At 45.7% G+C, this 68,954-nt stretch overlaps 8 protein-coding genes across 13 annotated transcripts in view; 1 reads left to right on the top strand and 7 right to left on the bottom strand.

Annotated features, from left to right (window-relative positions):
* zgc:158403 (tetratricopeptide repeat protein 39A) overlaps positions 1–6,130 on the bottom strand; it is a 15,994-nt gene extending 9,864 nt beyond the window's left edge. Inside the window, exons 1-4 of one of the 3 annotated variants that reach the window (XM_035398696.1) lie at positions 5,874–6,130; positions 5,529–5,654; positions 3,494–3,598; positions 1,999–2,130 (exon numbers count right to left, since the gene is read on the bottom strand). In XM_035398696.1, the coding sequence (XP_035254587.1) occupies positions 1,999–2,130; positions 3,494–3,598; positions 5,529–5,578 (287 nt within the window). In that variant the 5' untranslated portion in view covers positions 5,579–5,654; positions 5,874–6,130. Of the gene's footprint in view, positions 1–1,998; positions 2,131–3,493; positions 3,599–5,528 lie in introns of all 3 variants that reach the window. The other 2 variants (XM_035398697.1, XM_035398698.1) reach the window with 2 other exon arrangements.
* Positions 6,131–11,645: 5,515 nt separating this feature from the next.
* Positions 11,646–22,083, bottom strand: tspan35 (tetraspanin 35). The gene is made up of 8 exons (XM_035398701.1): positions 21,811–22,083; positions 18,163–18,239; positions 16,361–16,576; positions 15,862–15,936; positions 15,391–15,498; positions 13,592–13,717; positions 13,113–13,205; positions 11,646–12,608 (listed from the first exon to the last, which is right to left on the bottom strand). Exons 2-8 carry the CDS (start codon positions 18,217–18,219, stop codon positions 12,552–12,554), a joined length of 732 nt encoding a protein of 243 aa, XP_035254592.1. The 5' UTR covers positions 18,220–18,239; positions 21,811–22,083; the 3' UTR covers positions 11,646–12,551.
* A 3,192-nt stretch (positions 22,084–25,275) lies between these two features.
* On the bottom strand, positions 25,276–35,492 carry znf653 (zinc finger protein 653). 2 transcript variants are annotated; one of them, XM_035396889.1, is made up of 10 exons: positions 34,994–35,492; positions 34,518–34,558; positions 33,915–34,229; positions 32,953–33,512; positions 32,536–32,716; positions 30,244–30,334; positions 29,478–29,589; positions 27,112–27,226; positions 26,604–26,703; positions 25,276–25,469 (listed from the first exon to the last, which is right to left on the bottom strand). In XM_035396889.1, the coding sequence occupies exons 1-10, from the start codon at positions 35,470–35,472 to the stop codon at positions 25,292–25,294; spliced, it is 2,172 nt and encodes a 723-aa protein (XP_035252780.1). In that variant the 5' UTR covers positions 35,473–35,492; the 3' UTR covers positions 25,276–25,291. The 2 variants fall into 2 exon arrangements, with proteins under 2 accessions (XP_035252780.1, XP_035252779.1); XM_035396888.1 differs by having other exon boundaries at positions 32,536–32,719; positions 34,994–35,491.
* swsap1 (SWIM-type zinc finger 7 associated protein 1) lies at positions 35,478–37,393 on the top strand. The gene is made up of 2 exons (XM_035396892.1): positions 35,478–35,779; positions 36,463–37,393. The coding sequence occupies exons 1-2, from the start codon at positions 35,504–35,506 to the stop codon at positions 37,063–37,065; spliced, it is 879 nt and encodes a 292-aa protein (XP_035252783.1). The 5' UTR covers positions 35,478–35,503; the 3' UTR covers positions 37,066–37,393.
* A 464-nt stretch (positions 37,394–37,857) lies between these two features.
* Positions 37,858–43,582, bottom strand: LOC118215920 (erythropoietin receptor-like). 2 transcript variants are annotated; one of them, XM_035396890.1, is made up of 9 exons: positions 43,153–43,582; positions 42,586–42,715; positions 41,724–41,890; positions 40,972–41,179; positions 40,780–40,918; positions 40,237–40,393; positions 39,809–39,896; positions 39,171–39,255; positions 37,858–39,089 (listed from the first exon to the last, which is right to left on the bottom strand). In XM_035396890.1, the coding sequence occupies exons 1-9, from the start codon at positions 43,250–43,252 to the stop codon at positions 38,349–38,351; spliced, it is 1,815 nt and encodes a 604-aa protein (XP_035252781.1). In that variant the 5' UTR covers positions 43,253–43,582; the 3' UTR covers positions 37,858–38,348. The 2 variants fall into 2 exon arrangements, with proteins under 2 accessions (XP_035252781.1, XP_035252782.1); XM_035396891.1 differs by lacking the exon at positions 40,780–40,918 and having other exon boundaries at positions 41,028–41,179; positions 43,153–43,432.
* A 980-nt stretch (positions 43,583–44,562) lies between these two features.
* Positions 44,563–56,230, bottom strand: rab3db (RAB3D, member RAS oncogene family, b). 2 transcript variants are annotated; one of them, XM_035396894.1, is made up of 5 exons: positions 55,080–56,230; positions 51,336–51,572; positions 48,980–49,098; positions 48,138–48,262; positions 44,563–47,565 (listed from the first exon to the last, which is right to left on the bottom strand). In XM_035396894.1, the coding sequence occupies exons 2-5, from the start codon at positions 51,570–51,572 to the stop codon at positions 47,381–47,383; spliced, it is 666 nt and encodes a 221-aa protein (XP_035252785.1). In that variant the 5' UTR covers positions 55,080–56,230; the 3' UTR covers positions 44,563–47,380. The 2 variants fall into 2 exon arrangements, with proteins under 2 accessions (XP_035252785.1, XP_035252784.1); XM_035396893.1 differs by lacking the exon at positions 55,080–56,230 and adding an exon at positions 52,330–52,528.
* A 992-nt stretch (positions 56,231–57,222) lies between these two features.
* Positions 57,223–60,912, bottom strand: tmem205 (transmembrane protein 205). Its single transcript, XM_035396895.1, has 4 exons — positions 60,731–60,912; positions 59,801–59,906; positions 59,511–59,674; positions 57,223–58,663 (listed from the first exon to the last, which is right to left on the bottom strand). Exons 2-4 carry the CDS (start codon positions 59,898–59,900, stop codon positions 58,361–58,363), a joined length of 567 nt encoding a protein of 188 aa, XP_035252786.1. The 5' UTR covers positions 59,901–59,906; positions 60,731–60,912; the 3' UTR covers positions 57,223–58,360.
* Positions 60,913–64,097: 3,185 nt separating this feature from the next.
* LOC118216288 (calponin-1-like) overlaps positions 64,098–68,954 on the bottom strand; it is a 13,483-nt gene continuing 8,626 nt past the window's right edge. Inside the window, exons 5-8 of the mRNA XM_035397376.1 lie at positions 67,804–67,920; positions 67,236–67,382; positions 65,775–65,995; positions 64,098–64,951 (exon numbers count right to left, since the gene is read on the bottom strand). Coding sequence (XP_035253267.1) covers positions 64,906–64,951; positions 65,775–65,995; positions 67,236–67,382; positions 67,804–67,920 — 531 coding nt within the window. The 3' untranslated portion in view covers positions 64,098–64,905. The remainder of the gene's footprint in view (positions 64,952–65,774; positions 65,996–67,235; positions 67,383–67,803; positions 67,921–68,954) is intronic.

Below are 68,954 nucleotides of genomic sequence, written 5' to 3'. Positions count from 1 at the left end.
TCAACATCTTCAGTCTGACTGACACGCTGATGTGCTGATGAAGGAGGGAGAGGGGAGGTGTGTGGCCCACAGCTGGGTGGATGGCACACAGGCGGCAGTGAAGTACAACGGGTAAGGAACTTACGGAAGGCCATCTGAGCAAACAACGAGACGTTAATGTCGTGTTAACAGGACATTAGTTTAGTCGTGTTAACACGTTCTTTGCTCATATGGCCTTCCATAGGAACTGGTCTTGTAACCTTGGCTAATTTACGCTTCGGAGACAAAGTGTCGTGCGACCTGTCGCGGGACAAAAACGACGCAAATTCGACAGTTTTGACGTCAAGCCGACACTTTTAGAGGGTCGGCGACAGGGTGTCGCGTACCTGCTGATTTTTGTAAGGTTGCAGACGCCGTCATAAGTGTCGCTCGGCTGTGATTGGACGGCTGAAACGAAGGCAAAAAGGTTGCCATGGCGACGTCGCTAGTTTACTACGTACTTGTTTTTATGAATGAAGACGGTTTTGCACAGCTAGCTAGCCAGCAAAATGAACGAGTTTGAGGAGAAGCTGGCCGAAGAGGTGAGGAAATATACTACTAAATCTACAAGGGCCGACTACCGAGACCATGAAAAAACAAAGAAACGTCAGTGGCGCTGCCGTTTTTCGCGGAATGTAAACAAACCTCTGCTGGCCTTGGCATCTGGTTGCTATAGTAACAACGCGCACTGTCGCTGAACTATAAATGCGAAACGTCGTGCGACAAAGTTCTGTCGGCCGACACTCTGCCGTATGACACTTTGTCGCCGAAGCCTAAACATAAAACATAGGTCAAAGGTCACGGGTTCAATCCGCAGGTAGGACAAATGCCGTTGTACCCTTGAGCAAAAGGTACTTAACCTGCGCCGCTTCAGTATACATCCAGGTGTGTAAATGGATGCAATGTAAACGCTGTGTAAAACGCTGTGTAAGTCGCTCTGGATAAGTGGGCAGAGATGACACGGGCGCGGGGTACGAACCATTCTCCCAGCTCCAGCACCATGTGACTAACCATGTGACTAAGCACCATGTGACTAACGCTGACGGGCCTGCCGAAAGCAAACAGACACTCTAAAGTCAACATCGCCAAGCCCGAGGGGAGGGGCTCAGGGCTTTTTTTTTACACAGGCTCACACAGGGGGCGTCTACGCTGGCATGTACTGTGTGTCTACACCTGTGCACCTGCCCGGGGTGTGCTACCTGTGCAGGTAATAGACCTGGCGCTGGAGACCCACACACTGCCTGCAGGGTGTTCTTTTTTTTTTTTCTTATCCTGTCCTTAAAAATCAACCAAAGCATTTTTTTGGTAGAACATTCCGCAGTGTCCCGCGCGTTCTGTCTGCCCGACAGGAAGTGCGCTGAGCGGTTCTCAGTGTTCGCCCCGCCCGGGATGTGTGTAGCGGGCGTGTCACGGGGGCAGGAAGGTTCGGTGGCGCAGTAACGCTTCCAGGATCTAGCCCATGTGCACGGGCACACGGAAGCGAACGCGTGTCAACATGTGTGGCTGTGCGTGCTTGCGTGCGTGCGCTGGCATCTGAAGTGCATGTGCATGGGCGCACACACAAAGTGTAAATTCGGGTCAGCATATATAGGTGTGTGTGTGTGTGTGTGTGTGTGTGTGTGTGTGTGTGTGTTTGAGAAGCAGTCACCACCTATGGCAGACCTCCTGTGCGCTCGTGTGTGTTTGCATGCATGTGTGTGCGCGGGTGCATGTGTTTGTGTACGTGTGTGTGATGTGCGTGTGTGTGTGTGTGTGTGTGTGAGAGAAGCTGTCCCCACCTCTGGCAGACCTCCTGTGCACTCGTGTGTGTTTGCATGCATGTGTGTGCGCGGGTGCATGTGTTTGTGTACGTGTGTGTGTGTGTGTGTGTGTGTGTGTGTGTACGTGTGTGTGTGTGTGCATGTGTGTGTGTGTGCATGTGTGTGTGTGTGTGTGTGTGTGTGCATGTGTGTGTGTGTGTGTGAGAGAAGCAGTCCCCACCTCTGGCAGACCTCCTGTGCGCTCTTCATGGTGTTCCCAGCCTGGACGATGTCATCATGCTCGAAGGTCATCATGGCCTGCATCTCCAACACTGTGGCGTACATGAGCGCGTGGTACATGCTCTCTTTCACACTGAAACAATGCACACACACACACACGACGCACACGCACGCACACACGACACGCGCACACGCACACGCATGCACGCACACGCAAACACACGATAAGAGCTCATGATACATGCACTCATTTACCCTGAAACAATGCGCACACACAAACACGTATATCTCTGAACTTTTTACAGAAAGCAGATTTGTGCACAATGTAACTCTACTGCTATATTGGCATAAGAGTGAGTTGATCTGACTCTGAATAAATCCATGATGAAGTGATATCAGGGTTTGGGGCAGCACTCAATGGAAATAGTGACGGGGCCCTCCCTGTGTCCCTGTAGCTCAGGGTCAGGCTCAGAACGCTGCCTCATCAGGGGTCATGGCGAAGGAAAGACGATGTGTGTAAGCATCGAGAGGGAGGACACCCTTCCACTCGTCCCGTTTCATTTCTCCCCTTAAACCCACCCCCCCCCAAACCCCCCTCCCCACAGATGGCCTCAGCCATATCCCTCTGACTCAATCTCCCAGACCCACCCTAGTGTAAACTGGGCTGCTGGGCGTCAGCTTGGGCAAACAAGCCACATCCTGGATGACAGGAGGGAACAGGCAGCAGTCTCTCTCTCTCTCTCTCTCTCTCTCTCCGTCTTTCTATCTCCCTCCATCTCTCTCTCTCTCTCCCTTGTCTCTCTCTCTCTCTCTCTCTCTCTCTCTCTCCGTCTTTCTATCTCCCTCCATCTCTCTCTGTCTCTCCCTCCCTGTCTCTGTCTCTATCTCTCTCCCAGTCTCTACCTCTGTTTGTCTCCCTCTGCCTCCCTCTCTTTCTCTTTCTCTCTCTCTGTCTCCATCTCTTTCTCTGTCTCTCTCCCTCAGTCTCTCTGTGTCTCTCGTTCACTCTGTCTGTCTGTCTGTCTGTCTCTCTGTCTCTCTCTCTCTCTCTCCCCCACTCTCTCGGTCTCTATGTCTCTCTCCATGTCTCTCTCTCACTGCTAGCTCTCCTGGAATACACTGTAGTGCAAAAGTGTTCCTTGGCATCCCTGGTGAGTGGTGTGCAGGGGTGCATACACTTCAGCTTGAGTGATGTCCATACAAATGCTTCCTCTGTCAACCATTGTGAATAAAGTCATTGCACTGGACTACATTTCCCACGATCCCCCTCAAATTAACTTACCAGTCATGCTCACAAAAATTAGGGAGACATTAAGGAGATGAGATGAGAGGGATGTTGGGGATGGGGAGGGAAGTGGGAGAGGAGAGGGATGTTGGGGACGGGGAGGGAAGAGGAGAAGGAGGTGGATGTTGGGGACAGGGAGGGAAGAGGAGGAGGAGGAGATGGATATTAGGGAGGAAGAAGAATGAAGAGAGCAGAGGGGGGTTGCTCTCACCGCGGCCGTAGCTTTTCCAGACTCTCGGTGAAGTGATTGTTGAGGAAGAGATCCACTGCCTCTGAGCACTCCTCCAGACAGGCCTGCAGGGAAATGCGTGTAGAGCTGGAGACAGAGACGACCCCATGTCACTCTATGCCCCAAATACACACATATGAATGCAAACAGCTTTTCAACTACAATATTCTCAAGGCATGATGGGAAGTACAGCTTAACCAAACTATTACATTACACAAATTACACAAATGCATCATGGGATCTGTAGTCCACAAAACTTCCCAGGCATTATGAAAATGGTTAATAGAATAATATCAAAGGAAACGAACAAAGGAAATAGCTTGAAGTGATCACACATAGGCCTGAACACCTGCATATGTACATGCACACATTATCACTTCCTTACTGAAACCCACTCTGACACCAAACATGAACTGTAGGCACACCTGAGCACTGAAGGAACTGAGCACCTGGCGCAGGTGACATTTCACAGATGCTGAACCGCAATCTGATCAGAGGCTCGAACACTGAACACTTTGGGCCCTTGGGCAGGGGAAACTTAACCTGGACCGTGCCGGTCTGGCACGAAAACCCATGTAAGAGCAGCGTTCACACACACATGCAGCATTCACACACACACACACACACACACACGCATTAAAATGCACATGGAGCTTTCACTCACGCACATTAACGCACACATGCAGCATTCACACACAGACACATACACACGCACATGTAGCATTTACACACGCGCACACACACACACACACACACACACACATGCAGTATTCACACACACATTAACATGCACATGCAACATTCTCACACTCACTCACTCACACACACACACACACACACACCGTTTGGGTGCCTCACCCACAGTACCTCCAAGGGAATACAGAATTATACCCACAGCCATCAGGGATCTGCCAGATCAAAGTAAATCATTCACAGTCCCCACAGTAGTCACACACGCTGTCCATCACACCTGCGTCCAATAACTATTTCACAATACCTTAACTCCAGGTGCTGGTAAAGCGTCAAAAACACTCCACCAGATTCCTGACAATTTTCAGCAAAGGATGTCAGAAAAAAAGAAGAATTTTCGTACCTGAATTTTGGTGAAAAATAGGTCTTTTTTAAATGGTTAGCAATCTGCAGGAATGATTGTGGTAAGTATTTAAAATTGGTTTGCCCAGGCCTACTGTTCACAAGCCAGGTACAAATGGGTCATGTTATTTTAAGTTCCTCCTAGGCCTAAACCTCACAGTTACCTGCAACAGGTACTTTGCGTATCAAAGGTGTAACTTAAAAGACGGAAGTAAATATGTTTCATCCAATAAATTTTGTTCACTTGTGCATCTTGGATTCTTAATACATTCTGAAATTAATTTGAGTACTTATGTCCTTATGTTAAACAACCACTGTATATTTGCTTTGTTCCAATGTGACAAAAAAAGCAGGATTTACACGCCTCTGACAAAATACTTCTTTCATAGTAAATCTATGGCAGGCACGGACGTAAAGTGACGTTCAAATACAGATTAGAATTCAATGAAAAACGCTCAAACTTGTTGCATAGTTTAAATCCAAATCAGCAGGCACGGGGATCCAACAGGAACTCAAATGAGACGATGTGACAGACGTAAAGGCTCTCGATTCATTTAGTTCTTGAACGTTTCCAGTGACAGAAGATTTGATCAGGCTTTCCAGGTATCCAGAATTAAAGGGCATACATCATGCTACACCTAACACTAGAGCTCGTCAATTGCAAATGCAACGTGTGGTCAAATAAACTGCGCGGAATTCTGAGCCAAGATGGGCTTTTTTAGGGTCCACGTGCACTTGTGTACATAAAAATATAAATTATTTTTTGGCTAAATCTGCATCAAATTACACAAACTAGCCGCGTGGTTTAACACTTCCTTTCAACTATTTAACCAGCTACCAAGTCGTTTGTTTGTATTATCGATAAATGGTAACATGAGAAGGTTCTACTCAAAACAGTCCCATATGTTCGCCGCTCGCTACTTACGAATCGGGAGCAGGTGCATCGCCGTTACTGGACATTTCTTTCTTTTTCATGCGACTTCGTCCGAACACTTGTCAGAACGCTGCCGGGACAGCGGAGGCGAGAGGAGTAAAATAAATAAAACTGATCCTAAACCCAAGTAAACCAAAAATTTTAATTAGCATTAAGTATTTTTAAATCGGCCATAAGATATTCATTTCTAAAAAAAAAAAAAACTGGAATCCACCGCCCCTTTAAGATGAGAATTCTCGCTTTGTCATAGATGTGTGCATTCGTCTGTGAAATCTCATGAACTATGTCTTAATGTGCTGTTGTTGTATCCAAACTTGCATACAGAAACTACTCAACCAGATAGCTACTTCCTTAGGGGAGTGAGCCTTGGAAGTAAGCAGTTGACTCCTCCTCAGTAATCCACGCAGGACTACTGCCACGCAGACAACCAACAAACCACCAGTTTTATCTTATCTTTTTTCCGTTACAATACTTCGAATGATTATTTTTAGCAGCCAACTACCAACTCAAGTTCACTTGTTTAGTTTCTGTTCAAACCGGGTTAGTCTTTCGCCGACAGCGAAACAGACTACTGGGAAACAGACCACCCGTGCATGGAATAGTTCATTATTGGCCCAGAATTATCACATGGTGTATCACACCAACCTGTATAGTTTGCATACTCCGTCTGAAGAGAAACAAAAATCCGAGTTGCTCGACTTTCGTGGTCTATTACAGGATATGAATAAATAAAATTGATCTTTTTAGCTCAAGCTCACTTCACTGTACAATAAATAAATAAATAAATTAATCATCCCCATACATTTGCTTTATGCGTTTCTAATGAGAAGTGTACCCTACAGAATAAAACACAGCATACGTGCATAATTGCTATCAAATGCAATGATGCGATTCAAATTAATAATAATAATAATAATAATAATAATAATTGAAAGGAACAATAGACTATGCAGTCTACTATATGGTAGCACACAAGGAAAAGTGATATAAGAAACTAAGAAAAAACAGATAGACGTGATGCAGACTTATCCAATCTGATGAAGCATTTTGAAATGATTGTAAAATTAGGTTTTTTTTTTTAAGTGGGGAGGGAGTCCTAATTCCTAATCTGTGGGGGTAGGGTGTTAGACAAGTTAGGGTTTGCTGAGGAAAAGGCTCTGTCACCCACAGATTGCATTTTAGTAGTAGGCACAGCAGGCTTCCTGTGATGACAGGAACTTAAAGGCCAGACCAGGATATGGACACCTTGGAGCTGTCTAATGTTGTCTGACTAAGCCTAAGCATTATAGTGCAGTGTTTCTCAACCCTGGTCCTGGGGACCCACTGCCCTGCATGTTTTAGATGTCTCCCTGCTCCAACACACCTGATTCAAATGAATGGGTCGCTATCAGGCTTCTGCAGAGCTTGATGACGACCCATTCATTTGAATCAGGTGTGCTGGAGCAGGGAAACATCTAAAACACGCAGGGCAGTGGGTCCCCAGGACCAGGGTTGAGAGACACTGTTATAGTGCAACCCAGAAGTATGGTAACAGTAAGAGTGAAATATGCTTTTTTCCGACATAGTTAAGGCATTTGGATTTGCGATCAAAAAATGAATGTGTGACAAAAGTACAGACAATGTTTTGTTTTCACCATTTTACTGAAATGTTTGTTTTTGTGCTGAGTCCCATTGTCAGCTGTATGAAAGTTAATGCATGAATGGCAGGTGTTAACTGTTGCACAAATGTTTGCTTTTGCATGGATTGTGACTCATAAAAACCAAGACTACGCAGGGAACGCGCAGTCTTGGTTTTAGCCTTTGTTTTCATCTGTGGAGGTTGAATTTGAAGTCAGAGGGTATACGCCATCAGAAATGAAACGAAAGTGTGTCTCCATCTACTGGAGAATGCATGGTATGATAAGCATTTCGTTGCCTTGCTAATAATTAGTGTAAAATCATAACTGCTAGACAGGTTGGTGCTCTGATATTCACAAAAAGTAGGCAACATTTTCCTTATTTTTCTCATGAAAATTTCTATTTATATTTCTCTCAGTTAAGGTGGTACCTCCATTGCACCTATGAATAGACTGCAGTATTGCATACATTTGTTTACTGCACAACAATATTTAACCAATTAGGCTACTTTCTCCTTGTGACCCTTTTTATAGCACTAATAATTTTTCCAAAGATGTATAAACATCTGAAAGTCCAACAGTTTTTATTAAATTACTGCATAGAAAAACTATTTGTTATCTGTCAATTGTTTGTTCCGTACTTGATTAATAAAGTGGTAGAAAAAAAATGTGCAGCCAAGCGGAATATATTTCGTAGCAATAAAAAATTGTATTGTCATTACATTATGTCACACAAGACAAGTGGGAAATAGGGTGCAAGCAGTTAGCATGTAGCACGAATGTAGCCTGGAGCTTTGCATTGCCCATTTGCTTAGCAGATACTGGAGCGCACAGTTTACATATTCTACCGTTGGACGTTCTCTTCTCTAGTTCAGGTTAAACAGACTCAGCACTATGATCGGCGCTCGATGTCAGATTTTTGGTCACTCTTTGAAAGTTAAGGAAATAAAATAAGACACAGCCTTTAACAGAAGTTTTAAAAAGAGGGGCAGAGCCAAGAAGGGCAAGCACACGAAGTCCTGTGAGTATTGTGACTTTTTTGGGGACAGTTTCAGCTTCACAGTATCATGCACGTGTGTAGCAACTTACATGTTTTTACTCTTGTACTTATGGTAGTTATTTTGCCCAAGGTACAAAAAAAACTATCTACTTGAAGCAGAAAACCTCACTTCAAAATTAAGTTTCACCAATGGAATATATTTAATGAGAATATCAGTCCACAATTGTTTAAACCTTTGATTTTTATTCCTTACTTTCATTTTTTAAAAAAAGTTAATAAAGATGGTCAAGGGCAGGAATACAGGAAATGATGTCATGCACCAAATCTGCTGCATGTGGTAGAATTTACGGGTTGTGAGCCGACGCACCCCCACGGCAGTGGTAGAGCTCCAGCTCGATCTCCAAGCGTGGGATATGCAACACCAGGGGGCGCTGCAGGCCAGCCTGGCTGGCGGCTCAGACGCATTTGCCGGCCTGCCGTGGTGCATTGTGGGTGCGCAGGGAGAGCTCCGCCTCTCTCCGCTGCATCAGGGGCGGCGGGCCGCACAGCTCCCCCTGCTGGTCGCCGTTCTTCTCCGCCTCCTGGGGCTGACCTGGCTGCTCCCCTCCGGCCTTGCCCCCGCCCCCGCCTCCGCCCCTCCCCTCCGCGCGGCCCTCCGCTCGCTCCGCCCCCGGTCTTAGGCGCATGCTCTGCGCGCCGAGCGGCTGCTCCAGCCGCTCCCACAGGGCCTTCTGCAGCTGCTGGGCCCGCTCCCATTCCCGCCGGATCGCCACGCCCTTCTCCCGCTCCCTCTTCGCCAGCGCGGCGTTCTCTCGCTGCAGCGCCCGCACCGACTCCTCCAGTCGGCGGGCGGCCCCCTCCGCCGCGGCGGCCGACGACAGGGCGTCCATCAGCTTCTGGGCGGCGGCGTTGGCCTCGCGCTCCCTGGCGTCCAGCGAGCTCCTCAGGTTGCTCAGGCAACCGCAGGCGTGGACACGCCGGCCCTCGCTCTCCCGCAGCCTGGCGGTCAGCGACTCCGTCTCCTGCCGGGCGTCGGCCAGCTCTCGGCCCAGCTGGCGAAGGCGTTCCTCCCCTGCGCTCCTCTCCAGCGCGAGGAGCGCGAGGAGGTCTGTGTTTGCTGTGGCTGTGGCCTCCCCCCCGGCCCGCTCCTCCTTAGCCTGCTCCCCAGCGACCTGCTCCTTCTCGACCTGCTCCTCCTTGGCCCACTCCTCCTCGGCCATCGATCCTCTGGGGGATTCCTGCCTTACTGTCGCCCGCGCCTGCTCATTATCCTGAGGCTTGTTTCGCACATGCTCAGTGCTGCCCTGCCGGGCCTCCTCCTGCCGCTCCCCCGCCTCCCCGGCCGGCGGCAGCTCCGCTGGGCCGCTCGTCACCGCGCACGCCTCCTCGGCCGCCTCCCAGAGCGCGGCGACCATGCGGCTCAGGTCCTCCGCTCTGGCCCTCAGCCCGGCATTCTGGGACTTCAGCTCCCGCGCGGTCGCCTCCAGCCGCTCAGCCGCCCCCCCGCCGGCGGCCACGCCCGCACCGCCGTCCGCGTCCTCCGCAGGGAGCGCGGCGTCCTCGCCCAGCCGGGTCGGGCCGAGGCTCGGCGCGTCCCTCCGCACGCTCGGGCTCCCCTCTTGGACCTTGGCGCACCGGCGGACGCTGGCGTCCAGCAGGTCCTTGCTCTTGGACAGCTCCCAGCGCACGTCGCCCAGCTCCTGCAGCGCCCGCCACCGGTGGGCCTCCCTCTCACTCTTCTCCCACTCCAGCCGCTCCCAAAGCTCCCAGTTGGTGGCTACCAACTCGCGCACCTCCTTCTGCAGCGCTGGGACGGTGGGCTGCTGGACTAACTGGACTAACGCCCCACCCCACGCGATCTCCTCCCCGTGTCTGCCGGCCCTGGCCACGCCCACAGAGACCACATCGCACGCAGTAAACTGCACAGGTACACACTTCCTCAGATCCACTTCCCGTTTGGTTTCAGCTTTGGGTGAGGTCCCCTCGTGAGCCCCGCCTCCCTCCGAGATGTCTGTCTCTGACTCTTCAGCCTCAGAGCCACTGTCACTCAGTGTCTCTGCTGTGTCTGAATGTTGGTTCCAGTTTCTGTCACAGTTGAGGTCATCAGCATCACAGAAGTCTGGTTCCTCCATTACACGTCTCCCTTAGTCAGTGTCTCCTTAGTCAGGTACAATACTGGTTTTGATCACTGACAGAATTAAGAGCTTACAGCTACTCTTATACTATGCATTGATACTGGCATGTAACAGTACTACCAATGGCATCACAATAGAGCAGAACTGTGCTATAGCCAATATTCTGAGCACCAGAATTCCATACAGTGTTATAGAGCTTATTAAGGATATTTTACATCTACTCTTTGTTGGATTAATTAATGTGCAGTTAAGTTTTTTTTGTGAAAGCATGTGAGAAAGACTTTGAGGCCTTTGTATTTTAGGCAGTAAATCCATCAAAATACAAATATTACAGCATAGCTCCACAATTCAGTTCCAGCAAAATGCTGGATTTTTGCCAACAACGTACTGTAGCATTAATGTCATTTGCATATGTGGCAGTACGATTTCCCCATGTAAACAACATTTCATGGGTCATTTCACAATTTCACTAAGCTTCTGCAGGGTGTAGAGCAAACATCCATAAAGGTGGTAAAGGTGTGGCTTTTGGGGAAGTGGCAGAGAATACCTGGGGAAGTACCTGAGCATAGCTAGTACCTCTTATTTACCGGTTGTCAATAGCAGACCAATTAAATTAAATTAAGGTGCACTGATGCACTTCCACTGTGTGTACAGATAAGTATGTAGATTTATGACTGTAACATTTTTCCCCCTGTGTATCAATTGTAAGGAAAATAGCTGATTTCTCTGAACTTTAGGGACAGTGATGAATCATAATTACAGACCAGCTCCTCCTGAGATCTTTTCCCACTCATCTGTTTCTCTGTTTATCTTTCTACTAGCCAGTTTTCCTCCTCACTGCTGTTTTTTTTTTTTTTGTTCTGGCGCAATCTTTCCCACATTTATTATTTTACATGTTTTTTTCTATTTCCCTGTACAGTGTCTTTATGGGCAGTGCCTTTGTAAAGAACTCTTTACAACTAAATTGAATCGAATAAAATGTAGTCCTCATACCTGACACATAGCAGTCTGGAAAGAGCTCCAACATATCCCTGTCAGAGCGAAATCTACAGCTCAAACGGTTCGGATCCAATTAACTCCAACGATTGCTCTAAATTGCTCAGCTGTTCAAATCCCATACTATTCAACAATACCTGCAAACACTAAACATATAGAAATTAAGCCTGTATGACAAAGTGACATTCTTAAATAATAAATAATAATAATAATAAAAAAAACATTCAAATGGGAATATGTAAATACAATTTTTATTGTGACGAATATCATTTCTCATAAATTAAAAAAATTGTGAGCTACAGCAAAGAACCCTATTAAATTAATCTTCAGAAAATGTCACTGTAAAACATCACCTTGCTTGTCACATTTGAGCTTTTTTAATAAATACAATTCATTAAGTGTCAAAATAAGCAGTCACAAATCTGAATCAATGTTATAAAAACAGTACCTAGATATTTACTATAGCCTATGAATCAGTTTACCAGCGAGCAAGCTCTTGCATTTTAAATAAAGTGCATTTTATCTTCTATAGTAATTCAGCCACCACAAATATGAAAAAAAACAGACAAAAACATTAAACATTTTCTTCAAGTACAATGCTGTGCCAAATCAACTCTCACAAGAGGTCTCTGATAGAGCTGAATGAACACTGCACTTTTTACTGTGTACTCCAATTCCAGCTCCTGATTACGTTAAAAAAACACAGTACCTGACCATATAAAACTATCATATCTAATCATACCATATACTTGTATTGTAAAAGTAAAAAATGTGATTTGCACTTTTTCCAAGTTCAAATTTAAATGAATTACTTTGAAAACCATGGAAACAATGCGACAGAATGATATAAAATGTATAATTATAGACGTATAATATGCAATATAATATAATATATAATTTCGATTAGAAGGCCTGAGATAGAGAGACTTCCTCACTCTAGCACAATGTCAGGATTGTGGTGACTTGAAAGAAAGTGAATGGAGAAATGAAAGAGTGGGAACGAGGGAAGGGTGGAAGAGGGTGTTCTTTCTCACACAGCATCATCAGACCCCTGCGCTGGTCTTCAGCACGTGTAACATTAGGAAGGGACCAGGACTGGATTTCGAGTCGACTGGGGTGTGTCTACATGAGCATGCAGGAGGTAATCTCTATTTGGGAGGAGACAGGGTGCGTCTGGATTTGGGGACACAGAGGGCACGTGAACGTGGGGGTGTCTGGATTGGCGGGTGGCTGGGGTCCGTCCAGGTGCCACTCTGCCCCACCGTCCTCATCCTGATTTGCCGATTTTACAGTACAGGGTCATGGCTACGGCCATGGCAGCAACCTGAGGGGAGAGTGAGGTGCTCATGAGTGGGTGAACGTGTTTGAACACACAGACCATGTGAAATTTACGTTGAGTTTTATCCACTACAGGCAACAGCTGGGGTTACAACAGGAGGGTCAAGACCCAGTACAAATGAAAGACACAAATTACACACACAGACACGCACGAGCACACACACACACGCACGCACGCACACAAACATGCACGTATGTACATACACACACGCACGCACGCACGCACGCACACAAACATGCACGTACGTACATACACACACTCTCACACACAGACATGCACACAAACATGCACGTACGTACATACACACACTCTCACACACAGACATGCACATGCACACACACAATGACGGCAATACAAAGCAAATGCACAAAAACATAACACACAAACTAAGAGGAATGGCATCGGTTCAAAGGCAGGGAATCAGAAGTGCCGTGCTAAAAAAAATTCAAGCGCAAAGATTGGACACACAGAGGGAGCTTTGTTTCGTACCTCGAGAGCAGCGATCCCAAGTGCCACTGCTCCCAGGACAATGACATTATCCTCTATCAACCTCACCACCCTGTCGTAGCACCCGGTGACGTTCTGGGGGGGGGGGGGGGATGGCAAAGTTATCACAACATGTTTGTATACATATGGGACATGGACACAGACATAAATTGAGATGTCGTACAATAATATTGAGACAGAAGAGGTCTCAGAAGCAACATGATGGCAAGAAATTAATATAGTGTGCCTGAATTAATAGAGGGAGAAAATGTGAGTGAAAAAGAAATTTAAAAAAGGCATTATTAAAACTATTTTTTCTTTGAAGATTTAAAGAAAAAAAAAGACTGATGTTTTCCAGGGTTGGTGTGTATGATCAACAGTGCGAATCAACACAAGGGTGTCAAAGTGAAACACATTTTTAAATAAATGGGATACTTTGTGGCTGTTCTGATGAAAAGGGAGGGTGATAAGAGGCTTGTTACCGATTGATTTGCTCCTGTCTGGTTGCAAGGGGCAGAGCCGCAGCAGATTGCTGGGTACTGCTGGGTCGCATTGGTAAATGCAGAACCTGTGAAGTCATTGTAGCCATAGAACCCACAACACTTCAGCTGGGACAGGTACGAGGGAGGGAGGGAGGGAGGGAGCGAGGGAGAGAGAGAGAGAGAGAGAGAGAGAGAGAGAGAGAGAGTTGACCTTTATTGTACAATACACACTGCCATTCGGCGCAGCAAAATAAAGAAACCACCAAATCGAAAAGAACAACAAATACCAAGATACACACACACGAAAAACAAACAGGAAAGAAGACAATGGAAAGGAGAAAAAGTCTAACAAAGCAATAGAATGCAAATCTTTCAGAAAGAAACGTAAGCATTTGTATCACCCTCAGCTTAGTATGTTCATAAATATTAAACCTCCTCCCTCCAGTCTGCACACAGCCTCCCCATGACCCCACCTATCCGGAAAAACTCCTAGGTCCTGCTTCCTTCTGTAATACTCAAGGTCAGTGACCACTCTTGATTTGACAAGAGATTCATACACCCCAGTGATGCTAAACGTTACACCCGTTTCTATTCTTTTTCTTCCTGCTGAGAAAGAGAGAGAGAGAGAGAGAGAGAGAGATAGAGAACACAGTTGATGAGAACACACAGCTTCTCTAGAACATCTCAGCTCGACAGAGAGCCTAGTGAGAAAACAAAACTTCCCTGAAGTAGACCGCGACCACACTGGGTCGCCCCGTAAATTTAACTTTTTTTTTACGACAGCTTTTCTGAAGGCCAGTGTGGCAGGGCTCCTGCTCCTGAAGTCCTTGTTCAGCACACAACCATTACTACTCCTCCTCCAGCTGCTACTACTGTGAGGGCCACCACCAGTCACCATTGTGATGGTACCATAGGTATGCCATCCCGCCAAGTCACACCTTGGTGGGGCGGCATGCCCCATATCTATGCGGAACCAAAGGTTTGGCACTTTTCAGGGTTTCCTGCAGAAACAACCATAATGACCAAAGACTCTCAGCCCTTAAGGACAGCAAGTTCCGTACCTTCTGACCTCGTGTAAACAAACAAAATTCACAAACCAGCGTCACGCGTCCCAACAATAAAGCCACAAACTCCTCTTCATCTTTTCCTCTTCCTCCCCAAACTTTCGCATTTTTAACTTCTGCTTCTTCTTTTTCCCCACTGATTACACCATCACAAAATCTCCCACCATCACATTTAGCTACTGTACATCAGCCAATGACAAACATTCGCCAAATTAGCTAACAGACAAAATTAAAGCACGTCTTTTCTTTGCAAAGCAAGTCCCATTGTTTGAATCCTTTTGGGTAAAATAGAGCCCACTTAAGACAGTTTTGCTTTTGCCATTTTAACTTGCTAACGGCAGTTGCTGGTACCCTTCAGAACTGAAGTTCAAATAATCCACACGTGAATGCAGCTGATCCACAAATAAATGCAACTCATCCATTAATAAATGCAGCTGATACATAAATAAATGCAACAGATCCACAAATAAATGCGGCTGATCCACAAATAAGTGCAGCATTTGTGGATCGATTACATTTATTTGTGGATCAGTTGCATTTATTAATTTATTTGAGACAATAATACCCCCGTACATATCAAATATAAGAAAAAATCAAAAGCTAAAATACATTGGGGATTGACATTGCACTGTATAATATTTGCACAATGTAATACTCCACAGAATCAGTGTACTAAGTGTACTAAGCATTGTGTTCTCACTAAGCCAATACAGAAATTATGCACCAGACACATACCCCATCCATAGTGGTGTTCAGAATTCCAGTGAAATCTTGATTCTTTCCATAGGCTGAGTGGATGTTTTTAACGACCTCTCTGCCAACAGTGTGAACAAGGCTCGTCACCTGTAACACACAGGGCAGACTGCGGGTATAAAATCCCCAAAATCACCGTCCACCTACATGCAGACACGCATACGCATACGCACACACCTTCGGGCACACAAAGCACTAGGTACACTTTAGTCAGGAAAATGGTGAGCATTGTTGGCCAGAATGGCCTGTTCTCGTCATTATGTCATGTTATACATACCTACACACCTACACACACACCTACATTTGCGTGCGCACACACATACACACACACACACATATATACACCTACATGTGCACATGCATATACACTTACTCACACACAGACATACATACTGCGCACCCCCTCCCCCCATGATCAATGTCTTGTTATTTTTTCATCCTTTCATCTCTCACCAGAGATTTGAAGACCAGGACCACGATGGCCCCCGCCACTTCTGCGATGAAGATGATGAGCACAATGACGAAGAACTGTAGGGAGAAAGAGAGGGCAAATATGTTTATGACTGGCAATTATTTAGTTTTTTATTTTATAAAATTAGCCACATATTTGGACAAAGATTTACATTTGTATTTAGAATTTCATATACGCTGACATTTTATTGCTTTCCCATGATGTAGAACTGATAACATTTACTCATTTTCCTTTTCTCTGTGTATCTCTGCATGTGAATCAGGGGTCTACTCTCCCAGAGCCTGCAATGATTGACTGAATGTATGCCACTTATTGATGGCTGGTGCACCGTGGGACTGCCACCATAGCATTTTTACTTCCTGCTTGTTTTTGTAGTTCAGCTCCTTCGTAATGGCTCAGTGGTGCCCCGCCCCTTTCTGTGAAAGGGTGTTGGTGTGGGCGGGGCTCGGTGGTGCCCCGCCCATTTTCCCGTGACCTCACCAGCATCAGCATGCACTTGCTCTCCCGTGCGGCTCCGCAGCAGCCCAGGAAGCCGATGACGAGCAGCACGGCCCCCACGGCGATCAGCAGGTAGCCCACGTTGAGCACCTGGCTCAGCTCGGACGGCGCGTTGTTTATGCCGCTCAGGAAGTTCAGCAGGGAGCCGCTGTCCACCTTCACCCACACCCCCACCCCCAGGATCGCCCCGCCCGCCAGCTAACGAAGAGAGAGAGAGAGAGCGCCGCCAGTAAAGACTTCTGCCCACACCCCCACCCCCAGGATCGCCCCGCCCGCCAGCTAACGAAGAGAGAGAGAGAGAGAGAGAGAGAGAGAGAGCGCCGCCAGTAAAGACTTCTGCCCACACCCCCACCCCCAGGTGGGCGAGACACACTGACACTGGTAGTACCTGCAATGAGTTCCCCCACCATTCTAAAATTATTGCAGATAATGAGATGAAAGTTACTATAAAAACACAATCCATTATTTATAATTATAATTATAATTATTAATATTATTATTATTATTATTATTAGGGGCCTAGCACCATAGGTGTAGGCACATATTGTATTTGCTAGTTTTTTCTTTTTATTATTTTTGCACCATGGGAGTCATTAAAACCGCTTGGTGGATTTTTGTGAAATTTGGCACACTGATAGAGGACAGTACCAGGTATCAGCTCACCACATTTGGGGTCAGTGCATTAACTCCTCTAGCACCACTAACAGGTCATCCTTTGGCCTCGAGTTGTGATTCTTTTTTCTCTAGATTCCTGAGGTCCTGCTCAGCTCAACGCACCCACCCCTGTCACTTTCCACCATGTTGGATTTTCCAACTTTTACGAAATATGAAAAACACATTCTAAACATCTTCTCCTAGACTGGTCAATGTTCAAAAACGTATTTCACTAGGTCTAGGATCAGCATCTTTGTTAGATTTGATCGGCTGAATTCATGCTCGTTAGATTCGATCGGCTGAATTCATGCTCGTTAGATTCGATCGGCTGAATTCATGCTCGTTAGATTCGATCGGCTGAATTCATGCTCGTTAGATTCGATCGGCTGAATTCGTGCTTGTTAGATTTGATCGGCTGAATTCATGCTTGTTAGATTTGATCGGCTGAATTCATGCCGTCTTGAGTGGTTGTGCATTGCTCCTCTGCCCAGTGTAGAGGCAGTGCATGCGGAACTTCCTGTTACACATTAACATCTTTCAGCTCAACTGTGACACCGGGTAATAAGGAAAAGAGTTTTGTGGCATGTTTCAATATGCTATATAGCCCAGAACAGTGATCTATTAAAATAGACCTTTTTTTCCCCCATTAAAGCAGTCAAAAAGTCTGTGAGTTCATTTCTAAAGGCCAGTGTCGTCCCTTGTGAAAAAGGATTAACATGTTAAAACGTGAAAGCAACAAGACATAATATGGCCAACAGTGTGTCACCACACAAGACACATTTCATGTGGGCAGTGGAGGCCCTAGAATTTTGGTGGCCCTAAACAAGTCTGCGGAGCGGGGGGTGCTCTGATGGATTCTGTGGGGGGGGGGGGGGGGGGGGGGGGGGGGGGGGTTCGGTTATTAAAATCAACATTACATTACATTGTTATGAAATGTTCTGCTGCCATTCCATAAAAATTTATACCACTAGTTCCGTGACAGGGGATGAATAACGTAATTATGAATATAATGTTATTTACCTTAGATAAACATTGGACTGTGCCCCCCCCCCAGCATAGAGCGTTTATGCCACGGGCTGGCCGTGGAGGCCTGGGTCAGTAACATATGACAAAGAGGAGTTCCAACTTACAAAGATGATGCTGTTGAAAAAGAACATCATGATTTTGAGAAATTTGAAGCAGCTCATCTTTGTTTTTTCTTACGGACCTGAAAGGGAAATGGGAAATGGTGAGTATGAGGGTTCGCTCGCATGAGGGCTCACAAATCCTGAAACGCTATGTCTAGCTTACTGAGGACAGCACTTCATCAGTTGATGAAACTACAGCCAGGATTTAGTAAAACCACATGACCTTTAACCTTTGCCAAGAGATATTTTTATTCTGTAACTTGGTGCACTAAAGAAACCCACTTCATCTTGAAAACAAACACGCATCAAGACAGATTTTATGTTGTTGTTGGTAAAGTGGTATTATGTTTCTTTAAATGCAGCAAATTTGAAATTTATGCGCAGACTAGTTTCCATTATAAACGCCAACTTCACAAGAAATTGGGAATTCTAAACATTCTAAAACTGAAAATAAAAACCTCATTGCAAACATTGCAAGTATCTGTATATACTTATATCAATAAAACTATAACCATCTTATCTTCCATTTCCAATCACTTAAATTCACCATTCATACACAGATGAAAATATAAAAAGAAAAATTGCAAGTACCTCAAATAAGTACAGGCACCCAGTGAATACCAAACTAAACTATGAACTTACTTAGCTGACTGTTTTCTGTTAAAAAGCTCATGATTCTGTGTAAATATGGGGGGAAAAAGCATTTTTTAGGGTAAAAAAAGACATTACGTGCTGTGTGTATCATTTCCTTACATAAAACCTCTAACTGACCTTTTCAAAATGGCACACAACATTTGGTCAAATACAGATGTACTATATCTCCCATTAACCGGAACCACCATAGATATAGACACACTATAGTTGCCCATTAACCTGAACCACCATAGATATATGCACACTAGAGTTCTCCATTAACCCTGAACCACCACCTGCTTATTGCAGTATGACCTGTGTGCACTTCGTTGCATTGATGGCCGACACCCAGTCAATCCAGGAGCGAAAGGAATTAATCGCATCATTTTTGACAAATATATAACAACAAACACAAAATGATTCAGAACAGCACCTTAGGACACCCAGAGACCTAATAGCATTCCATGGATCACAAGGCTTAAACTCTGTACCTCATCATCCCCCCCCCCCCCTTGCCCCGGTCAAATAACATACTGTGTCTCTCTAAAGGCCAATGAATCATTTTCTTATTCAGGTAATTAGGTGACAGATTAACAAGGGGCCTGTGCCCTCGCTCTGGGCTGTTGCCTAGGTGACCAGCGTTATAACTGCTGTCCGGAGAAGAAGAGGTAGGTGGGGCTTGGGATTGGGTGGGGGGCCCTCGGGAAAACACCGTTATAATTCCGAGAAGCATCTCTTCTCCCTCTTCCTTGTTCCCTTTCTCCTCTTAACCCCGCCTTTCCCCCCCAAACGTCTCTCCATTGGAGTCCCTTCTGCAGTCACTTTTTCTCAGCGTGAGAAGTATCCCATTTTCGTTTAAGCAAATTCAGACACGCGGAAGTGACCACATTCAAATGGAGCCCGAGCCAGGGCAATCTGTTGCTATTCTAACTGGAATAAATCAAACACAAAAGCAAATTCATGACAAAAACAGGTCAGCTCCGCCTGCATGCTGCTGCCAGGTTTGAAATCAGAAACAGCTCAGTGCGGGCCACCCACCCCTCCCCCAAATCTCCAATTACATCCCATGCAAACATTTAAGAGTGTTCCAGTTTTTTAAATTCCCCCCAAATGATATTGATTCCCGTATTTGTTTTAATTAGGGATTTTTTTGAGGGGTTATTTATAAAAATAAAAATAAAAAAATGTAAAAAAAAAAAAATTTAAAAACAATGGGGAAAGATTCATAGTCTGGCAACCCTGGACTCAATAACAATCCACAACCTCAGGAGCCTCTAGCCAACTGGAAAGCATTTAAATATTGAAGCAAATAGTGGCCAGTGGCCCACGGCATCTATCACGCAATTATCTTAACTATAAATATATAATAAAGATAAGGGATATCACTGACAGCCAGGGGCACAGCTAGGAATTCTGGGCCTCCTGAAAAAATATTGCTCCGGGCTCACCCCCCCCCCCCACCCCCTTTTTTTTTTTTTAAATAAAACAATTTTTTATTTTTTTTAAGATGTGGGGGTCCCTGGAATTATCACCACCTTTCACCCCCGCTAGCGATGGCCCAGGTGACAGGTGACATCCTTCACACAAAAAGTTCTGCTTCTATATTGAAAATCCACTGGTAAATATATACAGCAAATGGGTGCTTTAAAAAAAATTAAATAAAAAATATTTTTAAAATTTTTTTTACAGGGATGTAGCCCAATGACGGAAGCTCGTGAGCGGGATGTCCCGCGGCAGCCGGGGCAAGCCGGCAGGACGATACACGCCCAAACAGCAGCGTGCTGGAGACGGCCGGCAGTGGGGCCTGAGATGACTGAGAGAGGCTGGCCCCGCGCTCCTCAGACTCTCCAGGGGCTGGCGGCCTCCAGCACGCGAAACACGGAGGACTCGGGTCACCGCTTCAGTGACGCCCCCGTGACACCTCGCAGGACCCACAGGAAAACCTTTTTAACAAACAAGGGCGCTTTCATGTCAACGTTTTAAATGTGGGCAGAAGCCCACTAATTGCACTGGGAATTCTGGGTTTAAAACGTCGTAGCAACTGACAGATGGACAGTGCTGTGGCTCCACTCCACAGGAACAACTCATTCTGAGGGCGGGGGGGGGGGGGGGGGGGGGGGGGGGGGGGGGGGCGGGGGTCATTATTACTCGAGCTAGAGACAATTAGCCGTAACTTCACAGGAACCCTGAAAACCGCTCTGAACGTGCGAGTAGCCTGACGCAGTTTGATAGCACAGACCCGCAGGTATGACACTCCCCGTACACAAGAACTATTTTTTTTTTTAAAACAGGATGTTTCAACGCTTAGTTCAAAACAAATCATTCGGAACTGCAAACCTCTCCTCTTTCAACAGGGGAGTGAGATTCAAAAGTGTGACGCCAAGAGGGAAAGCATAGATATAGAAAGCAAGATTCAGCGTACTGATGCGTCACAGTTATTTATACGATGGATAACAAGGCTCGCGAGGGAACTCACACACAGAGAGCACAGGAAGTGGTGAACTGTGATGTGGGTGAGCTCACTTGTGTCTCCTGGTAATGAATATAACAAACCCAGTCATGGCGTCCCACATCAATCTGAGCCTCAGTCCGACGGGTGGGTGAGAAACTCAACGCCGGAGACACCTTGAATACAGTTCTCTCACGACTACGAGTAAAACAATGCAGAAATGCATCCCATACCTACCCCAGGTGAAGCGAAGAACCCCCTTACCTTCCCCAGGTAAAGCAGAGAATCCCCGTACCTTCCCCAGGTGAAGTAGCGAGCCCCTCGTACCTTCCCCAGGTGAAGCAGATCACCCCTTACCTTCCCCAGGTGAAGCAGAGAACCCCTTACCTTCCCCAGGTGAAGTAGAGAGCCCCCCATACCTTCCCCAGGTGAAGCAGATCACCCCTTACCTTCCCCAGGTGAAGCAGAGAACCCCTTACCTTCCCCAGGTAAAGCAGAGAACCCCTTACCTTCCCCAGGTCAAGCAGATCACCCCTTACCTTCCCCAGGTGAAGCAGAGAAGCCCTTACCTTCCACAGGTGAAGCAGAGAACCCCAGTATCTTCTCCAGGTGACGCAGACAGGGCCGGTGAGAGAGAAGTAAGTGTGAGATTCAGGCAGTGTGAAGCACGCACTTGTTCCCTTGTTTCCTCTGGGTGTGACCAGCACAGCCTATGCTTCTCTCTTCCTGTGTGTTTCCTTGGTGTACCATGGTTTTATAATGAGAGAGAGAGCAAGCGAGAGAGAGAGAGAGAGAGAGAGAGAGAAACAGAGAGCGATCAAGTGAGAGAGAGAGAGCGAGAGAGAGCAAGCAAGCTAGAGAGAGAGAGAGAGAGAGAAAGAGGGAGAAGGAGAGCGAGAGAGGAAGGGAGGGGAAAGCTACAGAAATGAGGTGGAGTGTGCAGTTTCAAAGGCAGTGAGCTCTTCTCTGGGGAACGAGTCCCAGCTGAGGGAGAGCATTCGCTGTAACCACAGAAATTTTAAAAGGGCATACACACCAAGACAAGAGCACAATTGTGTTCTCTCTCTCTCTCTCTCTCTCTCTCTCTCTCTCTCTCTCTCTCTCTCTCTCTCCCTCCCTCCCTCACACATCCACAATGGCTTGTGTTGATGATACTGCAGATTAAATCATTCGAATGAAAATTCTACACTCAAAGATTCTTGTCAGGATGACAGGTTTTTTTTGCAAATTTTTATTGTTTAATTTTTATTTTGTGAATTTTGTGAGTTTCCAAATCAGGGCCGCTGAAGTATGGCTGGAATTGAGTTTGTGCAAACCAGCACCTGGAATTTTAAATTTATTAGATTATCATAGTTTATTTCATTGCCAACACGGTCAAAACTGAGGTTATCAAAAAGGAACGCCTAACAACTGATTCCACCCAGCTGCAGCAGTTTCTTTAGTATAATAAATACGCAATAGATTATTCACATATTCACAAAGTGAAATCAATAGATTCTGTAGGCTAGCTAGAGCCTCACACTTTGACAGTAAGGTGAGTGAAGATTAACGGTCGTATTTACCATAATGGACCCGCTTACCAGGGCAACAATGCAAAGTTAGGTTTAATAAGGTGAAACTTTATATTATAACTCAAAACGCCCCCTGCTGGCTAGTTGTGGGGGAAACAGCACAGAGGTTTATGGTAATAATTGGAAAGTCCCCGTTTAAACGGACATTCCAGTCATTCTGTGGCCGTTCTGGATTTCACACACAAACTTTTCAGCCGTCAGTAATCTGACCGTCCTTTAGTCTTTCTGGGGTTAGTGACAGCCTGAACAGGAGACATCCCATAATTTAGACCCCCCCTCCCCTCAGCATCCTAACCATCCTTTAGTCTTTCTACGGTTGCCGACAGCCTGAACAGGAGACATCCCATAACTTTAGCCCCCCCCCCATTACAAATCTTGTCCACCAGTGGACTTCATTTGACTGCAAGGAAGCAGCACTTTTAATTTTCTACTTCATGACAATGGTTCCCAGACAAAGGAGTCCCCAAAAAAACTGTATTTTTCCTTTGCCCAAATTAGACAATCTTGACTTTCAGATCAAATAAACTGCATCTGGTTTATTAGGCACCCTTTGTTAATATTGTCATTATTAAATATTTATAACGCACTCAGTGGCTACATATGTGGTCATATAGATCCTTAATATAATGGTTTGTGAAATAGCCACTGCGCTGTATCCTGTGAAATAGAAGGTTTGAGGTGGGGGGTCCCTAGCCACAGGAGGTCCATTTTAGGGGAGCAGCTGCTTTTACGTAATTCTGTGCCCAGTGGATTCACTGTACTTTCCGCGAAACGACTCATAGCAGCATTTAGAGAACGAGCATATCACATATTTACATTCTTTTTTATTGTACATGTATGTTTCACTTTTTTTAATATTGAGCATTATGTACAGAATCCATTTCATATTCACATATTTGTACATTTATAATTATCTATGGTACATGAAACAACGGAAATGACATTCCCATGACATTCCATTAGTGCTATTCCTACACAATTTTTTCCCCCAAAAAATGTATTCACAAATAGGTTGTATGAAACGTCACTGAATCGTTTACTGTGCTCAAACGCACAAAGGTCTACAATAAAAAACGTGTTTTTAATTGATTCGTGTTTCCTGAGATTAAAGTGTTCCTCTCCCGAAGACTTGGAGCACGTCCTTTGTCCAACAGCACACATTAGGGCAACGCGTGTGGAGTGATAGGACCGACTAGGCTACAATCTTGTTTCTGCAAGTGCGCCGTTTTAACCGCACGATTACGATAACTGCAGGGGTGATAATCTCAGATAAAATTAAAGAGTTCGTTGAAAACAAAGGTTCATGATTTTGCTCCAATAATGCACCTGCAGATGTCTCATCCCCCCGAACTCTGTAGCCTACACACAAATTTAGAAAACATATCGCTAGCCCCGCCTCCAGCCACGGCCACGGCACCAGCCGTACGTCTGTAGGCGCTCCGTTTCCCATTCGTGGTTTGTTTTTCTCTGACATGTGCAAATATGCGCTCATTTGCTAGTGAAATGTCACCAGCCGAATACGCTCGCTTGTGCGCTCGGACTATAAACAAGAACCAGAAAGGTTACGGGCCACAACAGTCGCTATGGCAACGAAACGGAAAACAAACAAAAAAAAAAACAAACAAAAAAAAATCAAGCGACCATTATTTGACATTTGACCCGAACCGTAAATATTTTGCTTTTTTAAATTTCATAAATAATCGCTCGCCCCGATCGTTTTTTTTCTTTTTTAACGCCCACTGTGCGCCAGTCAAATCACAGCAACATTCTCTCAATTCAGGGGGACCGCAGACTAGCCGCTTGACGTTTTCAAAACTGAGCAGCCGGCCATTTTCTTCCCCTTGCGAAGCGATACACGCACAGGTTCTGCCGCTGAAGCGACGGCGCTTTGAGGCTGCTCAGGAGCCGGGCCGATCGGCGCAGCAGCCGGCGGCAGCAGCAGCTGATGCGGTACTCATCCAGGCTACAAAAAAAAAAGCCTCCCATTCCCGGGCACGTTTCAGGTATTGCTCTTGAACTCGTCAGAAACGACGACTCATTTATATTTATCACCAAAACAACGACAAACTGAGAAGTGTACCCTTTCTTTCAAAAGGGCTGGGGGATTTTTTTTAGGAGAGGAACGGTACAGTGCAGTTCATGGAAAAATGGGCGCACACAAACGAGACCCTCTTTCGGGGCTGATGTTGGCAGTTCCCAGTTCAGTGTTCATCTTGGCTCGTCCTGGGACAGGGTTAGAAAGCAGAAAGGAGTCCACTTTCATTGGCTTTTCACCAGCGGCGTCGGGTTTAACACCGGTCTCTTCCGTGCACCACTGGCGATGAGTTCGGTCTTGATCCCATTTGATCCGTGTCATCCTCTCTTCTCCCTTTATTCCTTTGCTATTCCCTCGTTACCTCCGCCACTCCCTCCGGCACACAGTCCCCTTGGCTCCTGCCCCCTGCCCCCCGGCCCCACCCCCACCCGGCCTACCCACCCCTCAGGTGGCCTGCTTGTCCGGGTGGCTCTTGAGCTTGTGGAATTTGACGCTGTCGAGCTTCTCGAACCTCTTGCCGCAGTGCTCGCAGGTGAAGTTGTACTGGGCCTCCGTCGTGTGCTTCTTCATGTGCCAGTTGAGCGATGCCCTCTGGCGGCACTGGTACCCGCATATCTCACACCTGGCACAGAGGGGCGGGGCAAGCAGAGGGGCGGCAAGCGCCACGTGAATTCTTAACGAATCAGGAAGCACGAACATCTACACCAGTGGTCTCCAAACCCTGGCCCTGGAGAGCTACAGGGTCTGCTGGTTTTTTGTTTTCACCTTAAAAGCAGCGCCCAGCTGAGACCCAAGACACCAGGCGAGTTGAGTTATCTGTGTGATCAACTGCTCTAATTGATTCATGAAGGGCAGAGTCACTATGAAAACCAGCAGCAGACCCTGTAGCTCTCCAGGACCAGGGTTGGAGACCACTGATCTACACCATTGCTATGTAAAAAAAAAGTTGTGTAAGTCGCTCTGGATAAGAGCGTCGGCTAAATGCCTGTAATGTAATGCAATACACCAGGGCTGTCCAAACTTCTCCAAAAAGGGCAGATGATTGTGGGTGTAGGTTTTTGTTATAGTACCAGAGTTATGACACCTGCTTCAGGTAATTACATAACCACGATCTCCAATCAAGACCTCGATAGGGAGAATCAGGTGTTGTAGTCATAATAAATCAGCATCCACATTAGCCCTTTTCAAACAAGACTGGTCAGCCCTGATTTATATGAACTTATATAGCACATATTTAAGTCATAAAGTTTATTGTATTACTATAGTATTCTATAGTGTACGCACTGAGTTAAGTTATTGAGCTTTTCCCCAAGTTATTAAAGTATAACAAAGACAGAGGGAGTTTTTCTTGATGATCAATGTGAAATTCACTTCATAGTGTCCTAAGTTTTGTTTCCTGGTGTCAGCAATTGAACAGAAGCAAATTAACTTAAATGAATAAACTGAAACTGAATTCATATTGCTAGGAAGGGCCTTGTTTTAGAGTGACAGTCCCCACTAAATTGTCAGTGTTAGGTAGTATTCAGTCAACACTAACACCACCGTACAGTAACACTTTAGCTAAAAAGTGAATGAAATGAGGAATATGCACACATATTCAGAGCGATGCTTAGTGCTCATCCATATCGCAACACAACAGGAGAAACCCAGGGAAAGAGTTTAGCTGAACACAGAAAATAAATGAGCCCTTTTACTGCAGCTTAACGAAAGGCTGGAGATGTCCAACCAAGACGTTTCCCTGGGTTTGAGAGCTTACTGCAGGGGCGTCTCTCCCGTGTGCGTTCGCCGGTGAACCTCCAGGTGATTCTTCCGTTTGAACGACTTCCCGCACGTCTCACAGATAAAGTCCCGCACACCTGTAGACAGGTAGGAGAGGAATGAAGGGAGTGAAACGGAGGAAAAGAATGGAGTGAAACGGAAGAGAGGAACGAAGGGGGTGGAATGGAAGAGGGGAATGAAGAGAGTGCAACGGAGGAGAAGAACGGAGTGAAATGGAGAAGAGGAATGAAGAGAGTGAAAAGGAGGAGAGGAATGGAGGGAGTGAAATGGAGAATGCACAAATGAGCTCAGCTCCAGTATAAAATGTGCCCTATGGTGTTCTGGTGACCTGTCTAAGAAATCTAAGCACCCCTAGGAGTGCATATGCATAAAAGTGTGGATGTGTGTGTGTGTGTGTGTGTGTGTGTGTGTGAGCTAGTGTGAGAGTGCATGCATGGGTGTGCGTTTCTTCGTGCATGCGTGTGTGAGCATGTACGCGTGTGTACCTGAGTGGATGATCATGTGGCGATGCAGGTGGTTGGAGAGGTAGAACTTCTTTCCGCAGCCAGGATGAGGGCACACCTTAGTCCTGCCCTTCCTGTGGACCAGATTGACGTGATTCTGCAGAAACACACACACACCGGCACTCAGAAACCGCACAAAGTACTTCCTGTGCCCAGTCACATTATTCTCAGAGCCAATCAGAGAGACAGCCAGATATGAATCCCTTCAGCGAGCCAGTCATGTGACTCCACAGAACCAAACTGAAACAGACAACTGGGCAGATGTAACCAGGCAGGGCCCAGCATCTGCAAACCCAAAAATGGCAAATTAAAAATCCCATAATCTTTTAAGAACATAAAAGTACAAATGTGGAAGATGAGCAATGATAAGTCCACTGGGTATAATGGCAGCGTTCTCAAATGCTGAGGTGAGAGGAGAGGGGAGCAGATTTCACTCTAAATCCACACCCCCCCTCCCATGACACTCGTTACATGTTCCCCCATCCCAGCACTTTCTGGTACTTTGTATTTGTCCTAATACTGTAGCTTGTTCTTCTGCCTAGTTGGCTTTGCAGAGGTTAGGTCAGAATAGTGTTCACTGTGTGAACTAAACTGTGTTCTTGGCTAGAAGTAGCTGTACAAAATAAGTATTGCATCTTATTGAACCTGTGTTTTGTAGTTGTCCATGACCATGAAATGCACTTTTTTGTACGTCGCTTTGGATTAAAGCATCTGCCAAATAAATGTAATGTAACATTAAAGAGTAAATGTGAACAGAAGGCAGTAAGTATGCACACCCCAGAAAACTAGAATATACAAATACAGGAGTCAGGTTAAGACAAAGTAAACCACAAGGTGAACGGAGTACTCTGCACAACGAAAAGCCACGTATAGGAGCAACAGCACTACTGTAAATTGTGGATCACAATTTAATTTCAATTCAGTCAGTTTGAGAAATGAACGGAAACGCAAATCCATTAATATAAAAATCCCCACAGAACATCATGAGCATTTTTTCCAGTATGGTTCACGGCATGAATTTCAATTCATTTCCCGGACCGACCATTTTGAATCGAAACTGTCCCCACCCTGTGGCAGCACGATTTCTCCTTTAACACTAGAATGTGCATCAAAAGGCTGTGGCCAGTCTCTTTTGATGTTCAGGAGCATTACATCACACCTCATTTTATTTGGCAGACGCTTTTATCCAAAGTGAAGTACAATAACGGCCTACCAGAGGTCACTGAAGCAACCGCAGACCACCAGGTCAGGTGAGGTACGGTTCTCATAAAGTATCAAATATCAAAAAACTCTGTCATCGTTAAAATCGTGCATTTGGCAAAACAACTTGGGATTGGCACTCAATGGAAGATGTTCTATGGGAATTTTTAAAGTAACAAATGTAATTAATCCCACCAAATTATTTGAGACAGGCAACATCTGCTGGCACTTGAACATTCCGGCTTGTGTGAAGTCCGTCAAGACTACTACAACTAGAAGATGACTCTCATTAAAGGGCATACCTCCACCAACAAAGCATGCAAAGTCTGCTGATACGCACACAAAGTTTCATAGTGTTACGTGAAGCCATTCAGAAATTCTATGCCTTTTTCTGAGAAGCCACGCCCCTTCTGTCCTACTGATGTGAAAAGGTAGTCTGTCCTTCCTTGCCACATGACCAAGCTTTCCACAAAGTTTTGTGCAAATCCATTCATAATTTTCAGAGATATCCTGTTAGCATACAGACAGACAAACAAACTGGGGCAAAACATAACCCACTCAACACTGTTGGCTGAGCTAAAACTGTCTTTCTTGGAAGTTAAGCCATAATCAATAGCCTGCCAGTTACAGAGAATTATGAGATATACAATAAGATCGTTTACACTCATTTAACAAAAAGCCATTGTAGTGCAGGCAGGGTCAACTACATGAAGTTCTTCTTCTTGCACAGACCAACTACAACCTATACAAATTTAGCACAGTAAAACTAGACTGCACTGTACAGAGCTTTGCGAGAAAGTTTCCAATTTACCATGGCAAAAAATGTATGGATGCACAAGAAGCCTTTCTGACACTTCAACATTTGGATGAAATGGAGTCATACATACATCTACACTCATTTGTTTCTGTAAAACGTCACGGTTCTTATCATGCAACACTCTTTTATTACGCTGACCAGCACAAACACATCTTTTTCTGATTTGTTATAATTGAAAATGTTATATACATATGCATAACAGTGGAATAAAATTTTTTTTTTTTTTTTTTTTTTAAGTTTTTGTTATTTTAAAAACAGGTTTTGTCTTCCAATGTGTCCTGGAAGTTGTGTGAATGGTGAGCAGTGTACAGCAGGGGGCGCTGTAATTTACCTGAAAACTGCTGATGGCCACGTACACCTGGCTGCAGCCCTCGTACGGACAGTGGAACATCTTCAGCATCCCGTCGGCCTCGACGACGGGCCCTCTCCTGCTCCGCCTGGACCTAAAACAGCCCAGAGAACAGGGCCTTAACGACCAATCACCAATCACGCAGGGCCGTAACGGCCAATCACCAATCACGCAGGACCATAACGACCAATCACCAATCACGCAGGGCCGTAACAACCAATCACCAATCACGCAGGGCCGTAACAACCACTTGGTACCCCCCCCCCCCCCCCCCCCCCCCCCCCCCCCCCACTGTCCATGGCCTATATTTAAATTCATTCTTTAGTGAGAACATCAGTTGCAATTCATTTCAGGAGGGCAATGAATAGTCTTTCATATTTTCTCAAATCTAAGCCTAATATACAAGCACATGAGCAGCATGTACGCTCTAAAATGCATCCTCAATAAAAAGACTAAATTAAAGGGAAAAAAGAGCACACCCCGGCCTAAAGCCCTGCCCCCCCTCCCACCGTATCACTTGACCTCTGTTTTTTAGGTCCTGGCTACGCCCCTGCACTTATGTCCACAGTCGGCCCCAGAAACAGCGGGACCACAACAGCCTCTCTCTGAAATTTGGAATGCCCAGTCCTGTTAATGCAGCTCCCATTGGCTCAGCCGGCACCACCGATTTGGGAGGGCGCAGACGAGCACGTGCTCTCTCTCCCGAGGCACCCAGTGTGACTGAGCACGACCCGGGTCCCATACGCACCGGCCCAGGGCCCGCTGGCTCTCTCTCTCCGGGGGGGCCTCTGCTCGCAGGGGCCCCACGCTGGGCTGCAGCAGCTGCTTGTTACCCAGGTCTGTGGGGAAGAGACAGCACTCACACACTGTGGGTATAACCACTAACAGCACTCACACACTGTGGGTATAACCACTAACAGCACTCACACACTGTGGGTATAACCACTAACAGCACTCACACACTAACAGCACTCACACACTGTGGGTATAACCACTAACAGCACTCACACACTAACAGCACTCACACACTGCGGGTATAACCACTAACAGCACTCACACACTGCAGGTATAACCACTAACAGCACTCACACACTGCAGGTATAACCACTAACAGCACTCACACACTGCAGGTATAACCACTAACAGCACTCACACACTGCAGGTATAAGCACTAACAGCACTCACACACTGCAGGTATAACCACTAACAGCACTCACACACTGCAGGTATAAGCACTAACAGCACTCACACACCGCAGGTATAAGCACTAACAGCTCTCACACACTGCAGGTATAACCACTAACAGCACTCACACACAGCAGGTATAACCACTAACAACTCTCACACACTGCAGGTATAACCACTAACAGCACTCACACACCGCAGGTATAAGCACTAACAGCTCTCACACACTGCACGTATAAGCACTAACAGCTCTCACACACTGCAGGTATAACCACTAACAGCTCTCACACACTGCACGTATAACCACTAACAGCACTCACACACTGCGGGTATAACCACTAACAGCACTCACACACTGCACGTATAAGCACTAACAACCCTCACACACTGCAGGTATAACCACTAACAGCACTCACACACTGTGGGTATAAGCACTAACAGCACTCACACACTGTGGGTATAAGCACTAACAGCACTCACACACTGCAGGTATAACCACTAACAGCACTCACACACCGCAGGTATAAGCACTAACAGCTCTCACACACTGCACGTATAAGCACTAACAGCTCTCACACACTGCAGGTATAACCACTAACAGCTCTCACACACTGCACGTATAACCACTAACAGCACTCACACACTGCACGTATAAGCACTAACAACCCTCACACACTGCAGGTATAACCACTAACAGCACTCACACACTGTGGGTATAAGCACTAACAGCACTCACACACTGTGGGTATAAGCACTAACAGCACTCACACACTGCAGGTATAACCACTAACAGCACTCACACACCGCAGGTATAAGCACTAACAGCTCTCACACACTGCACGTATAAGCACTAACAGCTCTCACACACTGCAGGTATAACCACTAACAGCTCTCACACACTGCACGTATAACCACTAACAGCACTCACACACTGCGGGTATAACCACTAACAGCACTCACACACTGCACGTATAAGCACTAACAACCCTCACACACTGCAGGTATAACCACTAACAGCACTCACACACTGTGGGTATAAGCACTAACAGCACTCACACACTGCAGGTATAACCACTAACAACTCTCACACACTGCAGGTATAAGCACTAACAGCACTCACACACCGCAGGTATAAGCACTAACAACTCTCACACACTGCAGGTATAAGCACTAACAACTCTCACACACCGCAGGTATAAGCACTAACAGCACTCACACACTGCAGGTATAAGCATTAACAACTCTCACACACTGCAGGTATAAGCACTAACAACTCTCACACACTGCAGGTATAAGCACTAACAGCACTCACACACCGCAGGTATAAGCACTAACAACTCTCACACACTGCAGGTATAACCACTAACAACTCTCACACACTGCAGGTATAAGCACTAACAGCACTCACACACCGCAGGTATAAGCACTAACAACTCTCACACACTGCAGGTATAAGCACTAACAACTCTCACACACCGCAGGTATAAGCACTAACAGCACTCACACACTGCAGGTATAAGCATTAACAACCCTCACACACTGCAGGTATAACCACTAACAGCTCTCACAAACTGCAGGTATAAGCACTAACAACTCTCACACACTGCGGGTATAAGCACTAACAGCTCTCACACACTGCAGGTATAAGCACTAACAACTCTCACACACCGCAGGTATAACCACTACCAGCTCTCACACACCGCAGGTGTAAGTAATGTACCTTATTGAACCTGTGTTTTGTAGTTATTCCAATGACCTTTGATGTGCAATTTTGTACGTTGCTTTGGATAAGAGTGTCTGCTAAACACATGTGATGTGATGTAATGTAAGAGGTCCTCAGAGCGGTGATCCATACCCCGCATGGCGCCTGAGTCGGGCGCGGCTACTTTGAGGGCGGCCTCCGGCTGGCACACCTGATTGTAGGCCACGCCCTCAATAAAGGTGCAGGTGACTTCGTCCCCGCCCCCGCCCCCCATGTTCAGCTGGATGCCCTCCGATGCCAGGGCCTCGTACCCAGGGCCAGTGATGATGATGACCTGCTGTGAGGGGGGGAGGGGGGGAGGGGGGGGGGACAGAGAGCGAGAGAGAGTCAGAGAGAGAGGAAGAAAGAGACAGAGAGAGAGAGAGGGAGAGAGAGAGACTTTCAGAATATCCTCTGAAGAAGTATATTCAAGTATATTACAGGTGAGTTACTGAGCTTTGGGATGTAAACTATTAGCTATACTACAAAAGCACCTCAAATGTTTTTTATAATTTTTTTTTTTTTTTTTACCTGAGATCCCTCTAAAGCCCCCCTTCCATCTGGGATCTGGCAGCTGGCCACCACCGTCTGCAGGGTCTGGGGTTCGAACAGGTCCCCCTGGCCCGTCACCTGCACGGTGGGCGGGGCTTGGGGAGGGTGGGGCTGATGGTTGCCGTTGGCGACGTGGTTCCTCAGCACGCCCGCGTCCCCGTTCTCCAGCCGATCCGCCATGGCCGCCGTCACCACCACGCACTCGTACCCCTCCGGGCCCTCCGCCGCCCCCCCGCCCCGGACCCCACAGCCCCCCAGCGCGTCCCCGCCCCCCTTCTCGTCCTCCGTCATGTTGTCATTCTCCATGGCGACGCCTCGGCACGACCCCTCGTTTTCCGACTCCTGCTCCAAGCCCTTGTCCCCCTCCATCACCACCTCCATCTCCCAGATGGACGGCTCCCCCATGGAGAGCTCGGCGGACGGGGTGTCTGTCCGGGACACGGGGCCTGGGAGCTGCTTTGGGACGGTCGCCTGTCCCACGTGGTTCAGGGTTACCGCCACGTCCCGCAGGCCGGCCTCCTCCGACTCCTCCCCGGCGTCTGTCGGGACGGGAGCACAACGAAACGGAGTGCAAGATGACAGTTGGGCCAAGTGGTCCATTTCCACCAGGGCTGCCCAACCCTACCGTCCTGCAGGTTTTCACTCCAACCCTAACAAAGCACACCTAATTCAACAGATCTACCGCCCTGTAGGTTTTCACTCCACCGTTAACAAAACATGCCTCTCTCAACAGCTAGAGATCACATTTAGCTGCTAATCAGTAGAGTCAGTTGTGCCAAATTAGGGTTGAAATGAAAACCTACAGGACGGTAAATCTCCAGGAACAGGTCTGGGCAGCCCTGATTTAAACCTTCTGTTTTTTTGTTTTAAATCAAAGATAAATCAATTAAGAGGTTAAAACTTAACCATTGTAACTAATACAAGGACTGACAACTACAGACCTGTAAATTGACAGGAAGCAGCGGCTGCCGCCGCTCTCCTCTTCCTTCTTGCCCGAGTCCTGACGCCTCGCGTCTGCGCGGGCGTGCGGCCGCTTTCCTCGGCCTCCGCCTCGGACTCGGACTCGCTGGCGCCCGCTGCTGGTGAGCACAAGCGCTGCAGGAAGGAATGGCCCGCCGGACACCGCCAGACGGCAGAAGCGACAATGCCGAGCGGCGGCTCCAGAGCCCGCAGCTGCGGTTCGTGCGGACAGGAGCGGGCGTGCTCCTGGTACCACTGCACAAGGCCGCGGAGGCTGCACACCTCCTCAATCTTTTCTGGAGAGCAAGAGAGCTACGGTAAAGCTACCGGAAAGCAGCACGGCACAGGCACACACAGAGAGGGAGATTGTGCTTTATAAATTACGCAAAGCGAATTAACATGATTTTAACCTTTTTTTTTGCATAAATCTGAGCATTTCATAATTGTTAAATATGACAGGTGCGCACGTCGTTTGCTTGTCACATACGGGTAGACTGATAAATGACAGGATGTGCATTTTCTCGTTGCTTTGGAAGTAACCGCAGAGGCTTAAATAAACTACACGTCAAAAGCAGCCCACTCACCGTTTTTTTGTTTGATCGACAGTTCTGCTGTAGGTCTCTTCCTAAAATGCACGACAGAAATTTGAACGAATCACAGCAGGTCCTGTATCAAACTGTCCTTAGAAGCGAGCCTTGTGGAACTTAGCTGGCTGCCGTGAGTGCACACGGTTTATAACAAATGCATGTACTACAGCTACACACTCGTTAGCACACTGTTGGTCCACATTTGAAAAGTAAATTGTAACAAATACAAATAGTGGATGCTAGCTTCGTTACATTTGTGTGTGAGACATGTGGCTTGCTAAACACAAGCAGGACAGCTAGTCAACTATAATACGACGATCAAACCGAAACTAATAGCGTTGGCCAGCTAGCTTGATAGCAACTTATCGACCCTAGATAGTACGACATTCATGAAGCCACTTCTCAAGATTCCTTTGATCACACTCAGCTATTTTTTTTTTTCGTTTTAAAACATTTCAAAGGAAGGAACCTACCCACTGTATTTTTGTGGATACCTCTCCCCGTACGTTGAATGCAACAAGATTAAGTACTCAGCGAGTCCAGCGTCACTCAAGCTGGTCCGCCGCCTCAGTTCGCTCCAGACCTTGTGCGATTCTCCGAGGTACACGCGCCTAACATCATACTTTTTCCGCGACTCCAGTCGCCTCTTCGCCCGATCGGTATCGGTGAGCCGAGGTCGACCTCTGCATCGCCTCAATATTGCAGAGATCTGTTCTCCGGCTTCCCCACTGTCCAGGGTACTCGCCTCTTCGCCATAAGCGTCCGCCATCTTGACAACAGCTGTCTGTTGTTGTGGTAAGAGACTTGACCTTACCGGAAGTTGATAGTCGTACCTTCCAGGAAGTAGAGCATGGGTTCTACCATAGAATACCAAACTATAATTTCCTCGCGGGAAACTATCATTTCGGTTAGATGTGTTCACTGTCAGTGAAATGACGCGTATGAGAAACATGTGGACGACATTTTTGTTAAAATAGCACGATATGGCGGATATTTTAGCACTCGTTTTGAAGCATAATAGTGCACAAACTCAGGGTTTAAAGAACTTCAGTTTCACCTCTGGTACTGGCTGGAATACATCGCCGTGCATGATTGTTGGGGAGCGTTGTGGTATTAAAACGTCGCTTTTGTTTTTGGCCGCAGTTACAGCTGCATCGGAGTTAGGGGTGAAAGTGCTGTTTCTCACTCCGACTCCAATCCAGAAACTCCCCGCACCGCTTCAAGACTCCCTCGCTAACTTGAACCCCGATGGTCTGAAGGTAGTAACTGGGTCCCCTCCCAGCCTTTGTGTACATACCCTCTACTTTCCAAAAGGTGTCGCTGTCTTTTCATCTTTCCCGGAGACTAGGGCAAAATTATTTTTTAAATGGTGCATGTGGACCGAACGTTATCAAGTGCTACGTGTGTACATACCTTCTTAAAATATGTGCTTACTAAAAATATGCTGTATTACTATTGTCAGGAGCGGGAGTTGCTCTCTGCTGATGCAGACCGGACATAATCACATTTTTTTTTGTGAATCTGAAAATTATTGGAAAACGATTAAGTATATGAGTATTGATGTAGCATGTTTACATTAAAGGCATTTGGGGATTCTTATCCAGAGATTACTTTTTAAACACAACCCATTTGTACAGCTGGATATTTTACTTAAGCAATTCAGGCTTTGTAGCTACCTTGCACAAGTGTACAACAGCACCTGAGAATCAAACCTAAAAACACTGAAGTCTTAACTCCCCAACCGTTATGCTACACTGCCACCCTATATTAGGGCAGTAAAAAGCTGGATAAACTAAGAATATCAGTAAAAGCAGATGTTTTAAGTTGCCACTTATGAACAAAGCAAGTACACAACAAATTATAAAAAGTAGAGTTTTCAAATTGGATCATATGGGTCATAAACTGACATGCAGACATTTTTTTTTTTTTTTTCCTCCCACAGAAAATAAAGTTCATGTACCCCAGGTCTCAGGAGGAGCTGCTGCAGGACGTGGCCTCTTTGCACGAGAGTGCCTGTGGGTCGGCCGCACCCCCCTCCCTGCTCATCGTGGACGGGCTGGAGCGCTACCTGGGGGCGGGGCCGGGGGCGGGGACGGGGCCTGGCGGCAGCCCGCAGGGGGACGGCTGGCTGGCCGTCGCCCACATCTCGGCCCTGCTGGTCGACACGGCGGCCTTCCTCGGCAGGAAGCTGGAGGAGAGGGGCGGGGCCGGCGCCTCCTGCAGGGTCCTCGTCTCTTTCGACACCGAGAGGCAGGGGCACGCGCCCGGCGAGCTGCCGGCCCAGGACCCGGTCCTCTCTGTCCTCGACCGCTACTTCCCGGTGCGGGCCACGCTGGACCGGGACAGGAGTGCCGCCGCCCCCCCCCCCCGGCACCGCCGGCGAGCCGGGGGCCGTTTGGCAAGTTTACTTCTCCGGCGTCGGCGTCACTGCCGGCCACGCCCCTGGGAAGGGGGAAGGCCCCAATCCTGGGCTGCAGTGGCGCTTGGCAATCCGCCAAAATGGCGCCATGGAGTTCTCGTTGGTCAGCGGCGAAAACCAAGCTAAACAGTGAGCATCTCCCGTGTGTGCGCATTACCAACTGGCCCTGGAGGAGCTGGAGGGGGGCAGGAGGTGAACAAAGCCTCCATCACAACTGCATCGGTTTCAACATTTTGTATCTAGAACATTTGTGTGTATGTTCTGAAAAAAAAAAAAAAAACCCATGCAACACCATATTAAAAGTACTTTCAGTTGCTTTCAATAAACTGGGGAGAGTGTTCAGAATGTAGATGTCAAAACTTGTAATTTTCCATAACGTGGAATTAACGCAGAGGACTTGTATACATTCCCTTTATGAAAGAACTTTATGGCGATTAAAAATGGTAGCGACTGTCGTCAGGATTTTGATATTTTGAACTGGTTTTGACAGCAGAACACATGCATGGCAAGATCATTACAGAATAATTCTGAACATTACTTGGTCAGTAAACACACAATGTTCTGATAAAGGACTTCTACCAATAGTAGAGTGTGAGGAGCAGACATTTTTGTTGTCAATGTTGAGAGGCCCCAGTCTAGTTCAGTCTGATGGTGAGGAACACTCTGGTTAATTACATGGTTTTAGAGACCACCTGAAGCATGTTTTAATCCAGATTATCAGACACGATAGCTTTGACAGTGTTCTTACATACTTACCGAGATGCCGTTTGCAATAAGTTATGCTCAAAGCATCAGTTTTTTTTAGAAATAAACTTTGTTATTATATCATACTCAAAAACCACAGCGCAGTACTGTCGATCAGTTTTGGATTTAGTTACATTTCCTAGTAGCTTCCTGTTTTTTTTGTTTGTTTCATGAATGTAAAATGGTTGTTTAAATGGATGGCCTTTCCATCCGATTTTGTGTTCCGTCTACGTCTTGTGTTCAGAATTCAGTTCACCTCACATTAACAGAACCCGTTTCACAGCTGCTGACCTGTACAAAGGCCACCAGAATATCTGGTTTTCTGCTCCACTCAGTTGGACATACAGAGTTCTTGAGTTCTCAAATGTTCCACGGAATGTAGTTTTACCTACTAGATGCCTGACAACTTGTTAGTTTCCTGTCCACCACAAAGATTTCATAAAGTCCAGTTTTTTTGGCTGGTCTGCAACAGCGGGGCCAGCTCTACAAACGCGAATGTCTGTGACTGAGTGAGTGACTGAGTGATGAAGTTACACCATTGGTTGGCCGAGTTATGACGTCACGCCATTGGTCGGCCGGTCCCAGCCATATAATAGGTTTTAACCTGGTCTTGTTAAAGCCTTCCCTCGTTTGTGATCCCTCACGACAGTTTTGCAAATTAGCAGTCAACACCTAGAGGGTATGGGTTCTCCGTTGGAATGCTGCTTGTGTTGGGGAATGTTCTTGTACTCGTTGGCATAGAGGATTCCTGCCCCTCCCGATCCGGTCGCGCTGGAACTCACTGGGCTGTAGTCCATGGAGACGCCCGAATCGGCCACAGCCAGGTAGGGATACCCGGGGCCCTTGGGCAGCCAGGAGTTTTGGGGGTACTCCAGGCTGGACTGGGAGGACAGCCTGCCGGATCCCAAGCTCTGTCGAAGGGACCCAAGGTCTGAGCGGGACGTGGGGGTCCCAGGGGTCGTGGAGAGGGCGCACGACTCTTCGGGAACGTCGCCTGGCATCACTGGCATGGGAGGAACGTCGTCTCTGCCAGCCGGCTGGGAGGTCTGGTTCAGAGACACGTAGGCATCCTTGGACTCCAGGAGGGAGGGCCAGGGGCTGGGGACGGGCTGCGTTTGCAGAGTCCGGAGCTGATCAGCCGGCCCGCGCTCATGGGAGGACGATGACTTCCACCTCTCCGTGGAACTGGAGCCCAGTCTCACCACTCCTTTGACGTCTTCCTCATCCTCCTCCTCTTCCTCACTTACTCCACGCAGCAGGCCTGAGGCCCTGGGGGGCTGGGTGCGGCCAGGGGTGAGGGGCCCGTTACTGGCCTCGGACAGCACCTCCAACGGGTCTGAAATTGCTTCCTGGTAGAAGAGGCCAGGCCTCAGCTGCAACCATCCATTGCTTTGGCCCAGCCACTCCTGTGAATGAGATGGAAGGGATTTCCAAGAGTCCACGCTCAAAACAGAATGGAAGAATTGGAAGACGGCATTCCCACTTACCAGAAAGTCGCCTCCGTACACAGTGAAAAGACCTGGAAACTGGTCTTCAGGGCTGGGAATGAGAGGCCACATCTTCCACAGGAACCTGAATTCAAGGAGCAGATGTATTCAGTCAAAGCTGAGAGAGAACATTTTCTCACAAACATAAGGCCAGGGACCCTACCTGGAAAAGATCTGAAAGTGGCACATTATAAGAAGAGGGGTGGTTTTCTTTTCTGTCTGAACGGGACTAAAGAATATCCTTTGTGACTTAACCAAATGTTCAGCAAAACCAATTTAAGGACTGTCAGATCCTATTAATAAAGCACTTGTCTTTAGTATAATGACACACCCCATGGTCTGGTATCAAAATTCTACCATACTAGGTCCAACTACAATCAACAATTAATGTATCATCCAAGAAGGGAGGGTGTCATTTACCATTTACATCGCATTACATTACATTTATTTGGCAGACGCTTTTATCCAAAGTGACGTACAATAAGTGAAAACTAGAAATTTACACTCCTGCTGAAATGTTAGCTTGGAAAAATACTGACAACAGTTGAAATTCTCACGATGAAAACAAAAGCTAAAGTTTTCTGTAGAAAAGAAAACTTGGCAAGAACAACGGACAAAAGACTGTCCCAGTGAATTACCTGCGATGGGACAGGAAGACTGAGAGAGACAGCAGGGTCAGGATGAGAGAGATGACCAGGCACAGGCCAATGATGAGAGGGTCCAGGTCTGTTTGGGGAAGGAGAGGAGATCGCCTTTTAAAAAACAGAACCCATCACATGTAGCGTAACGCTGTGTCCAAATCAGTGTACTTGCCTACTATTGAGTGTACAAGTTGACACAGCCAATGTCTTGACTCACTTCAAAATGGAGGCCGCTAAAATAAGAGTTAGAGCAGGTCTGTGTTTTATGTGTAGCTGTTCTGTGTTGAGTTTGGTGCATCGGGTTGGCTGCAATTGACATCACGCCTATATACCCGACTATACAGCCTGAGAAATTCCCAGGGCTGCAGTATGAAGGGGTCTGGACTGCCTTTTCGTGTGAGGGAGGGACTGGAGAAACTGGTCACCGCTGGGAGGAGTTTCCATGGAGACCGAGGGTGTCCAAGCACTCCAGTAGCCGTTGTAGGCGAGGCCGTCGGGCTTGGCTCGAACCCTCACGTCGTACCTGGTGGCGGCCTGCAGGTTGTGCAGGATGAACTCTGTGTTGCCACGCACCACCTCCAGCTGCAGGTAAGGAGCACTCAGTGAGTTCATTTAAAATCTCAGATAAATAAATGAGGCTTAATATAACATCACTGTCCTGGATTCCTTGTGTGTTGTGTGATTCAGGGTCTGAAAGCAATTGTGCATGAAATATATTGAGGTTTGCTGTACCTGTGACTGCACCTGCGCTGTACCTGCTGTGACTGCACCTGCGCTGTACCTGTCCCATGTGACTGCACCCGCGCTGTACCTGTGACTGCAACTGCGCTGTACCTGCTGTGACTGCACCTGCGCTGTACCTGCTGTGACTGCACCTGCGCTGTACCTGTCCCATGTGACTGCAACTGCGCTGTACCTGCTGTGACTGCACCTGCGCTGTACCTGCTGTGACTGCACCTGCGCTGTACCTGTCCCATGTGACTGCACCTGCGCTGTACCTGTGACTGCAACTGCGCTGTACCTGCTGTGACTGCACCTGCGCTGTACCTGTCCCATGTGACTGCACCTGCGCTGTACCTGTCCCATGTGACTGCACCTGCGCTGTACCTGTCCCATGTGACTGCACCTGCGCTGTACCTGTGACTGCAACTGCGCTGTACCTGCTGTGACTGCACCTGCGCTGTACCTGTCCCATGTGACTGCACCTGCGCTGTACCTTCCCCATGCGACTCCCAGCCAGGGCGTAGCTGACTTCGTACATCATGCTGTCGGTCATGTGCTTCAGGGAGGGGGGCAGCCAGCGCACCCTCAGCTGTCCCTTCTTCCCCGTCCTGGTCACCGTCAGGTTGGCGGGGGGGTCCAGCAGAACTGAGTAAATTAATGGCGCAGATTATTATTTTTAAAAATTTTTTTACAGAGTGCACCTCTCAAGAGTTATAATGTGTTGGCTGGCATCTTTATTGGTTTTTGTTCCAACACACAATTCTTAGTCTTAGTTTTCTATAATACAAGCTGCACGCACCAGTGCTGGTTCACCCCTATGTTGGACATCAGTACAACATTTTTACCAAAGGACATGTGCACTTTAAAATGCCAGCAAAAATAAATAATTAATTTAATTAGTTACTATAGAATTGCCCTTCCTGTGTGGCTCTGCCATTTAGGAATGTTTTTGCCAGTAATAATAAGTGTTTGCATGACAGAGTATCTATCTAATGTATAAAATATGTTTCTACGTTTCTTATGGCTGACAGTCACTAGCATCGCTTCTTAACCTGTGCACATGCTTGCCGCTGCTCTTATGATACGCTAATGAATTCCTTACATACGCATTTATTAATATCATAATGCTTAAAATGCAACCAACCAACCAACCATAGATATCTGCAGGGAAGCTTTTCCTCTCACTTACACACGAGGTCAATGGAAAGGCTGCGGTTGTGGAGGGGCGTTCCGTTCCGGAACACTTGCAGATCCAAGGAAACAAAGTGCTTGACCCTGGACAGCCTGCAGAAATACCTCGTCCTACCGCCCCCTGCTGGCTGGGATGCCACAGCGCAAGCACTGCTGTTCTCATTCCTGGAGAAGAAATGAAAAAAAATTTCTTACAAAAGCAAATGCCCATTAACTGTGCTGCTAAAACATTTTTTAAAAATATTACAGATGCATAACAAATTCATTTTAGAGGTTGCACATGCTATCTTGTGTTTTTACACACTTATAAGGCCACTGCAATGTCTTCAAATTAACTGCTAATTTTAAGATGTGCTGGGTTTTTGTTTTCCCCAGATAAACCAAAGACCAACCAATGTGGAGCCCAAGAAACAGAAAGAAAGGAGTTATGTGTGTAAAATGCTTTAACAGATGAAGGTAGGAACTAAATTCAGCCCATCCTGCAGCTCTGCAGGACTAGGGTGGCAAACTCCTGAGTCTGCAGAAGTGTTTATACCCACCCCCACCTGCAATCTAAACATATTTTTAACCCTCCTGTTCTGTTCATTTTTTAGGTACAGCAAAAATGTTCCCGGGTCAATCCCCATACAGGGGGGGTTTGCAAATACATGAAATGAACCATTTTCATTTAAAATGTTGATTACACTAATTAAGGCCAGTAGAAGAAGTTTCATACTGAAAAAATAATTTTAAGTATTTTTCCTAGATTTTCAAACTTTAAAAAGGGTCAATTTGACCCGCAACATAACAGGAGGGTTAAAAGCCTCCCTGACTTATCCAGGCTATGGTCATCCATGCAGAGAGACAGCAGTGCCACTCACTGGTATTTGTACGTGAACGTGTACTGGTCAGGTGCCCTGTGGCCGTCTTCTTCCCAAAAACAGGTGAGGTCCACCATCCCTTCAGCAAAGCATTTTGGGTCCTCCTGCTCAACACTGGTCAACAGTGCCACTTGGGGAACAAAATTACACGATTAATCTACATACAAATAATAAACTACGGAACGGAATAAACTACACAAATCCCCATAGCGACATACAGTCATTTTGCATACAGCATTGAGGGTTTCTACTTTTGCCATTCCACTTGTTATATTCGTGTAAGAAAATAATCGTATAGTTGAATTCTCTAACTTACAATGACAACAGACAACTTCCACATACAGCCGTGGATTAGTTTGTTTCAAGCACGAAATAGATGAACAAGAGCACGTGCGTTAGAGAAACGGAAGTAAACTAAAATCTGCCAAGCGACTGCTTACGAAAATGAGGAAGTGCAAGGCAGGCTGATGTATTGCATGTCATGCAATACTAAATTACACGGTAATCATGTGAGGCATGTGGATTTATGTGAACTGAAAGAGGAAAACATAACAGAAATGGTTTTACCTTTGGTTTCAAAGTCCTGAACCGCCTTCACGAAGAAAGTCCTTTGAAGACAAAGAAATGCCAATAATCTCTTAAGCATTGTTGATTTGATTTTGGTCATATTTTAATCATAACGGAGAACAAAACCATATTGATCCCTCTGTTTTGCTGCCCAGCAAGAGTCTAACACAGCAGGACACACCGTGCCAGTTCAGTGACAATTCTGTGCCTCTTGAACAGGCGATAACGCTGCTGTTAGGCACGTGCATGGCGGAAGATAAACGGAACAGCGAACCCGCAAACGGTTCGTTTGGAGCCATGGTTTGGTGAGCGCGCATCACTGGCAAGATTGGGATGGCAGGTATGCCATCCCGCCAAGTTACGCCTTGGCGGGGGCATGCCCCATACCCAAATACCACAGACATTATGGGATTCTCGGGGTAGAAGGAAACTTGTCAGTTGATGGTAACTTTGCGATGTTAATTCGTTTCGAGTTAATTTGCGACGTAGAACCACAATAATATACATAATAGGTAGAATACCCTATGATTATTGGTTTACAAAATAAAAATGCAAAACATTTTATCTGAAATTTGAATGCAGTGGAAATTATACTGAGAATCTGAATCATGCGGGTAACATTAAGCTAACGGCCATTTATCAGGGAGTTGCACCCGCATGTTTTTGCGTAAAGCTGACGTTATCAGTGGTAGCGCAGGTTGTCGTTTCCCTACCACGAGATGGACTGTCTTCAGCCCTATCCCACTCAGCATTATCCTTAAACAAGGCAAAACCGATGATGGAGGTTACCCGAGGCCAGTGACTTAACAGTACGAGTGTTCATTTTGCGTTACGAAAAAAAAAAACGTTGTTTTTATGTACTTTAGGCTACATTTGAACGTGCACATTAAAATGTACAGCCTTATGAAAGTCTTGTGCATATATTATGAAATTTGCACTTTTAAAAAAAGTGTAATATGTATGCTTCAATATTACGTCGTTGGCCTACTCAAGAAGCATAGCGCAACAACTGAATATAGCCCGTTTAAATGTTTAAAATTCAACAGACATTATATACTGTATATCCATTGAGGTGTGACCTGCACTCTTCATGACAAATTATGTCAGAAACAGATAGTTCTGTTGTAAAGTTTCCTTCTGAAAGATGTTACATCTTAAGCGATTGGGAACGTGTAGGCACCTGGTTACTCTAACTAAACTATTAGTGTTATGGCTCAAAGATGACGCAAATGGTAATGAGTCACACTTGCATTGCGCTAATGTGTTTAAGCAAAAAAAAACAAAAAAAAAAACCCCCCCATTTTAGAACTTAGGCAAGTGTTTTCAGTAGAAACTTGACTGATCACAAGTTTGGGTGGAATTAAAACCAGAATTCCACTACTGTCAGACTCCGTCTCCTGAAACAAAAAGTGTCATGGATATGACATATGCGAGTGAGCGTTCTCACAAATGCCATCTTTATTTCTCCAAAATGAGTCTGTCATTATTTGGTGTCTTTCATGCTTCATGAAACAAATACACTAATGTCCTAAATTAAGAGGAAACATAAATTACATAAAAGATACAAAACCAGGCATTTCCCCATTATGTTTGTTATTCTTAAAATAAATAAAAATAACTAACACAAAACATACACAAACACAACACAGCAAACATCCAAACGAATAAAATCCAACAGTTCATTTCTGATAAATAAAATGAAAAATTACCTCCTCTCCAAATTGGAGAATTCAAGTACGAACAAGAGTTTACTTGGCGTGAGATATACTGTGTGTGTGTACGTGTATATATATATATATATATATATATATACATACACACACACACACACACACATATATATATATATGTAGGGAGAGATAGAGAGTGAGATAAAGAAAGACAAACACATTCCTTAAGCACCCTCCGCGCCGAAAGTCAAGGACTGACTGAGATGAAGAACTTAACTTAATATGTAGTTTGAGTGCAGGACCCTAACACAGGAAACAGTGCATTTGTGCATTACCCATGACCAGTATTTTAACAAACATCCAGCAGTTTATTTACAGTCACTGAGAAAATCGCCACATACCAGCCTAAAAAGGTCCACACAGCACACCAATCAGAACAGTGTAAGACAGCTTGCTTACTGTTTTGTATACCTGGTACTTGTGTGTGTGTGTGTGTGTGTGTGTATATATACGTATACACTGTATATGTTCCTATATGTATGTGTGTGTGAATGTCCAGTATTGCCTTCAATGCAGGCTTGGCCAAATTGCCTAGATCTTGGGGTAAGAGATTTGGCACAACATCACAACATCACCCACTCCCTGTCACCGTGGAGACGTACAGTGGTAACTATGACAGAAATGCACCTGTGTCCATTTTGAAAGAGAGGGGAGAGAAAGAGACGCACTCCCAGAGTTCCTTGGCACCTGCACACCTGCACGTTTACAGAGAAAAGGGCTTTGTCACCCCCAGGCTTCTTCCCCAAAGTCCCAGACACAGCCCTCTGAGGTCGCAGAGTTCAGCCAACACCCCCACCCCCCCACCGCCCCACCCCCCATTCGCATCACCCAGACTTTACGACAGCATATCAACATGTAATCTTTGTAACAGGGCCGACATGGCTCAGGAGGTAAGAGCGGTTGTCTGGCAGTTGGAGGGTTGCCGGTTCGATCCCCGCCCTGGGGCGTGTCGAAGTGTCCCTGAGCAAGACACCTAACCCCTAACTGCTCTGGTGAATGAGAGGCATCAATTGTAAAGGGCTTTGGATAAAGGGGGGTCCGCACACTGCTGATGGATATTAGTGAGTGTGTGACGGAAATATAAAAAATTCATCAATGCCCTGGAACATTCCTACAGTGATGTGTGACTGGGAGAAGTTTTGAGGTGCACTAGAACCTTGAACACCACAGACCTACACTGTAATGCACCAGAATCAATATATCTTACAGATTCTGTGCTCCGAAATATTTGAAACGCATTTTCAAAAGAACTGGACTTAATATCTGGTCAAAGCTAGAATCTAATCCGTTTTTAACCGTTTGAACGGAACGTCCACACGTCCTCCACATTTGCAAAGGCTCAGATTGGTTAAAATTTAAAATACCCCCGGGGGGGGGGGGGGGGGTAAGATCGAGTGATAGACCACAGAAACAACAGCGAACAGACAAAACAAGGAGGTTAAAAGACCGCAGTGGAGAAAGGGAGCAGAGATGGCTGAAAGAGTGGATTCTAGTTCAGTGACGCTGACCATAGAACACTCTCAGGGTTTGGAGGAGTACAGAGAGAAGGTGATCGGTACCAGTGACCATAGAACACTCTCAGGGTTTGGAGGAGTACAGAGAGAAGGTGATCGGTGCCAGTGACCATAGAACACTCTCTCTCAGGTTTTGGAGGAGTACAGAGAGAAGGTGATCGGTAACAGTGACCATAGAACACTCTCAGGGTTTGGAGGAGTACAGAGAGAAGGAGATCGGTAACAGTGACCATAGAACACTTTCTCTCAGGGTTTGGAGGAGTACAGAGAGAAGGTGATCGGTACCAGTGACCATAGAACACTCTCAGGGTTTGGAGGAGTACAGAGAGAAGGTGATCGGTACCAGTGACCATAGAACACTCACAGGGTTTGGAGGAGTACAGAGAGAAGGTTATCAGTAACAGTGACCATAGAACACTTTCTCTCAGGGTTTGGAGGAGTACAGAGAGAAGGTGATCGGTAACAGTGACCATAGAACACTCTCAGGGTTTGGAGGAGTACAGAGAGAAGGTGACCGGTAACAGTGACCATAGAACACTTTCTCTCAGGGTTTGGAGGAGTACAGAGAGAAGGTGATCGGTAACAGTGACCATAGAACACTCTCAGGGTTTGGAGGAGTACAGAGAGAAGGTGATCGGTAACAGTGACCATAGAACACTCTCTCTCAGGTTTTGGAGGAGTACAGAGAGAAGGTGATCGGTACCAGTGACCATAGAACACTCTCAGGGTTTGGAGGAGTACAGAGAGAAGGTGATGGTAGTTCCTCTGTGTTGCTTTGAGTAACAGGAAGTGACCTGGGGAAGGGGGGGGGGGGCGGGTGCAGGGGGTCAGCATGAGGGGTCCGGGCAGATTGACGGTTTGCGCAGTGAAAATATGGGGGTGATAAGATTAAGAGGCTGTTCTGGGGAACTGTGGGGTGCTGGGACATGGGTTCCACGGAGGGGGAGGGGCCGCCGGGCCAGGCAGTCCCAGGGTGCACTGCGGTCAGCAGGCGCAGCCGCCCCCGCCGGTGTCGGGGGGCGTGTCCTGCAGGGCGGCGGCCCTGCCGGACGTGCTCTGATCCCCGTCCGCGCTCTCGTTCATCTTCTCGTAGATGACGTCCACCAGGCGCTCGAACGCCTGCCTCACGTTGACGTTGTCCTTGGCGCTGGCCTCGAAGAAGTGAAACCCTGCAGCCGGAGGGAAAGAGGGGTTCAACACGGATCACTGCGTGCGGAGAGGAGAGCTCCTAAACAGAGCTATAAAGGCATGAGGTATGTAGGTATGGGGTTTGACTTGCAGATAAGGCCACAGTAGAAAGTTTCACATGCAGACACAAGGTCAGTCTTCACCTGTCATTCAAAAGCTCATAAATAATGGGTAATTGTAGAAAATATATGTGTATCAGTGTGCATGTGTTTATATGTGTAGCAGTGCATGTTTATGATAGTGGTCTATGCAGCAGTGTGTATATATTTATAGTGGTCTTTGTATCCGTGTGCATGTTTACAGTGGTCTGTGTATCAGTGTGCATGCGTTTATAGGGGTAGCAGTGTGCATGTGTTTATGTTTGTGTCAGTGTGTGTATGTTTAGAGTGGTCTATAGTGTGCATGTGTTTATGTTTGTGTCAGTGTGCATGTGTTTATGTTTGTGTCAGTGTGCATGTGTTTATGTTTGTGTCAGTGTGCATGTGTTTATGTTTGTGTCAGTGTGCATGTGTTTATGTTTGTGTCAGTGTGTGAGGAGGCCCCTACTGCACACCCAGCTCGTTGGCCAGTTGCCGGCTGCCCTCCGTTGGGACCACCCTCTCCTCCTCCAGGTCACTCTTGTTCCCCACCAGCACTACCTGTGCGTTGTCCCAGGAGTACGTCTTTATCTGAGTGGCCCTGGGAGAATGGAGGGACACAAAGGGGAAGAGTGAGAAAAAAGGAGGGAATGTGAGAGAGGGGTGGAAAACTGACTGGAGGAGGAGGAGGAGGATGAAGAGGAGGAGGAGGAGGAGGAAAGCAGTGCTTACCTGCACTGTCCAAAAATGACAGAGAACACCGCAGTGATGGGACAAGGCTGTGAACAGAACGGGGCATTCCAAACGGGGACAAAAGGAAGGAAAAAAAGAGGTGGATAAAAATTGATTAAAAGAAAGTCTTAAAAATGAAAGAGGCTAATGGTAATTGGATGTGAAAGCCAAAGATAGAGATGGAGGGGGGGGGAAAGGGGACAGGGAAAGATGAGTCAGAAAAAGAGCACTACAGCACTGAAGGAGATGGATATATAGGGTGTAAAACCATGAAAGAGGGCCAGAAAGACATCATTCAGTCAGGGTTTGGAAATACAGAGACAGACAGATGGACGAACAGACAGGCAGACAGACAGACATACAGGCAGACAGACAGGGGGCAGATGTACAGACAGACAGACGTACAGACAGGGGGCAGATGTTCAGACAGACAGACAGACAGACGTACAGACAGGGGGCAGATGTACAGACAGACAGACAGACATACGTACAGACAGGGGGCAGATGTACAGGCAGACAGACGTACAGACAGGGGCAGATGTCACTGTGACAGTCGTGCTCTAGGCTCCCAACCCCTCCCCCTCACCAGTCCTGCACGGCGCTGAAGGAGTCCTCGTTGGTGATGTCATACATGAGGAGGAAGCCCATTGCCCCCCTGTAGTAGGCCGTTGTGATCGTCCTGTACCTCTCCTGCCCCGCAGTGTCCTGCCACACACAAACCTGCCATTACATCACCACTACATCTATCTATCTATCTGTCTGTCTGTCTGTCTATCTATCTATCTATCTATCTATCTATCTATCTATCTATCTATCTATCTATCTATTTATCTATCTATCTATATATATGTCTACTTCTACAGCACTTCTCTGTTGACAGCAGCATAAAAATGAAATGAAAAAAAAACTGAAAATATCAAGCAGTAACAATATGTGAGTAAATTGTGCTGACATAGGAACTCTCCCAGACACCACTCGTGGTCGCCTGGCAACGGGGGTCTGAGTTTTTAATCTGCACTGAGAGGCATGACATCACTGGGGGGGGGGGGGGGGGGTTGCCCAGGTAACAGCAGGTCACTTGGGTTCCGTGTGATTGTGCTCCATTGTGACCGTGAGCAAAGCAGGCAGTGAAGAGGGATCGCAGCTGTTTCAGTCAACAACAGAGACAGCCAGAGAACACTCTCTCTCTTTCCCTCACACACATACACACGCATGCACACTCACACTCACATACACTGACATACACATACACACACACACACACACACACTCATATACACACACACCCACAAGAACGTGTACGCACACACACACTCAATCACACAGACATACACACACACGCGTGCATACACGTGCACATACACACACTCACATACACACACGCACACATACATGCACGCGTGCACAGATATCCAGTATATCACAGTGTGGAATCGTGAATAGCATTGCCATCCTTTATAGTGCTGTCAAGAGAAAAGGCTGGATGTATAACTCCCTCTTCCTGACTATGCACACACACAGGCTGCATTTAAAAGGGCATCTTCGGCTGTTCTTTTGGGAAAAATACTTACGATCATCATTAAACATCATCAACAATGTTACGCAAGTGAGCAATCTACTGTCAAAAAAAATGGAGGCTTCTGGAAGAAGGGAGAAGAATGTGAAGAGGAAGCAGAAAGGAAGAGAAAGGCCTGATTAACCCGGGCAATTAAGAGCAACGTGGAAAATAACAGGCAGACCTGCTCTACAAGCAGCAGAGTCAACCCTGCTCTACCACTTCCCTACACAGTGGAGCAATTAGGGTGTCAGCCATTTTGCTAATGGACCATTCCACCGAAGAGATTCGAATCCCACTTCAGTCTTTGTATTTTTAAATTCATTAGGATGTGCTGCTCACTTTGCACTCTCTTCTGTGTACGACTTCAGCTATTATTATATTTTAAATGCTCGTTTTGGGCTTAGCTTCTATGCTATATCTGACCAACGCACATTCAACTCATCTGCAACAATAAAAAAATGAATCTCTCCCGCATCAATCACAGAACTGCAGAACATTACGTCACACTACAGGCGTTTAGCAGACGCTCTTATCCAGAGCGACTTACACAACTTCTTACATTGCACTGCAATGCAGGTTAAGTACCGTGCTCAAAAGTACAACATACCGTGTCCTACCTGGGAATCGAACCTGTGACCTTTGGGTGACAAGACCAGTCCCTTACCCATGATGCTACACTGCCGCAGAACTTCCTGGTTCTCCCCCCTCCCTGGCTCCAGGGCTCACCACAACCTCACACTGGACCCAAGCATGAGGAGAATGAAGGAGCTCTCTGCGCTCCATCTTACATTCTCTCCATCCCCCCCTCCATCTGTCCCGTGTCCATGCTCTGCACCATGTGACACTGGGTTGGGGGGGGGACCACATGCTCACTCACTGGCACCCCATTCCAATCCAGCGTCCCTGTGCTCAGCCCAGGCCCAGCAGGTCTGCAGACCGCCCGTCTAGCCCCACTGTATCTCTTAGCGGCATTCTCCAACTGGTCAGTGAAGCGTCTTGGAAAAAAAATGCACTTCAGAAGTAATGGGGAACGCGTCAGTAGAGATGTGAATACGATCCCAACCCCCTTCTGAGCCATAAGCTCTTTGTTCTCACTATTTTTGTGACGTTGTGATGCTTTGGCGTTATTGCTACTATAACAGTGGCACCTCAGCAGTGCTGCAGTGCGTTTTCGTCAGAAAGACAACTTAAGGAGTGAGCGTCAGGTGTTTTTTTTTTTTTCAGACTTCCTTATTTCCAACATTACAGTGCACAGGTATAGACTGCTTCTGGACACAGGTGGGCCCACAAAGCAAACCTGCTCATGACACCACCATCCCAATTCACCCCTGCCCCCGCCCCCACATCCCCTCCTCCAATCACCCCCTCCCCATCTCCCACTCACCCAGATCTGCAGCTTGATCCTCTTGTTGTTTCTGAAGACAGTCTTGACCTTGAAGTCGATGCCGACGGTGCTGACGAAGGCGGGGGTGAAGGAGTCGTCGGCGTAGCGAAACAGGAAGCTGGTCTTGCCCACGCTGCTGTCCCCGATGATCAGCAGCTTGAACATGTAGTCGAAGTTCTGGTCCGCCGCGTCCTTCTGGGCCTGCTGCGGCTGGCGGGCGTCGCTCACTGACGCCATCTAGTGGACGGAGGACAGAAGGATGAAGCGTAGAGGAAGGCAGGACCCAGATCATGGTGAGGCGGCTGGTTCTCAAACCGCTGTTGTTAATGCACAGAAATGCCTGTCAGGTGATGTAGCAGAAGCTGAGACTCTCAAAGAGGGGTTCAAGTTCAGGGGGTGGGCGAGGAAGGCAGCATCTGTTTCAGGACTTCATGCCAACACTTTAAGCAGAATTTACTGATAAGTGCCCCAGTATGAAGTGTTTCACTGCGGTGTAATCTACAAGGTAACCAGCGCTGGTTCACGGGGGTAATCAGTTTATTAAGCAGGGGTAAGACCTGCATATTCAGGGACTTCAGGAAGGGATTTAGCTGCACAGATCTAGTCAGTTTTTAAATGAAGAGTCTAAAGGGCTGAGTTTTCTGCTCTTGCCGTCACACATTCTTATACACTCTATTCCATTTTAATTCATCCTGCACTGAGAGGCAAGGTAAACTGAGACTATAATTTATCTGTGACTGGGCCCAGGGTTCAATCTGTAAATGAATATATAGTAAAACAACAGCCAAAAAAGCAGCAAATAACCGGTTTACTATTTTAAAACACTGCCTCATTAGTAAATTATGTTTGAACTATCTCTGTATTTGTCAGACAATCTGCAGTTAGACTTGTTTAGCACAGAGCTTAGTATAAAACCAAGGGCCTTGTCAGAGGAGTGAACGTATTCTTCAAAAGCAGAACCCCATTTAACGCTGGTTCTAATGCTAGCACTTACTGTTGGTTTTGAAACAGTACTCAGCCACACATTGCACAAGTTTTGAAACCACATCTTCAAAGAGGCTCTCTTCTCACACTACAGAGGGGCCATGGCTAATGCAGACACAGAGTAACCAGATGTGTCCCTGGAAGTTTTAGAAAGGATGATCCAATCCAAAAGAACATCTCTCTCACACACACACACACACACACATTAACATACACTAACACAGCACACCCATGCATGCACGCACGTACGCAAGCACGCACTCACGCACACATTACACAGACAGCACACACGCATGCACACACCGCCATTAAAGCACAGACAGTGCACACAGACAGCACAGCACACACGCATGCACGCACACGCACACATCACACAGCACACACACACACACACACACGCGCGTGCACCATGTGTCTTTCACAGACGGCCCAAGGCTGGATCACACGCTGTTTCTCTCTCCTGCTCAGGACTGTAAGCCTGCAGAAAAGCCGGGTCACATGCCCGACCGACTGCAGCCTCTCTGCCTGTGGGTCTGCAGATCTGGACAACTTAAAGGCTGAGTGGAAGAATGCTTTGATGATCAAAACACATTTCCCACATAAATGGTCACGGGAAATGTAAAATATAAAATAGTATTATATTTAATGTATAATGGTTTAATGCGACTGGTGCTTCCTTACATATTTTTTTGATTCACAATTTTAATTTTTTTGACATACATAATTATCCAAAACGTATTCGTTCCAGAGTGGCCTACAAAGATAATATTGTATGACACACACAATTTCATTGAATTACAGAAATTAAATATGTACCTCACCAGCAGCAACACAATGACTCATTGTAGGTAGACAAAGAAGTTATAATTACACAGGGTAAAGAATGCAGCAAACAATACAGTACAATAAAAACACAACGGCTGTCGTTTGCCCTCAGGCACCTTGGTCCCAACACATTAAAGTTAAAACAGTATTTCTGTGCCAGCCAATTTCTTTCAGTCTGCACTCATTTCATAGAAGATGTGCCTGACACGCAACTTCCACAAATTTAAATTAAAAAATTAACTTAAAGTCAATTTAAAAACGAACCAGGCAACCGCAGAAGGTTAGTTGTCATTGATCACTGCAAGGGGATGGCTAATAACAAAGGACGATGGTCTGATTTTTAAATAAACACGACTGCACAACTTATTTCAACACTCAACCGTTTTGCAAGCCTGTTCTGGGTTTAACCTCGCCACCATCCCAGGATGTCGGGTGGAGCAAACATTTTATTCATTCACAAGCAGTTACTGTTGTCGACGTGTGGGTGCAGTGAGGTGGTTATTATTGTAATGTATCGCACTCATAAAGAAGAAGAAAAAAACACTTTTTTTAAATCTGATGTTTAGACTAGCCTACTCATTGTGGTATGATTTGGAATTCACCAGTATCACACCATTTTGCAGGACAGGTGAGTCTAGAAGTTTTTAGACTGGAAAAAAAGAAGGCGGATTAGCCGAGAAAACTGATTTAAGCACGACCTTCAAACGTCAATTTGTGTTTCCTAGTATGTGGACTCCATAACTTCTGAAATACACTTATATTTATTACAGAATTAACTCCATTGTAAAGAATTTGTGGCATGAAAATGTGATGAACGCATTATGGTATCCGGAGTCTGACAAGTGTGCCATATTCTGCTGTGAGAATCTAGTCCGTCACATGAATGGTATTACCGGATCATACATGCCACATTCAAATACTTGTAGCCTACACTTTGTAGAAATTGGCTTGAACGCGATAGGTCGTAGTCTATTGGTACTTAAAAATCTTTACCCGTTGCAGGTCCTATTTTCACCTCCCCTGCCCCCTGAACATAGCATACTGGCAACCCCTGTGGCGGAAAAGATAAGGCTATGTTTATTGACATGACATTCTTCGGCTAGGACAAAAGTAATTGTTCTCGTTGTTAGTGTTAATCAGTTTAACCATCAGGGTCCAAGTTGAACTATGCGGTTGTTCCCTGTACTTGGACCGGTACTTCTCTCTAGGGGTTTCGTCATACTTGTTCCTGGTTATGGTTATACACTTTGTTGTACGTCGCTCTGGATAAGAGCGTCTGTCAAATGCCTGTAATGTAATGTAATGTAATGTAATTGCTCCCTCGGTGTTTTGTGTTCATATCGCAAAAAATATTCCACTGGATCCAGTTGATACGTGTGTCATGTCGCCATTGTATTTTCATTATGTGCAAGCGAAGTGCAACAAGAAGAACAAGAATGGCAAGTCCAGAGATGCAAAAGCAAAACGCTGCACGATTTACTAACAGACCGAATAACTTCGCTGTCTCATTTCACTGTAACAGTGCGGAAGTGATATGAGTCGCTCATCGGTTCTAAGATATTTAAAATACCTGGAAATTGAAATAAAGGCAGCCAGGTGTTGTTCGAGTGAGAAATTAGAAATTACATGCGGACGCAACTGGGATACTTTCCCATCATACAAAAGTCGCAGACACTTGACAGGAACACATTAGTTGTGTACACACATACAATTATATTAAGCTATACCTTGTTCGATTGTTCATTTAACTTTAACTATTACAACCTGTGATGATATCCACCGGACTAGCATGTTACACGCACCAGCGGTCGCAAACTAGCAAGCTCATCCGGACATAAATAAGGTTTTGTAGCAAGCGATAGCCATGATAAAGAAATTACCTACAGCCGAATAAAACTAAAGGCAAACGAACCCTTGAGGACGAAAACTACGTACCTCGTGTTGAGTCGTGGTCTCCTTTTCTGACAGTATTAAGTTCAGTGAGGCTTGCAAAAGCGTCTCTCTGCTTCCTCAACACCCTGCCTCTCTCAGTCTCTCTCTCCCTACTGTGTTTCGCGTTCTCCCTTTCCGCTGAGAAGGTGGAACAGTGGATTCCCGGATTTCCTACAACTTCACCGGCCTACGGGACCCAATCAGTGCCGGGCCCCAAGACATACATCCCTGGAGCAGAAGCCTTGTGCAAACCAGGCGTACAGAAGGGGCTATCGGGAGGCTACATCATAATTGCAACAATTACATTATTGTTGTTGTTGTTGTTGTTGTTGTAAAAATAATTTGCTTCGTCCAGTAATTCAGAATTCAATCTGCCGTGGGCCAAAGCAATACAGCTAATTATATAGCACTGGACCAGATTCCGTGAACACTTTGCCTTGGATCTGATTTAACCTCTGTTATTAAATAAATAAATAAATAAATAAATAAATCAGGCCGCATATGGCCTTGGTGGAGTGGAAAAGGTGGGTTGTTGATGAACAAGTTGTTTATTTCCGGGTCCCAGGAAATCCTTTTTTTTCTGCACAAACAGGAAAACGCATCCAATAAGTGTGTGAAAAGCGGCCTATGCGGGTGCGGTCCACGCGTGCGTGGTCTAGTGAACAGTAGCTTATATTAAAGCACAGTTCATCATCCAACCATCATTCAACGTGCAAAATTACCTTGTTGGACTTCGTATCAAATAGAGACAAACAGTCCATGCCCCCTGACAGAAACACCACTACATAATGGTTCATATACTGGAACCCCCATCACTAGGTTATTTAACATATAGGTAAAACTAGTAAAACTGTCTAGTTTTCTCCACACAATAAACCCTGCTTTGACGTCTATAAATTGGGTGCTATGGCAGTCAGCATGCAGTATACAGAGGCTATTTAAGGCTACTGGCTAAAGAAAAATGTCCAAGGTAAGAGGCAGTGGAGTTTGACTCTTTACCCATCACACTTACATCAGCTCCTGAAGTCATATTTTACGGTCTAGACAACGATTTAAAAATATGATTGTAGATTTCCTTTGGGCGTCACAATCTCGCCCAAGCCCCGTGTGGACTCTCTCCACTGCACTCACTTCCTTTCTGTCTACCCCCTCATTCGAGCCCCCCCCCCCCCCCCCCCCCCCCCCAAACTCTCAGATTACATTTCTGGCTCACGTACTTTCCAAATGTCCATTAGCACAGATATCAAAGTGTTCATCAAGAATGAAGCTGACAGACAGACAGAGAGAGAGAGAGAGAGAGTCAGCTCCCCCACCCACCCCACTTCCTCCCCTCCAGGGCTTTTATGAATTAAAACTGAGCGGGGGGAAAAAGCAAAAACCCTTCAGCTCCCAGGGGCCTGCTCTACCTAGCTTCGGGTGTGACAAAGCAGCCAAGAGCACCTCACAGATTGGCAGACTAAACCGGTTACCTCTTTTGCAAAAATACAAACGCGGCTTTGTGGCTCGCTGCTGAGAAGCAACGCCGTTGTCTGAGACGTTTGCCACGTCACGCTCAGAGCTGACAACATGCTCTTGCTCAACAGCAACAACAACAAAAAAAAAAAAAGAACCCATTTGCACCCAGTACAATTATCTTAAAGGTAGATGTTTGATTGAGGGGTTGTGCCGTGATAAGCCTGCAGTTCCTGAACCCCAGAGTAGGTGGAACCACCGGGTTCTGTCAATCATTCATGTGTTGAACCAATCACAAGACCTTATACTCCACAGGAAAAAAAAACCCAATATCTCACTACAGCCCACTGTCTCATGGACAGCTGGTATGGGTGTGGTCAGGACGGAGGGGTGCACTGCTGCAGCTAGGGCTAATCATACGAGCCAACCAGGAGCCCCCGTTTGTGCTGTAACAGACATCGACAAATAACTGACAAAAACGATGAATTATGAATATGAACGTTCACCACAATCAACACGCTAAATAACCTGTTGAGACTTAAAGTTCTGTGATGACAGTGTCCTCTAGTGGAGGAAAATAAGACTAAATCCAAGTTTAGCTGGAAACCAGTCAAATAACATAAAGCTTTAAAACACCTTTTTTTAAAAATCACAAAAATAAATATAAGGTAAAGAATGACAAGAAGCAACCTGCTTCAACAGAAGAACAATATTTGTATTTATTGTACAAAAATATTGAATTATAATAACTGTGTGGTAAAGGGAATGTAAGAAATTGATATTTTCTAAATTGTTAATAAGATTAACTTTCTCATTGTCATCATAATCATCATCCAAACTCTCGGCAATAGTGATTAATATTAATACCTGAAAATGAGCTAACCCACATGCAGCAATTGTGTAATTTAAAAAAAATCCAATTACATCGCTAAACATTAAGTCCTTAGACAATTCACAGACAGAGAGGAGGGAAAGTCACTCAGGAGAAGTTGGGTTAGAGGTGCCAGGCATTTATAAATTAGAAGCATTCCCTTTTAGTCTGCTGGGCATGGTCAACAAATGGCTTTCTCCCTGGGGTTCGACATTTAAAAACATTTAACTGGTGCTCCCTCCCGAAAAAATGGTAAATTAATCTTCGAGCTCCAATCGGACCAAGGGTATGTGGTCCTGGGGACCCACTGTGTATGCTGGTTTTTATTTCATCCATAGCAATAAGCTCACTACTGCAATGAGCAGCTAATTGTTCTTAGACACTAACTGTCCTTAATGACTTAAAACTTAAAAAAAAATTTTTTTTACATCTATCAAAGGATGAATTACACTCTTCCAGCCACATTAAGCCAGAAATAGCTATGTATGCCCTTATATATCCCATAATACACACACACCAGGAATTTCAATCAGTCAGACCAACTTATCTTTTCATTTACTGAGCTGCATGCGCTATACAAATTGAAAGAGGTTCCATTTTAAATGATTCAGTCACAAACTGACAGTTGGAATCAGTTGGCTCCCATTCGTTCAGAGGATGGAAACCTGAACCCATTTTAGTAAAATGAGTGAGTTTACTGAAAGCAAATGGCAACAATGGCCAAAGCACCACAGTGTTAAAATAAGCTTGACCACACAATTATGGCACAACTTAACCACATTTTCAACAACCTTAACTGATTAAGAGACTGGCTTTGACAAAAAAAAAACAGCGTACACAGTGGTGCTGAGAAACACTGCATTCAGGGATAAGCCAAAAACAGAAAGCATTTCATTTGTAGCGCAGGGTAGCAGGGAATGAGAGAAAGAGCGAAAGAAAGAGTGTTTTTTCTTTCGTTTTTTTAAATGGTGCTCAGGTTCATCCCAGCGTACACCATGTTGGCGGTGGTGCAGATGAACCCCAGCAGGTTGCAGAGGTTCGACAGGCCGTGGTAGCGGCCGAAGGTGGCCGCGTTGGCCTTGTACTTGGGGTCCTGCTCCCGCAGCTTGACGTAGGCCTCCCGTCCGGAGCGCATCCCCACGGTGCCGCCCAGCCCGTGCTCCCGCTCCACCTCGTGCAGAGCCGACATGGCGTCCGTCACGGCCGGCCCGAACCACTGCGCGTTCAGCGCGGCCAGCACCACCGCGGCGAAGTACAGGGACATCTGCGGGACGAGGGGGAGAGGACAGGCCTGAGTCTGCACCGACTAGAACTACACGCACCGTCACCCTACCGACTGCAGCCACAAGCACCGTCACCCTACCGACTGCAGCCACACGCACCGTCACCCTACCGACTACAGCCGCACGCACCGTCACCCTACCGACTGCAGCCACACGCACCGTCACCCTACCGACTACAGCCACACGCACCGTCACCCTACCGACTGCAGCCACACGCACCGTCACCCTACCGACTGCAGCCACACGCACCGTCACCCTACCGACTGCAGCCACACGCACCGTCACCCTACCGACTACAGCCACAAGCACCGTCACCCTACCGACTGCAGCCACACGCACCGTCACCCTACCGACTACAGCCACACGCACCGTCACCCTACCGACTGCAGCCACACGCACCGTCACCCTACCGACTGCAGCCACACGCACCGACACCAGTGACCCTTCCGCATTAACGTGCCACTTTATTCCCGAGTTTAAAGGAATTTGGTTTGCAACTCAAGAAGCTGCGAGTTCCAGTCCCAGGTGGGGCAGTGAAGTTAAGCCCTTTCTGAAAAAGGAACTACGCAGGATTCAGCTACAACGGACCTTCTCCTGCTTCTGCAGGCCTGAAAACTTAATGCATCTCCCGACAGTCACTGGCTAAATATAAATGCTAAACTCGCACTAAATTTTGCACTTATTTTTGTGGCCTTTCTTTGCCAGGATAAACAGACTCGTGGGAGCTGGGTGTTTATTCTGCCTGTGCACCGTAATGCTTCTGAATTCTTTGCCAAAAGAACAAAGGTCACTTTGGCTCGGAGTTGTGAAACGTGTCCTGAAACAGACCTGCACAGCCTCGTGCCAGTCCAGGAGCTCCCGGGGGTGGTACACCGCAAACACGGCCAGGCTGACCAGGTTACTGCCCAGGAGGCAGTAGAAGTACACCGGGAACAGCTTACTCTGCACCTCGCCGAAGGTGTGCCTCGTCACCTGAGACACCAGGACAAAACCTGGTTTGCGGGCAGGGAGGGAAAGAGAGAGAGAAAAGAAGAGAGAACTGAGTACTCTTCATTTGCACTGAACTTGCAACACTGAATGGGAAAGCAGTTTCCACCTGCAAACACTTCCAAGCTCACCTGCTATAAAGGAGACCCACACCTGTGTACCCCAGCCAAAGGACATCACCAGCAGGTGCAGCACCTTCACCAGATCCGTAGGTTCGCCTTCAGTAGCCATGGCGACTTCCAAAGGGATACAAATTAAAGTGTATTATTGCGTTATATGACTGCTATTGAAAACAATGTGAAGTTGAAACTGGAAATGCGTTACTTGGCAAGCCGACCCTCAAAACTATCACAAGACACAATACGTCTTGTCTCTGGTCTCTCAAAGAGACACGCTGCGCAGCGAGGAACAAAAATTGTACATAAAGTTAACCTCCGTTTCAAGTCTAACGCGAAACAATAACTATGATACGTAGTTTTGGATGCTACTGCTAGCTTCAGAAAACGTCAGTCTACAGTTCATTAAGTACGACAACACATGACAGTGGCTTCCTGCGATAAGAAACAACCCCAATCGCAATAGTCTAGATGCAAATAGCTAGACTGGTAGCCAGGCAAACTACCAACAGGTCACGACCAGAGACTGTAAAAAAATAGGTCACGACAGGTTATAGCTAGCTAGGTAACTTGTGTGGCTAACAACATACCATAAAACAGAGTCTTTAGATTAGGCTACTTCAATTATATTTCAACTGAATATTTTTTTCAATGTCTTGATAACTGTAGACATTCTAATTACCTTGTTAGCGGACTGTAAATCTAACAATGTATTATGTTTAATTGCAGTTATTTTAGCAAGCACAGTTAACGAACTAGTCTAGACTAGTCTATGCCTTAGCTAGTTTAGTAAGCGAGCTAACTAATCTAGCAAGCAAAACCGCGAAAGCTCACGAATAGCGGCAGTAGTCTACCCTTGCCACCATCACCATCGCGATAGTACTCCGCAGGCAAATTGTGCTGAATTGAATTACACAACACTGGGATCGCAAAATCGTCACTTACGTAGTAATAGTCACTGGGTCACTGACCAGCAAGGGATGTACAACTGTAACTAAACTAATTCGACGTTTATGCTACCATGCGCAGCTAGTCTATATGTCAGTTCTTGCAAGCCCCAGTTGGAAACTACGTTACTCTCTCTCGTCTTCTCTAAAAACTGCACCGCCCCCTTAGTCAAAGCCACAAATCTCTTTTCAATTCCTTGAATAAATTATTTTTATATTCGGACTGAAACCAATCATAATCAATAAAGAAAATATTTCATACACCCTCCCCTTGCGTCGTACGGCGTCTCGTCATGCCCAAACTTATTTCCACAGTACCTTCCCCAGTAGCGGATATTTCTGTGATGCCTCAACAAACAGTATATCACAGAATATTGAACCTGAATGCTAAAATTCAGTTTTCACATAAAACAGACACGTCACCTTTGTTACCTAAACGTGGGAAGTGTTATATTACTTTATTGGTGTGTTTCAGCGGGTAAAGGTCAATACAACACGGCTTTAATGAAACATCATATGCTAGGAACAGGTCTTGTCAAGTCCTGAGGCTTGCAAAAAATTCTGTCCATAATTTTCATATTTAAATCTTTGAGTTATTCTTTTAACAATTCACCTCATCAACCGAGAGCCAATTAACTTTTTTGTTTTTAACAAGTTTCAAGAATTTTAATACATTATCAACCTTTAAAAGAAAAGGCTATATGTTGGGGGAAAACATGTTTAAGTATGAATATAAAATTTGGCCATATTAATAATAAAAATAAATGTATTACACATTCTTGGACATTTAGTATTCAGGGGACTAAAATTACATGCTGGATTATGCATTTGTGATGGAATGTCCAATTTATTCTAGCTGTTGTTCCACAGATCAATTGAGCCGGGTTGTTGAAAGTCAAAACACAAGCCTGCGTCCCAGGAAGATGCTGACCGTGGGACGTACAGTTCACCTCTCCATTCTGTAATCACCAGAAACCATGTGACATAAACATGTCGGGGCAACAAAACCTTATCTTATTTTCATTTTTAAAAAAAATTATGATTAAGATTTATAACGCTGGCAAGGATGATATTGGGTGATATGTAATTCAAGTGAACAGCCCTACTGTGCGCCCGGAGTAATCTTGCTGTGGAATAATGATTATTAATGTTCAATAAAGGTCAGTTTTTGCTGCAAATCCTTAACTGAAGGCATAATGTTTAAGATAATTTATTGTCTGTTAAATCAGTGTTTCACGTCAGGGTTTTGTTTCAGCGTTCTGAGGCTGCAGAATAATGTGCTTATGTGTGGCATTCTGGGAGTTTTTATCTCTGTGTGACCCCCACACGCAGCTGGCAAGCTAGCAATGCTAGCTGAGAGTGTTCTGGAAAGAAAAGTCTGTATACAAGGCAGTGTTATGACACACAGGCATGTAAAATATGCAAAACCATAATATGTTCAGATACGTTTCCAGACGTGTCCGCCTCTTAGGGGAGACTGGTTGATTTAATGCGTCTGCATTGAACACAAACACATTTGCCTAATATTTATAACAGCTTTGACACTCTTTTGCAGTGGCTAAATTGTGGATTGTTACAACAGATTGCATTTATATAGCTCCTTTCATATCACGCTTCATAGTGAAGAGGAGGGTGTCTTGCCTCAATCATCACCAGGTTGAAGCTCCCAGCAAGTGTTTGTGAACAAGGTCTCACCTGAAAGATGGCCTCCCCTACAGCACAGCCCTGCGAACAAGTGTTAGGGTATTCTGCCACCTGCTGGCCACCACTTGCAACAGCAGCCTCCAGCTTCAGCCTTTACGTGATGTACCTGTTGCGGAGTCTAGAAAACCACGCGACCCTTTTAATAACAAACACAGAATGAAACAGGAAAGGGAGTACTTGAACAAAGGAATAAGAAACCACGGTTTGTTTTTGGCATCCGATGTGTTTTATTATTTATTGCACGTTTTAATCAACACAATAGAAATGTCTTGGAAAACCGGGACTTTTTAAAAATCAAAGCCATAGAATGTGAAGTGATGAATTTGTCAAGTCATTCTGTTGCACTTAAAACCACATGCAGCTAACTGCAACAAGCTTACATTACATTGATCTTTAATGTTGCGAACTTTAGGCACGCATAAGCTCACAACCCAAAGAGTGAGAAAACATTCTTTTTAAAGGGGAAACTACACCATAACTCCATGTTACTGTATTTTATTGATCCCTTCACTGGTGGAATGTTTTTAAAAAATATATATGAATATATATTTTTAGGTCATCTAGCTATCCTATTGGTCGAGTCCTGCAGCCAAAACAGGCCCATAATTGGTACATTCTGATGGGAGATATTTAGAACATTGCTATGTTGCAACTGATGCAGTCTTTTCACATATTACTGGTGGGATGGGTAAACTCGTCACAAATAAATTTCCCCTTTACCTTTATTGGGTCAGGGTTAAGAACAAAGAAATGTTAGTGGACACTGAAGGTAAGCAGAAATTTGATTTGCTTTATGATATAAATCAAACACCAACATGCATTACTGAGCGTCACAATCCAAGAGTGCCCCCTCCCCTGCCACGTCCATCAGATCAGGCTTTGTTATATTTGTACTTGAAAAACACCAACACAATTAAAAACATGCCTGCTGACCTCTGTGAGCCTTCAAAGAAGCATGTTAAAAGCCAAAAATACGGAGGAATTTTGTTCTTGAAGATTGGCGAAAATAGGTATTTCTTTTAGAATTGTAATATGCAGGGATTGTGTTGATGTCTAAAGAGCTAAAGTATCGTATTTCAAATAAATATTTGACCCTGGTCTGCATAAGACATGGCAGAATAAGGTCGAGACTTGAGTCCTAACTATCAGACTCAGTCTGTAATTACGTCATACATTTCATAAACCTTCTCATGTACATTTTTTAAAGTTCTCCTTTAAGTGATGAACATCACAGTAATAAGTTACTCGGCACAGACCAAAGCCCTGTATGACTTCAGTCCAGATCATCACTGCGTTAGCAGTACTGCGTGATGATTTGCATGTAAGCACCATGTCTTTACATATCGCACAGTAGACAGATGCGTCTGAAATGATGTTCACCATTTACACACTTTTACTTGCTTCTGCCTTAACACAAAACCATACACAGGATTTTTACCTGTCAGACAGTTATGATAATAATAATAACATATAATATAATATACAATAATAGTACTACTACTACTACTACTACTACTACTAATAATAATAATAATAATAATAATAATAGTCATAAACATAATACTTGCAAAAATACATTATTATGTATTTATTATTCCAATTATTAGTATGATGACAATGATTATTATTATTATTATTAGTATTACTCAATTGTAGTTCATTTTAAATGATGTTGATTTTTATATATATAAAATATATATATTAAATTATATATATTTTATATATATAGAAATCTACAAGAGCACATGGTGTGGCAGTGTCTAACATGGCATCGACCAGCAGTAAACAACTATTACAGATCCACAGGTGGCAAAGCTACTAGAGCTGCATGAATTCATATACCATCAGATCATTTTGCAGTTATATATGTGTATGCTTTAATCCCGATAACACCGGTCACATTTACGGTGTGGGATGGGGCTGGATTAAGCTTGGGCTAAAATATTAACTCTAACATGCGTAGACATAAATATCCATAACTGTGGCTCGGAGTTCCACTGGCCTCGCGGTTCCACTGTTAGGATGTTTTAAACTCCACCGTTCATTTATTTGCCTTTTGCACAAAGCATGAAACTGTTCTAAGAGCAGATATAGGACACACAAAACAAGTGTAATTGTGGTGTGTGGTCGTAGTTCCCAACCTTGATCCTGAGGCCCCCTGTGAATGCTGGTATATTTACTCTACAGACCATGCACAGCTATTTCCAACACAATGTGGCTTAAGAGGCTTAAATAATGTCTCTGAGCATGAAAAGCACGTAATTAAGAGAAATTAAAAAGCTTGTTAAAATTCTGGCATTGCAATTGTGGCTGGAACGAAAACCAGCACACACGGGGGGGGGGGTCCCAGGACCGCGTTTGAGTACCACCGCTGTCGGGTCTGATGCACTTTGAGTGACAGCAGAGACAGTTTTGCAGAAAACCGCACACACACACACACACACACACACACGCACAAAACTGGGAGCGTCAGGCAGCAGTAAGTGTAGCAGGGGCTCCGCTTCCCATCTCGAACCTGCAGGAAAGGGAAACAGCATTCCGCAGGTTAAAGGCTATCCCCAGCGAGCGGTCGGAGCGGGTGGGATTCTTACGAATGATAAAGTCTGCAGATACGTGCTCCAGCTCCTGGTTCCTCAGGAGGTCAAAGGTCAACAGAAGAGAACAGTGAGAAAATTAAACGGTCCGGATCTAGGAGTTAAAAAAAAAAAAAAAAAAAAAAATTTTATTCCCTCAACTTCAACTTCATCTTGGATGTTCTCACAACCTTCTGAGTCCAGGCAGAGGTTCCAGGGTTTTTTATCCTGTTGCACTCGGGGTGACGAAACATCTATACTACTGCTCAATAAAACCAACAGCCCTGGGATTGCCATTTGTGTTCAGATATGGAATGGGCCATAAATACTTTGTCTCTTCTCAGTCCTCAAAAAGAATTCAATTCGCCGCTGTAAAACCAAGACAGCGGATGGTGGGGGATATTTTTTTAAAGAAGGAAAAAAAACAACCCTTGCTTACCCATAAACCCCCCGCCCCCCACCCCCCAAATGAGGATAAGGATGCAATAAAAATTAAAAGAAGGGGGGGGAGGGGCTCTGATTACTCAATTTCAGAAATGCAGAACAGAAGAGGTGGGCTTCACCCCCAGAGCTGGCCACCGGGTCAGGGGAACAGTCATGAGAGTATGGATTGGATGGTCTCGTAGGTTGAAAGGGCGGGTTTGGGGGGTCAGGGGGTTGGGGGGTCGGGGGGTGGGGGACGAGGGGGCGGGCGGTCGGGGCGGGGGGGCGGCACAGCGCGGGCCTTAGTCAGTGTAGTTGTGGTAGTTGTGCTGGCTCTCGTACCCGTGCCCATCCAGGCCGTCCTCCATGCCCGCCTGCTCGTTGGGGTTGACGCAGTACTTGCTGTCGTACACCTGGCGCGGCAGGCCGTACACAGTCATGCCCATCTGCGACGCCACCTTGTTGGTGCCCATCTGCAGGGACACCGTGGCCATGTCGCAGGGCTCCATGTCCAGCTTCTTATCGAAGATCTGCCGCTTCGTACCCGGGGCGGTCATTCCGGACTGGAGGACAGAAGAGGAGGAGGAGGAGGAGGAGGAGGAGGAGAAGGGGAATGAGGAGAAGGAGGAGGAGGAGGAGAAGGGGAATGAGGAGGAGGAGGAGGAGGAGGAGAAGGGGAATGAGGAGGAGGAGGAGGAGGAGGAGAAGGGGAATGAGGAGGAGGAGGAGGAGGAGGAGAAGGGGAATGAGGAGAAGGAGGAGGAGGAGGAGGACAAGGGGGAGGAGGAGGAAGAACAGAATGTACAGGTTTCAATCCACCCTGGCGCAAGTATTCAAGATTAAACACCTCTTTCCCTATTAAATTCTGTCCATATTGGATGCACACAGTTCTGTCCTGATCCACTATGGCTCCTCCTAACAGGGAAATATGCAGTATCTCACCATAAATGTGCTCAGGACATTTATATAACGTGATCATGGCAGCCCTTTGACTGACAGTGTGGTGCATGTATACTGGAGAATTCAGATGATATTTAAAAAATAAATATTTGAAAAGGCTGTTCCACGATTTATAAATTCCAGTATTTTTCCAGCAAAGTCATAAAAGGCATTTTATGTTGAGTACAGTGCTATAACATGACTTCAAAGATATGAGTTGTTAAGAGTTACATTTTTTGGCAAGAAAACCTAGTGATCATGACCAAATACAGTAGAGCTGCATAATGTCTGCAGACCAAAATAAATATCTCCAGCTTTTCGGGACAGCAACCTGCGCATGCTTGGGAGTGAGATGTGGACACTGCCAAACAGAATTGCTTCAGAGAATGAATAAATGTAGAGACTGGCCATTACAGCTCATGCATGAGCGGGCATTATTTTTTAAATCATGTCACATCATGATTAAATATTGTGAGTTATACCTACTGAATTGTCATTCTAATTGTACATCAATGATCGTAAATCATTGTAAAATAAGCAAATGATCTTTCCCCAGCAAAGCAGACCGGACTCCCCATTAATCTCACAATACAAGTCACCCCATATATGGAGTTCCATGCTAAACCAATATTCTAGCGCATTGTATATAAATTTGTATACAGTAGAAGTGGAAAAACTGGATATAAATATTCCTTAAAATTAATGCTCTCCTCTGGTCTATGTTCCAAACCAAAAACTATTCAAAACACTGGGGAAAAAAGCCAACGGTTCCAGCACTTACTGCTGAAATAAGTACACATTTTACATATTAAATAACTGAGACCTGCACTGCATAGGCATGGAAACCATGAAGATGCTCCCGACCTGATTGGCTCCCTTGTTGGTGCCCATCTGCAGGCTGATGGTCGATTGGTCCAGGGGATTGTCCATGCCCGCCTTTGGATCGTAGAGGTGGCGTCGTGTTCCATACGAGGTCATGCCTTTCTGACTGGCAAACTTATTAGTGCCCATCTGGGTTCAGAGGTAACAGTGGAATGTATCGGTTTTAATAGTTATTGGTCATTTATTATGTTTCACCTTGTCTAACACGCGGGTTTTTTATAATAAAACAAGCATTAAACACCCCTAAATGCACTAAACAGGGGCTCAGAATTATTACTAACAAGATTCACATAAATGTATTAATTCACATAACTGGATTAATCCACATAACTGTGTCAATCCACATAACTGGATTAATCCATGTAACTGTGTCAATCCGCATAACTGGATTAATCCATATAACTGGATTAACCCATATAACTGGATTAATCAACATAAATGTATAAATCCATACAACTGTATTAATCCACATAACTCTATTAATCCACATAAGTGTACTAATTCACATAACAGGTTAAATCCACATAACTGGATTAATCCCAAAACTGACCTGAAGCCCGATTATGTTGCGCCCCTCTTTCAGCTGCAGTGGGTTGAACTGGCGGTGCTGCTTCTCAGCATACTTCACCCCAACGTCGCATTTACAGTGATAGCCTTTGGATTTAGCCTGAAGGACAGGGAGGCAGACAACGCAGTTACTAGCCTTCATGCCTTTTAACAGTCTACAAACACACATACAGTATACACACAGAGAGACAACAACATACATGGGCATATAGTATACACAGAGAGACAACAACACGCATCCATACAGTATACCCACAGAGAGACAACAACACACATACATACAGTATACACAGAGAGACAACAACACACAGGCATACAGTATACACAGAGAGACAACAACACACAGACATACAGTATACACAGAGAGACAACAACACACAGACATACAGTATACACAGAGAGACAACAACACACAGGCATACAGTATACACAGAGAGACAACAACACACAGGCATACAGTATACACAGAGAGACAACAACACACAGGCATACAGTATACACAGAGAGACAACAACACGCATCCATACAGTATACCCACAGAGAGACAACAACACACACACATACAGTATACACAGAGAGACAACAACACACAGGCATACAGTATACACAGAGAGACAACAACACACAGACATACAGTATACACAGAGAGACAACAACACACAGACATACAGTATACACAGAGAGACAACAACACGCAGCCATACAGTATACACAGAGAGACAACAACATACACAGGCATACAGTATACACAGAAAGACAACAACACGCAGCCATACAGTATACACAGAGAGACAACAACACACACAGGCATACAGTATACACAGAGATTCACTGTCAAGCTGCAATTGTCTGATTATCTGCCCCCATAACGTGTGGCTCAATGTGCACAGAATCAGAGGCCAAAGTTATAATTACACATAACTGGATTAATTCACATTACTCTGTTAATCCACACAACTGGTTAAACCCACATAACTGGATTAATCCACATAACTCTATTAATCCACATAACTCTGTTAATACACATAACTGGATTAATCCACATAACTCTGTTAATCCACACAACTGGTTAAACCCACATAACTGGATTAATCCACATAACTCTATTAATCCACATAACTATGTTAATACACA

Source organism: Anguilla anguilla, chromosome 17 (assembly GCF_013347855.1).
Source record: "Anguilla anguilla isolate fAngAng1 chromosome 17, fAngAng1.pri, whole genome shotgun sequence".
NCBI classification, from domain to species: Eukaryota; Metazoa; Chordata; class Actinopteri; order Anguilliformes; family Anguillidae; genus Anguilla; species Anguilla anguilla.
This window is presented reverse-complemented; position numbering and strand designations above follow the sequence as displayed.

What these genes read in the sequence shown, in the direction of transcription:
- znf653 (XM_035396888.1), bottom strand. Translation starts at nt 35,472, where the DNA reads ATGTTTCTCATACGCGTCATTTCACTGACAGTGAACACATCTAACCGA. An exon ending in GGGCTTTAGAGGGATCTCAG is followed by an intron (nt 32,720 to 32,952) that starts GTAAAAAAAAAA and finishes CCCCCCTCACAG; the next exon opens with CAGGTCATCATCATCACTGG. An exon ending in AGCCAGCGGGCCCTGGGCCG is followed by an intron (nt 29,590 to 30,243) that starts GTGCGTATGGGA and finishes GGGCTGTTTTAG; the next exon opens with GTCCAGGCGGAGCAGGAGAG.
- tspan35 (XM_035398701.1), bottom strand. Translation starts at nt 18,219, where the DNA reads ATGAGCTGCTTCAAATTTCTCAAAATCATGATGTTCTTTTTCAACAGC. An exon ending in TTTTCAACAGCATCATCTTT is followed by an intron (nt 16,577 to 18,162) that starts GTAAGTTGGAAC and finishes TCTCTTCGTTAG; the next exon opens with CTGGCGGGCGGGGCGATCCT. An exon ending in TCCTGGTCTTCAAATCTCTG is followed by an intron (nt 15,499 to 15,861) that starts GTGAGAGATGAA and finishes TGTGTGTTACAG; the next exon opens with GTGACGAGCCTTGTTCACAC.
- LOC118215920 (XM_035396890.1), bottom strand. Translation starts at nt 43,252, where the DNA reads ATGACCAAAATCAAATCAACAATGCTTAAGAGATTATTGGCATTTCTT. An exon ending in CCTTTCCATTGACCTCGTGT is followed by an intron (nt 41,180 to 41,723) that starts GTAAGTGAGAGG and finishes TAATTTACTCAG; the next exon opens with TTCTGCTGGACCCCCCCGCC. An exon ending in GTCTTCCTGTCCCATCGCAG is followed by an intron (nt 39,256 to 39,808) that starts GTAATTCACTGG and finishes CCTTGAATTCAG; the next exon opens with GTTCCTGTGGAAGATGTGGC.
- swsap1 (XM_035396892.1), top strand. Translation starts at nt 35,504, where the DNA reads ATGGCGGATATTTTAGCACTCGTTTTGAAGCATAATAGTGCACAAACT. An exon ending in TGAACCCCGATGGTCTGAAG is followed by an intron (nt 35,780 to 36,462) that starts GTAGTAACTGGG and finishes TTCCTCCCACAG; the next exon opens with AAAATAAAGTTCATGTACCC.
- tmem205 (XM_035396895.1), bottom strand. Translation starts at nt 59,900, where the DNA reads ATGGCTACTGAAGGCGAACCTACGGATCTGGTGAAGGTGCTGCACCTG. An exon ending in GTGGGTCTCCTTTATAGCAG is followed by an intron (nt 59,675 to 59,800) that starts GTGAGCTTGGAA and finishes CCCGCAAACCAG; the next exon opens with GTTTTGTCCTGGTGTCTCAG. An exon ending in ACTGGCACGAGGCTGTGCAG is followed by an intron (nt 58,664 to 59,510) that starts GTCTGTTTCAGG and finishes CTCGTCCCGCAG; the next exon opens with ATGTCCCTGTACTTCGCCGC.
- rab3db (XM_035396893.1), bottom strand. Translation starts at nt 52,383, where the DNA reads ATGTGGTTTCAAAACTTGTGCAATGTGTGGCTGAGTACTGTTTCAAAA. An exon ending in GTACTGTTTCAAAACCAACA is followed by an intron (nt 51,573 to 52,329) that starts GTAAGTGCTAGC and finishes TCCGTCCACTAG; the next exon opens with ATGGCGTCAGTGAGCGACGC. An exon ending in TTCAGCGCCGTGCAGGACTG is followed by an intron (nt 48,263 to 48,979) that starts GTGAGGGGGAGG and finishes CCATTCTCCCAG; the next exon opens with GGCCACTCAGATAAAGACGT.